General features: G+C 43.6%; 1 protein-coding gene across 1 annotated transcript; it reads left to right on the plus strand.

Moving 5' to 3' along the window:
- Nucleotides 1–11,206: 11,206 nt before the first annotated feature.
- Nucleotides 11,207–28,413, plus strand: LOC129840334 (uncharacterized). The gene is made up of 4 exons (XM_055908133.1): nt 11,207–11,273; nt 18,154–18,435; nt 26,356–26,622; nt 28,385–28,413. Exons 1-4 carry the CDS (start codon nt 11,207–11,209, stop codon nt 28,411–28,413), a joined length of 645 nt encoding a protein of 214 aa, XP_055764108.1.
- Nucleotides 28,414–72,089: the final 43,676 nt, after the last annotated feature.

A 72,089-nucleotide genomic window follows, 5' to 3' on the forward strand; every position in this document is an offset into this window, starting at 1 on the left:
AGTGTGTTTTTTCAATATAGTTTTATTAGATTATTGAAATTTTTTCGGGACGTTAGGCGTGTTGCGTTGTGTGCCTTTGTTCAGGAAGGAGAGCTTCGCGCCACTTTGCTAGCTTTCCGTGCTAATTGACTGGAGAAGAGGAGATTCTAAATCCAAACAACGATTGTTCCCGACAAAGGACCCCTTGTACAACATTCTGATGAAAGATCGTCAACAGTAGGACCCATTTTATGATGCTATTTCATATATCTGTCGAACATGTGAAATAGTCGTTTGCGCCCAGGTTTTGGGTACTCTCTCGCTATACCTAAGCTGGATGTCGTAATTAAGTTATTTTTAGAATTCTAACACGGCGATTGCATTAAGAACTAGTGTATCTATCATTTCCTATACAACATGTATTTTTTAGTAATGTTTATGTATAGTTATTTGGTCAGAATAGTTGAGTGCCATAAAAATATCCGCACATTCTGGGAAAAAGATGCTACGTTAGCACAATGTATAACCACTGATTTCAGCTCTAAATATGCACATTTTCGAACAAAACATAAGTGTATGTATAACCTAATGTTATAGGACTGTCATCTGATGAAGCTTATCAAGGTTAGTCAAAAATTCTATATCCTTTGCTGGTTTATTCGCTATCGCTAACGTGCCTATTGCTATCGCTAACGTGCCTTGATGAATGAATGCGGTAGTGTGGTAGGCTATTGTAGTAAGCTAATATAATGCTATATTGTGTTTTCGCTGTAAAACACTTAAAAAATCGGAAATATTGGCTGGATTCACAAGATGTTTGTCTTTAATTTGCTATACACCATCGATTTTTCAGAAATGTTTTATGATGACTATTTAGGTAATTGACGTTGGTGTCTGTAATTACTCTGGCTGCTTCGGTCCTATTTGTGACGGTAGCTGTGATGGTAGCTGCAATGTAAAACTGATTTATACCTCAAATATGCACATTTTTCGAACAAAACATAGATTTATTGTATAACATGTTATAAGACTGTCATCTGATGAAGTTGTTTCTTGGTTAGTTTGGTTGGTTCTTGGTTAGTTAGGTTGGCTTTGTGCATGCTACCTGTGCTGTGAAAAATGTCTGTCCTTTTTTGTATTTGGTGGTGAGCTAACATAAATATATGTGGTGTTTTCGCTGTAAAACATTTAAAAATTCGGACATGTTGACTGGATTCACAAGATGTGTATCTTTCATTTGCTGTATTGGACTTGTTAATGTGTGAAAGTTAAATATTTCAAAAAAATATATTTTGAATTTCGCACCCTGCACTTGAAGTGGCTGTTGTCATATTGTGCCCGGCTTCGGGCTTGCAGCCCAAAGAAGTTAATATAAGACGAATGAACATGAAGAACACTAAACAAACTAACAAAATAACAAAACAAACGTGAACGCTATAAACAACGAGTGCAGACATGCAACTTCACATAGACAATAACCCACCAAACCAAAATGGAAAATGACAACCTAAATAGGATCCCCAATCAGAGACAACGATAAACAGCTGTCTCTGATTGGGAACCAATCCAGGCCATGTGACGGAAGCACTAAAAAAGGCCCTGATTGAAGATTCTCCCCCAGAGTCTCAATCTACAACCCCCCCCCCCCTCCCCCCCCTCCATGTGCAGTAAGGCCATGGTATGAGGAACTAACGGACATTGTGCCCAAACAAGGAGAAGGAAGTGCAACATCAGATCCTCGACACGCAGAGTGGCTGCAGCTACTGAAAGAACTGAAACTGGAAGGAAGCAGTGAAATGTGCGTCGAATAAATGTAATTGTGTGCAGATAGCAGGGAGGGTTGACTTGGTCCCGAAGAGAGTATATAAGAAGCATGCCTTCCCTAAAGAAGGCATGGTAGTGCTACTTGACTTATCACTGAACTCGTGATACTTCAAACTACCATCAACCTAAAAGGTCATATGTGACTTTCATACCCTAGAACAATTGTATCTTTTGACGGCTGATTTTAGGCGAGACTTGCTGAGACAGATACCCTATACTGTAACGGCAGCCTTCCCTCTCTTCACTAGAAGAGAGAGTGTAGCAGGGATCGGACCAACACGCAGCGTAGCCAGTGCTCAACATGTTTAATTAAACGAAAACAGTGAACACTTACAACGATACAAAACAACAAAATGTGGCAAACCGAAACAGTCCTATCTGGTGCAGACAAAACACAGAGACAGGAAACAACCACCCACAATCCCCAACACAAAACAAGCCACCTATATATGATTCTCAATCAGGGACAACGATTGACAGCTGCCTCTGATTGAGAACCATATTAGGCTGGACACAGAAACAGACAAACTAGACACACAACATAGAATTCCCACCCAGCTCACGTCCTGACCAACACTAAACAAGCAAAACACATAAGAATTCTGGTCAGGACGTTACATATACACTCCCATTGCTTAAATACATCCACCTCCTAACCGGAGTCGATGAGTAGCAACGGGGGTGTTGCAAAGGGCCTTGTTCTACGATAGCAGTCTCGTTACTAATCAGTAAAAAAATTTAAAAAACAAGTCAAAGTAAAACTTCTAGCAGGAGAAACAGATACTGAGTGATTGGATAAACCTATAGAGAAATTGTGAGTTGAAGAACATACTCTTTTCGGGAACCAACCAGGGCAACTTACGCTAAGGTAATTAACCGCTTGTTGTAATACATAGATAAGGCATTAAGTAAGTAAGTAAGTAAGTAAGTGTTTTGATGATTATTGATGTTTTAAGGAAAGGACGTAAAGAAATTGTAATGTTGTGTATGAATTGCAAACATTGAATAAAAAGTAGAAACTAGACCCCAAAAAACCCTAGGGGAGAGAACGCCTCTGACACCCCCAATCTAGGGAAATAAGTCTAGTTTCTACACTAAAGACAATATAATGGTCTGGACAGAATAATCCTTTTATTGTAACAGATATCCTCTATATTAATATTCAAGTAGTATTAGTCGACGGACATAGACTGTAAATCGTAACCAAGTTATCGCTTGCGTGAGTCTAGATATAAGAGCATAAAAAGGAAAAGTGAAAGTAAAACAAGAGGTACTCTAAGTCTGATTAATATTATCTAAGATCCCGAAAAAAGCCTAACGGCACCACATAAGGCTAATCTCCGAATAAAGGGCAGGAAAAGTAACCAGGTCAGTCCGGCGGACCTGTGAGTCACCTGTTAGCCGGGTGACATAAGAACTTGAGTGAGACGACTTGTATCACTCTCGACGGGGGTACCTTAACGGTCTTATAGCAAAATCCCCTACCGCAACAGCCACCATAGACCTACATTACCTAGACAATACCAAAACCCCATAGATATACAAAAACTCCTAGACAAGACAAAAACACCAATACCACCCTCGTCACTGACCTAACCAAAATAATAAAGAAAACAAAGATAACCAAGGTCAGGGCGTGACACAGGTAGACAGAGAGAGAGGAACACTTGACTTATAAGGTCTGAGTAGACCCACTAGCTCAGTGTCAGACAGTACAGACACTCCTGATAAAAGCAGTTCAGGATTGTTAGCTGGTCTCAGAGCCACAGCATGTAATGTAGGTACACTATCTACTCCAGTAAAATACAGTTCAGGTGCACCCTCTGGACCAGTAGACATCAGCTCAGATACAACATGTACAGCAATAGAGAGTAGCTCAGATACTCTGTTGAGTTGAGTTTATTTTCTTTTACAGGGACAGTGCACATTAATCAACGTTTCAGTAAAAGTGCCGGTTTTAGCCAGCCGGCTAATTTTCAACCACAGTCCCTGGGCAGGTTATTAAAAACAATTACAATATAGACAATCATTGAGCAGTGAGCACACGCAGAGCAACATAGGACAAACAAGACATAGCATACAGATGCAACTTAGGACAAGCAAAACGTAGCATACAGACAGAGCAACATAGAACAAAAAGCAGCAAGACAAAATTCATAAAAGCAACAAAAGGTTTCCACACCTCACAAGCTACAGACAACAGACAACATGGAAAGCGACAATACACAGCTAGGAATTATGTTCACAAATCTGATTGACCTTTAGCCATGTCTTCATGCATTTTGTGAAAGTGTGATATGTGGTGCAGTGATGTGTGTCTGATGGCAGTGTATTCCAGACATGGGAAGCTCTCACAGAGAAAGCGGATTTACTAAAGGTGTTTTTCCTCAAGGGAACTATACAGTCACCTCTCATGGCAGACCTTGTGGATCTGCTGCCATATGTTTGGGTTTTCTGTTTAAAAAAAATACTGAGTGGATGGGGAGCCAGTCCATTTAGGATCTTGAATACAAGACATGCGTCAGTGTATTGCACAAGATTTTCCAACTCAGGAGCTCATGCTTTCTGAGGATGTAACAGTGATGATGGCTATTGGGCTTCCTATCAAGCACTTTGAGAGCCTGTTTGTAGACAGACTGAATAGGTTTTAATGTTGTACAACAAACTTGGGCCCAACTAGTCAAGCATTATGTTAAGTGGGGGAGTATCATAGATTTGAAGTACAGTTTTGCTACCTCTGTAGTCAAACATTTCGTATAAATCGGAAATTAGCTAGGTTGAATTTTGTTATTTGAAATACCTTTTTCACATGCTTTTTAAAGAGAGTTTGGAATCAAGTATGATGCCAAGGTACTTAAAATCAGATACCACCTGGAGCTTCTCCCCTGACACATAGACATCTGGCTCAGTAGCATCTGTTGCCCTCTTTGTGAAGAACATGCAAACAGTTTTTTTCACATTGAGATGCAAACACGAGTCACTGAGCCACTTTGTAACCTGAACCATTACAGCAGTGAGTTCTTGTGCAGCTTGTTGTTTGCTCTTTGCATGCACATATATCACTGTATCATCTGCATACATTTGAACTTCAGACCCAGTACAGACAGAAGGCAGATCATTAATTTAATGTACAGGCTGAACAAGAGGGGCCCCAGTATTGACCCTTGGGGCACGCCCACATCATAGCGAAGAGTGGGTGACAGCTCACTCTGACACACTGAGTTCTGCCTTCAAGGTATGATTTCATCCATCTCAAGGCATCGGGGGAAAAGTTGAACTTGGACAATTTTGTGATGAGAATCTCATGGTTAACAGTATCAAAAGCCTTTCTTAGGTCCAGAAACACAGCCCCAACAACGCCCCCTTTGTCCATCTTGGACTTCACATTTTCCAGAAGAAAGCAGTTGGCAGTTTTTGTGGAGTGTTTCGCTCTGAAGCCAAACTGCATGGAGTGTAATGTGAAGGGGCTGTTGTTGAGGTGGGCAATCAGTTGTTCTGCTACAAACTTTTCAACAACCTTTGACATCACAGGTAGTATACTAATGGGCCTGTAGTTACTCACGTCAGCAGGGTCGCCCGATTTAAAGATGGCTGTTATTATGGCCGACTTCCATACCCTTGGAAACACCCCCAGACCAATAGATGTGTTGGTGACCTTAGTAATGGGGCCAATGAGTGACTCTTTGTAGTTTTTAAGAAAGGTAGAGTCCAGCCCAAACCCATCTTTGGCTTTAGAGTTCTTTAGTGAGCTAATCACCTTGTTCACCTTTGACTCAGAACCCTCCGTTATGATAAAGACAGGTTGAGCGTCATTCACTAGAACTGAGCCCAAGAAACCAGTGGAGGGGTTCTGTGCCAGTACCCTGACAGAGTCAATAAAGTAGGAATTGAAGGCTATTGCTATTTCGACTGCATCCTGTTTTAGATTGTTATTCACCATGATTTCTAGTCTTTTTGCAGTGTGACTATGGTCTTTCCCTGTAAACTTTTTTAGATTCTCCCAGATCAATTTAGAATTTCCCTTTGCTTCACCAATTCTGTTAATAAAAAAAGTTTGCCTTGGCACGGTCTGATTTCTTTCATCACCTTATTTCTCAACATAGTAAACCTACGTCTGTCATGCTCTAATTTGGATCTTAGGGCTATTTTTAGAGCCTAATCTCGTTCTTTCATCAATTTCCAGATTTCTCCATTTAGCCAAGGAAGAGTGCTCTTTTGGCTAGGTTTGGATTTGATTTTCTTTAGGAAACCATTTATTGTAGTCTGGATTGTGGATAGAAAAACCTGACTATCAGCTTCCACGTCTGTATAGGACAAGAGATCATTCCAGTTAATTCCCTTAATTGCGTTTCCAAAATAGTTTAATTCACTCTTAGTTGATCCGGCTTTCTAACAGTAGAGAGGTGAAACCTGCTCTTAGACAGCTTTCTGGCTATAAGTGTCAAATTATGATCAGATAGCCCAGTAACCATATTGAAGGATTTAGTCACTCTCTCTGGTTTATTACTGAACACCAAATCAATATGTGTTTTAGAAGAACAAGTCACCCTGGTTGGCCCTTTAACTAGCTGTGTAAGGTCAAAGGTATTAGTGATTCGATTGAGGGTTTACCTACAAGACTTGTCTTCATAATTAATATTAAAATCTCCCATTAAGATGACCTCTTTCCCAAAATCACATTCCCTAAGCATGTTATTATTAAACTGATCAAAAAACACTTTGGGTGGAAGGTGACCTATACATTCCAATGAGGGTAAAAGACATTTGGGGAGACAGTGTAACGTTCAGGCCAATACATTCTAGTTCATTATCACATGACCACTCAATTTGTTTACATCGGATATGTTCTTTAATGTAAATCATCACACACCCTCCTCTTCCTTCAATCCTGTCTCTCCTGAAAACATTGTAGCCAGGCACAATCAAAGCAACATATGGAGAGTGTTACGCACGTCTCTATGAAGAGGGAACGCAACACCCTGCTACAACTCAACTCTCCGTGAAGCAACAGAGGTATGGACTGTAGGTGCGAGAAAGAATGACAAAAGGCAGAATTGACCGTTTACTAGGATTTATTTCCTTAACACGGTAATACGGGGAAAAGGAGCTGGACAGAACCAAAGCAAAGAAAGTAAATATCAAAGCTCCCCCTCTCCTATCTAACCTGACTACCCACTACTTACCTAAACTTAGCACCACCTGGTGCCCTAACCAAAATACAGGGGGTGGTCCACCCAGGTCTTAACTAGTGTGCCTAGACAGTGAATATACTACGGGTATATGTATGCCCGCGGGCCTCTTGCCTAAGCACTCCCAAAGTGCCTTCCCCTTCCCCCCTGGGAACAAATGAAACAGAACAACAAACAATCCACTTCACGACAAAACTGAGAAAACTAACTCAGGTCACTAAAGAAGCTCTGACAAAGCAAAAAACACAGAACATTGCAAAGCTAAGAAGATATAAGATATAAGATATATCTTTTATATCTTCAGGTGGCAATAGTAATTAGAGTCAGCTGCTTCTTGACGAGGGGGCGGGGTCAGCTCTCCAATCATCAATTAGCCATTGAGTCGACAAATCAGCTGGTTGGGGAGAACTCAGGAAGCTATCTCCTGAAACACACACACTCAAATACAAACCACAACACAGAAACTGGGGAACGTAACAGAGAGTTTTTATGGAGCCTGTCTCTGAGAGGCAGAGGAAGTCAAGGTTGGAGTCTGTGAGTGGATGTTGAATTTGATCACTTTTTGGAATGACACTACGAATGTTCAAGTGCCCCCCTATTAATCCCTTGGGTTTAGCTCGAGGGTCCCAGATGACTCGAGAGTGATTGACACATTGAAAAAAGTTACATTTTCTGTGTTTTCTGATGGCTGGGTTTAGGCCGTTTTGTTTCGTTTTGATTAGTGGCAGTTCAGTAGCGCAATTAACAATCCCTCCCGCCTGCACTGGATGCAGGGAACTAATTAAAACAGCTTGCGTACCAGAAGCAGAGTCAGGGATCGCATATAGCGACTTGGGTATGTTTGAAGAGTCAAAATCTATCCTGGAGCCGGGTGAGTCGAGAGAAACCATGGGACCATAGCACTCACCCACTTCCACAGCGGCGACGATCAGTGGACGAGGCCATCCACTGGTTTCCACTCCGGTGAGTATCGCTGTCTCGGGAATGTTAGGCCCAGGATTGAGTTGAGTTGCACATCCCCGGAGAGCAGGAGGGTAGTGAACAGGTAGTTTAACAGTTTCCGATAAATGTTGGACTTGTGTTTGTTACGCCTAAGCAGTTCAGTGGAATAGGGAGCGAGGTAGACTTGGCCATTATTCAGAACATTATGGTATGCTGTCCGCTCCCGTGGAACGGTGAACCAATGTGTTTGGTGTTGATATTCTCTGGCAGTAGATTTATTGTGTCATCCCAGCAAGGACGCACTGAGATTATCAGTAGAGCAGCTACATAACTGACAATCATGGCAAAGTACTGGATATAAAACACTCTACTTCACAGGGAAGTATAGATAAACCCTCTGTACCAACAGAGACCAGTACAGCTACAGCCTCTGTACCAGAAGAAACCAGTTGAAAAGCACTTGTTGAATTTATAGTTTGTTTGACAAATATTTAGATTCTGTACAGGGAATGTTTGTTTCTCTTCAGTAAACTCATATCTCTTTTGGGTTGTTATGAATCATATTGTTATCCTTTATGCAATGTGCTGTCTTGTTGAGCCTGGGCTACGATAATTGTTATACACTTTGAATAATGTGAATTATAATGAAATGTTAATCCATGCAACAAGATGGCAAAAATGTATGATGTTTTGAGGAAAATATTTAATTGTGTGAATGGTTTTTGTGTGCATGCCTCATACAGTAGAACTATAGGTCAATGGTTATAAGGTGGTGAATCAAAAGCCCTCCGACTCAGTGGACAGGAGGAAATTAAATGAACTATAGTTATAAAGTTACTTTTGAATATTACAGTATTGCCAACCTTTGTTGCATTATAATACAGTGATCCTATCAATTCTGAATTGTATATGTAATTCTGTGCATTGTAGCCAATTATACACCCAATGACCAGCTATGGGCACGACTACAGCAAGGAATATAGAAAAAAAGGTTATTAAAGTTATTTTAAACAACGGGTGGTTGTTAGAGCCTTTCCTGCTGATGATATATGAGACAACATGCACATGGCCACGTGCATATAAAGTGGCATTGTTTACGTCGTTACCTAGCAACCCACTACCACTACTACTTTTAATACGACTAGTCTTAGCACGTGTAAGTCATCATGGATGATTTTAATGTTACTTTTGATTTGTTTTACCACTAACGTTTGAAGAATGATGCCAAGAAGAAGAGAAGGAGGATATAAAAGAATGAAACAAGAAGAAGAGCAAGTGGACCAGCAACCTGAGCCTGGCGTTAACGTGAGACATGCAGAAATCAGTAGCGCTGCTATAGACAACATAGAAAAGGAGAGACATTAAAAAGCTACATCAAGACCAACCAATTGGGCAGTGAAGTGTTTTCTGGAATGGCTGTCAGAAAAGTGGATAAACATCGATCTGGCAAATGTTTCAAAACAGGAGATGGGTAATATTCTCCAGAGTTTCTACGCCACCGCAAGGACTGCTAAAGGAGACCGATGTGGAATCACCTGCTTCGCTGGACTGCGGCTGTCCTACACCGCTACTTAAATGAGCCTCCACTGAGCCAGTCTTGGTGCCTGATGAGAGATACTGAGTTCCTAAATACAAACTATGCCTTTGCTGGTATCAAAAAACAGCTGAGAAGGGAGGTCAGGGACAGAACCAACCACCACCCAGCTAAAACAGAGTCACAGGAGGACCTAAAAAATCCTCTGTGAGTCCGAAGCCTTGAGCCCCGCCACCCCTAGAGGATTACTGAATAAGGTGTGGATTGATTTGCATTTGCACTTTGGCCGTAGAGGCAACGAAGGAAATCGCAAACTGAAGCCAGACTCATTCGTAATGAAAGAGAAACCCAATACTGAGTTTCAATGAAGAAACCAAGAAAGACAAAAATTCAATGGAAAGAGACGGAGATACTCTTGGCGGCTGCACGCACGTATGAAAACCTAGGGAACGAGCCCTGCCCGGTGGCATCGCTAGAAAAATATATCTTTAAATTACCAGAACATGCCCCAGCCTTTTATCTACACCCCAGACGAAAGCTCTCTGATGATGACAACGTGTGGTATACCATAGACCCAATGGGACTCAACACCCTTTCTAGCTCGTCTGTGCGATGAAAACATTTTGCTCAAATAGCTAGGCTGCTATACAGTATATTAATAGAATGAACATTAATATAATAATTGTCAAATTGTCATTATTCATCGCTCTCTCGCTCTCTCCAGGAGGCTGGCACATCCGGTAGGTATACCAACCACTGCATCAGGACGACTATCATCCAGCAGCTCTCCCATGCAGGTCTGGAGGCCAGAGAGATAATGAGTGTGAGCGGGCACAGAGCTGAAAGCTCTCTTAGGATATATTGGAAGCCGTCCACGGAAAATAGGAGGAAATGGAGTAACATCCTAATAGCTGCGTGCGACAACACGGCAGTTGTTCCTGAGAAATGGCACCCAGCTGCGCTTGAGACCCCGGCGTTAGACATCTACTTCACTAATTGCACAATGAATGGAAATGTGCAATTCAATGTGTATTACAAATAAATAGCTGTAGATGCTGTGACCATCCGAAAAAAACTGTAATTGTAGTTTCTATTTTGATCTGCTGTATCAATGTCTTTGCTACAATGTTTCAGCACTGTTTTCAGAACCATGGACAGCGCCCCTAGAAACCAAGGATCTGGAACTATCAACCAGCACTTGGGTAGTTTTTCTTTACATGGCAGTCAATACGAAAAGGACTAACGACCAGAGAACGCCTGAAATGTCACTTGACAACCAGTGTTAGTGAAAGTATCATCATGTTTTGTTAGATAATTGATTGTTTGGTAAATAATCTTGATTTTTAATGCTGGTAAACCGTTGTATAAAAGTAATAATATACTCGAGGCCATGTGTTATGACATTTTTTATCATGGCTGTAGTGTGGTCATAGCCAAGAAGCGAAGCTTCTCATGTATTATTGCTTAAATAGCATATAAACATAATGCAATGTGTTGGTGGTATACAGTGTGATTGTATTGCAGATATTAAACATTATTTACAAGTCTAAGAGAACGTTGTTTTATTTTCCACGAAGAAGTCATGAATAGTGAGGAACAAAACCACATTTTACTTTCACTTTCACAGCCTCGGGAAATGAAGATCAGAAGCAGCCTAGATGAACCACACAGTGTTTTAGCACATCTCATTTGAATGTACTGTTATTTATTATCTTTACAAACAAACAGTCTAGCAGATATGCCCAAACTAACACTCATCAGATTGTGGTTCTGGCTTTGTCTGGCGCGGACGGTGGTCTCCGGAGGTAAGTTGAACCGACTTGCAGGGGCGAACGTAGCGTTTTGGCCTACCTAACATTTCCAGGCGACTTGTTGGCTATTGTGTGCTAATTGTATAGCCTAGACAACAACATCACCTCCTAATCTTTGATTATCATGAACAATAGTTATATGTAAGATAATGTCCTTTATGAACACTATGTGCGCTGCAACTTAAAGTTAGAAACGCAGCTGCCGAGTGGGATTCATATCACTGAAAAAATAACTTGTAACGACATTATGGATGGACAATAGCCTAAACACGGTCTTCATATTGATTTTCAACATGGAAAGTCAGAATGGTTTTAAACGACCTCTATATGGGGTTCGATTAGAAATAAGGACCGCACCCTTCTTGTTCAGTGGCGATTTAACCGTGGGTGGGGGAAAAAACAGAGGGATGCATGCCAGCAAAGCCACTACACAACACAACACTAAAAAATACATGAATTGCACTATAACGGTGATAAACGGGGCCCACAAACGGCCAACATAAAGCTGTCCCAACAGCAGTCCCAACATCTTACCACTACCACACCTGGCAGTCAGCACAGCCTTCCCTGGCAGCGAAACAGTTAATTCAGCCTCATTTACAGCCTTTAAAAAAACATAGCTGATATGGCTGACTTGTTAAACAAATATGGTTTCTAATGACAATTGAGATGTAAGCAAGCTAGGATGGAGGTTGTCAATATAACTATTTGTTCAGCACTTTTGAAATGTACACCAGACAGGATTCAGAACCTAAACCGTTCTTACAGTGTTCTCCCTGTACACCAAGTCAGAACCGTAGGAAAAATAAAGGGGGCATATAAAAAGACAATGAAAGCTCTTACAATATTCGATGATTACATTTCTCTAAAACAGGTTATAGGCTACACGTGCACCACCAAGTCAGAACAGTAGGCGAAATTAAGAGGGGTAAATAGACCAAATTATTAGGGTGAGGCACATGGGCTACTAACATCTTACTACACAACATACACTTAGTATTACTTTCTTAGCTACGGTATACATACACCACCGTTCAAAAGTTTGGGGTCACTTAGAAATGTCCTTGTTTTCCATGAAAACATACATGAAATGAGTTGCAAAATGAATAGGAAATATAGACAAGACGTTGAAAAGGTTGTAAATAATGATTTTTAATTGAAATAATAATTGTGTCCTTCAAACTTTGCTTTCGTCAAAGAATCCTCCATTTGCAGCAATTACAGCCTTGCAGACCTTTGGCATTCTAGTTGTGAATTTGCAGAGGTAATCTGAAGAGATTTCACCCCATGCTTCCTGAAGCACCTCCCACAAGTTAGATTGTCTTGATGGGCACTTCTTACGTACCATATGGTCAAGCTGCTCCCACAACAGCTCAATAGGGTTGAGATCTGATGACTGTGCTGGCCACTCCAATATAGACAGAATACCAGCTGACTGCTTCTTCCCTAAATAGTTATTGCATAGTTTGGAGCTGTGCTTTGGGATCATTGTCCTGTTGTAGGAGGAAATTGGATCCAGTTAAGCGCAGTCAACAGGGTATGGCATGGCGTTGCAAAATGCAGTGATAGCCTTCGTTCTTCAAGATCCCGTTTACCCTGTACAAATCTCCCAATTTACCACCATCAAAGATCTGAACACCTCAAACTTAGATTTGTCTGTCCATAACACTTTTTTTCCCCCAATCTTCCTCTGTCCAGTGTCTCTGTTCTTTTGCCCATCTAAATCTCTTATTTGTATTGGTCAGTCTGAGATATGGCTTTTTCTTTGCAACTCTGCCTAGAAGGCCAGCATCCCGAGCATCTTGATCTTGAGTTTTGCACAAATCATGCCTCATTGATAGCATGCCCAATGTTGAATGTTTATCATTTGAAACTTGGAAAAGAGCCCCTTAATACCAGATTTGGGACCACACAGGCACTCCACTGAATAGCAGGCTAGTGATTGCTTTGCAATGCTTGCAGTTAGCCACTGTCACTGATTCTTTCCAAACCACTCAATGTTGAATTTGTGATTTACAACTTGTTGTGTAATGTTTATGTCCAATGGCCGATGGGCACCGATACATTTTATCTATCATTTTCTCTTCATTATTTCTCTTCATATGACAAGGATTAAAAAGGATTTGCCAGTAGATTGTGGACTTGATTCATAATGACGACTGCTAGTTAAGATTTTGAAAGTATGATGTTGACATGATCAGTCCAATCAAAACTACTGCACATTTAACAATATTTGATGTCATTTTATCTGTGGCCAATGACCTTGAGTCTTCTTTGATGGGCACTTCTAATGTAACTCTATGGCAGCACCCAAGGGGCTTGAATTTTCTAGCTCTACCCTTAGATTTGGCAGTGACGTAGTGTCCCCATGAGTGACAGAACACTGACCCAATCACGGTGCAACTCTCCGTATTTTCAACTTTCTTGCCCCACCACCACAGAAAGCACTGAGCTAGGCTGAAACACCTGCATTTTGGAGCTGCCTTACTCAAGAAAACATAAAAGAGACCATATTTGTATGCAGCTTTATTAAATCAATTATATTCGATTCAATTATATTCGCTCTGTGTAGCTAAACGGAATAAGAACATTTGTGACCCGTCATTCAGTGTTGTTGGGGGTTTTGAGCCCCACATTTTTAGCAAAATAAAATGTTATTTTGGCATTAATACGTGTCACATATCAGTTTGCAAACAATGTGAAAACATTGTTTGCAAACTGAGATATATATATATATTTTATTATTTGTTTTCACATTGTTTGCAAACTGATAGACCTTGTATCTGATTCTGTCTGGACCAAAAGAGTGTGGCACCAGAACGAATCAGTTGGATGGGCATTTGATTTCTATAGGCGGACCGTTTTTTTCCATGGGACCTTTGTGCACGCCCTCGCGCATGTATAATCAGTATTTTGAATGATTTTATTTAGACAGGAGTAATTATCAATTTACTTTAGGCGAAGCCAGCATCCGAAAAGTGCACTGTGCATTCGCCAACTTTCCTTTCTCATTCACAAGTGGCTGAAACCAGAGATCTCTATAATCTGACGAGATGATCATGTCTCCACCCTAACAATGAGAGTTGTTGTCCCAAAGGCGGGAATGCAGGCGACAACTTTAGGTCCGCATATTATGCTAAAGGTAACGCATTAAGTTTATCCAGGACAGATTTTGTCGGGAGTGAGCCCTCGCGCTTCGCCGCTTCCTCTCTGCTGAAACTAGCCAGCGAAGCAGCTTTATGTAGCCCATATATCTGATTCTGTCTGTCCAGAAAAAGTATGACATGCCATACTCCTTTTGCCCAGACAGCATCAGATATATGGTCTACACTTACAGCATCAGATACATGGTCTACACTTACAGCATCAGATACATGGTCTACACTTACAGCATCAGATACATGGTCTACACTTACAGCATCAGATACATGGTCTACACTTACGGAGACAGAGAGACGCTGTTTCGCTCGCTCGGATGCTTTATCTGAGACCGTTTTTTCCATGGGACCTTTGTGTACGCCCTCGCGCATGCACGAATTTTGTTAATGGGTGTTATAATCAAGACCATAATCATCTCGAGAGTTTAAAGTTTGGAGAAGCTTACAATTTATACTACCATTTCTACCTATCTACGTGCTGGTTATGATTATTTTATGTGCACATTTTCATGCAACAGTTTCATTTCAATAATAACCTTTTCGTTTCGCAAAATTGTAGTTACGTGGTTAATCATACACATCTGAATAAAAATTATACAAATATACAAGTTAAAATTCAACTAAGTGCAAGAGCACCAGCATTTGCCATATGGACACATTGATTCATTGATCCACTAGCAGCTAAAGAAATTAGCGCATGGAACTCAGAGATAGTCTATAGACCAATGCAGCAGTAGGTCTATAACTTCAATCATCAACTAAGTAAAATACATAGACCTAAAACAGTAGAAAATATCCTGATCAAAATGCAGGTTCTTTAGATTGCATTCATCTCTCTACGCCGCCTGTCTTTCTCCCGTTCTATCGGTCATGACTTGTGAAGTGTAACATTGTATCATATCAGGAGGTTGGTGTGCTCAGGCTCGCTCGCTCCCTCAACGTTATCAGGACAGAGAAACCTCACACATGCGTTTGCTCACATGGACCACTCCAAACAAAAGACAATGAAAACATTGACATAACTCCTAAATTATGGTTATGAAAGTAACCAAAACATGTTTCTCGCAAGTGTAGCAGGTTTAGAACTCTGCAAACAACGATACCACTCCGAGTATGAGATCGGTAAATGACTGTAATGTATGCATTACCAGTAATTAATGTAAACAAATGACGGGGATTAACGGTACATTTACTAGGCCTACTGGTTACGTGTGTAATGGGGTATTGATACAAATAAACAATGAAAGGGCAAATAATTCACACAATGAATGGGCAATAATTGCTGGGAGCCTGCTGAGCACATTCTGGAGAGCTGAGTGCATGCATTCTGGAGAAAGATACCCGTATCTTCACCACACACCCCTCCCCATCTTTTCTCAACATTTTATATTTTGTTTCAGAGTAAATTATACTCAAGACACATTATCTTCACACATTTTAGATGCTTTTCACTGACATCCACAATTCAATAATCAGCTAGGCCTATTGCCACGCGCGCTGCCCAAATTTCTGGCTTCCCAAATAGGCATATGCCTATGCACTGCTATTTTTTTTAAAGAAACTAATGATCCTCTGTGGCTTAGTCAAGCTCTCTGGGAAAGTATTTTGAATGATTTTATTTAGACAGGAGTAATTATCAATTTACTTTAGGCGAAGCCAGCATCCGAAAAGTGTACTGTGCATTCGCCAACTTTCCTTTCTCATTCACAAGTGACTGAAACCAGAGATCTCTATAATCTGACGAGATGATCATGTCTCCACCCTAACAATGAGAGTTGTTGTCCCAAAGGCGGGAATGCAGGCGACAACTTTAGGTCCGCATATTATGCTAAAGGTAACGCATTAAATTTATCCAGGACAGATTTTGTCGGGAGTGAGCCCTCGCGCTTCGCCGCTTCCTCTCTGCGAACCAGCGAAGCAGCTTTATGTAGCCCATGTATCTGATTCTGTCTGTCCAGAAAAAGTATGACATGCCATACTCCTTTTGCCCAGACAGCGTCAGATACATGGTCTACACTTACAGCATCAGATACATGGTCTACACTTACAGAGACAGAGAGACGCTGTTTCGCTCGCTCGGATGCTTTATCCGAGATTGATGCGTGTTTCTGTCAGCACGCGCCTGCCCAGTTTAATGAGCAAAAATCATATGACGACCATCATCATATCGAAGTAAATTTGGAGTCACCAGATTATATGGTGTGTGGGCCTCGCACTATGAAACGGGAAACCATGCAGTTTATTAGAGTACAAATTCAATAAATTATGATGAACTTCACAGGGTGGTGAAAGGTCACGGTGATCTTGATGCTCCTTTCCAATAAATATCGAGGGTGTTATTCTGGTGACATGATCATCAAGGCTTTTCTGCCGTTTGACAAATACAAATAATAATCACTATTATCCATAATAATGTCATACTATATAACACAACAGTCTATATAATACAACAGTCTATTTAACACAACAGTCTATTTAACACAACAGTCTATATAATATAACAGTCTATATAACACAACAGTCTATATTACACAGCAGTCTATATAACACAACAGTCTATATAATACAACAGTCTATATAACACAACAGTCTATATAACACAACAGTCTATATAACACAACAGTCTATATAACACAACAGTCTATATAACACAACAGTCTATATAACACAACAGTCTATATAACACAACAGTCTATATAATATAACAGTCTATTTAACACAACAGTCTATTTAACACAACAGTCTATATAATATAACAGTCTATATAACACAACAGTCTATATAACACAACAGTCTATATAACACAACAGTCTATATAACACAACAGTCTATATAACACAACAGTCTATATTACACAGCAGTCTATATAACACAACAGTCTATATAACACAGCAGTCTATATAACACAACAGTCTATATTACACAGCAGTCTATATTACACAGCAGTCTATATAACACAAAAGTCTATATTACACAGCAGTCTATATAACACAACAGTCTAAATTACACAGCAGTCTATATAACACAACAGTCTATTTAACACAACAGTCTATATAACACAACAGTCTATATAACACAACAGTCTATATAACACAACAGTCTAAATTACACAGCAGTCTATATAACACAACAGTCTATATAACACAACAGTCTATATAACACAACAGTCTATATAATGCAACAGTTTTTGTGACGAACCATCAGTGGAGTTGAAAATACGATGGAAACCCATTGAAACTTGTATTTTTAATTTGGTACATGGGAATTTAATAGACAAATTAACTTTTATGTAGACTACATCATCACACAGCCTTTTATATGCAAAACGTCCGTTTAATGGAAACATATCTCCTGTGGGAAAATGTGCATATTGTTTCATGCAGATTTTAGAATATTCGCATGAAAATCTGTCGCAAATTGGAAAGAAACCTAGCTAGTGATATAATAGTGGGCAGGGTGTAGACAAAGACTTTAATCTGTAGTGTAGTCTAGATACATTTCTGCTCCAGTGATGGGGAAAATACTAGTCAAGTGGTCAGACTACATAGGCCAGATATGCCCAGCGATCAGAATTCTTGATATACACAGTAAAGGTAGATAATAATGTCTCTTTCAATGCCAATAGGGTTAGGACTACATATTTATACCCTAACCATAATGTGTTACCCTGGATACATTGATATTCTGATAAATGTATGAAATATCTGCTTTTCCAGATCTTTACCATAAAGTGGAAGGTGATCTCCTGTTGAAACCAGACAAGTCCACATTGCCTGACCCCATCACAAGCATGCTATGGAAGCATGGGAAGAACAAGGTGGCAGAGTGGTACAAGGATTATGGTCTGGACATCTATGGTGCCTTCAAAGAGCGTACAACCCTGGACCAGAATACTGGAGAGCTGAGAATCAGTGGATTGATGAAAACAGACAGTGGAGTTTATTCTGTGGAGTTCAACAGCAAACTGCTTGACAAGACATATACACTATCTGTTATCAGTAAGTGTTTCTGTATGTTTAGCATGTAGATCTTGGTGTGGGAAATAAAATATGTACGATGCATGCCAGCAAAGCACTACACAACACTAAACAATACATTCATTGCACTATAACGCTGACTAACAGTGCCCATAAACTGTTAGGGCCTACATAAAGCTGTCGCAACAGCAGAGTCCCAACAGCAGTCCCAACACCTTACCACTGCTACACCTGGATATCAGCAGAACCTTGTCTGGCAGCAAAGCAGTTCATTCAGCCTCATTTACTGACTTAAAAAATATATAGCTGATATGGCTGACTTGCTTAAACAAATGTGGTTTTTACTGACAATTGAGATGTACAAACTATGGCATAAGGGGACAACAAGCGGATAAGAGGCAATCTGTCACGACTTCGACCGAGGCAGGCTCTCCTTCCCGTTCGGGTGGCGTTCGGCGGTCGTCGTCACCGGCCTATTAGCTGCCACTGATCCTTTTCTCCCCCTCCCTATGTGTTTATTGGGCGCACCTGTTTTGTATGAGGGTTAATTAGTTGGGCTTATTTAATCAGCCGGCCCGCACGTTTCTTTGTGCGGGATTGTTTGTTTGTAAGTGGTGGTGTTTGTTTCGTGCATCGTGTTTGCTGTACTGTTTTCGTATTCCCCGTGTCTGGGGTTGTTTAAGTGGTCACCCAGTGTGTTAGTTGGGTGGCCTAGTTTTCTACATGTTCATTAAAGAACATTTGGTTATTGCACCTGCTGTTGCCTGCGCTTGACTTCCACTCCGACACCCAGGCCTTACAGAATCCCGCACCCGAAAATATGGAGTCAGCAGGAGCAGCGGCCAACCCTCTCCCATCGATGGAGGAACAGGTGTTCCATCACACCACGGTTATCCACCGTATTGGATCAGCGATGGAGTCAATAATGGAACGTATGGATCGATGGGAGAGGAGTGGTTTCCTCTCTCCACCTTCGGCTCCTCCAGCCCAGGACTCTCCATCCCTCGGCTCCAGCGCTCTCCATCTGACACTCCCGAGGGATTATGATGGATCGGCGGCGGGGTGCCAGGGGTTCCTACTCCAACTGGAGCTGTACCTTGCCACCGTAAGACCCACTCCCTCGGGAGCGGAGAGGGTGAGTGTCCTCGTCTCCTGCCTCACGGGTCGTGCTCTGGAGTGGGCAAACGCAGTCTGGAATGGCCCAGACTCAGCGAAGGAGCACTACCCAGAGTTCACCCGCCGTTTTCGGGCCGTATTTGACCATCCTCCAGAGGGCCGAGCGGCGGGAGAACGACTGTTCCACCTTAGGCAGGAGAAGAGGAGCGCCCAGGATTACGCGCTGGAGTTCCGGACCCTGGCTGCAGGATCTGGGTGGAACGACAGGGCCCTTATTGATCACTACCGGTGTAGTCTCCGGGAGGACGTCCGCAGGGAGCTAGCATGTCGGGACACCGCTCTTTCCCTGGATGAGCTGATTGACATGTCTATCCGTCTGGACAATCTGCTGGCTGCCCGCGGGCGTTCTGAGAGGGTCCTGTACGTTCCACCACCCAGCCCCTCCGCTCCTATTCCGATGGAGGTGGGAGGGGCTGGGCAGAGGGGTACCGGAGGAGGAGGCTCTCCCTGCACCAGCTGTGGTCGGAGAGGACACACGGCCGATCGGTGCTGGGGGGGTCCGTCTGGGAGTCGAGATGGCAGGCGGAACACTTCTCGATCACCCCAGGTGAGTCCGCACCAAACTCACCCAGAACCCCCTGTTAGTCACATGTTTGTCTTGATTTTTTTCCTTAAATTTTTCCCCTCTTCCCAGCATAGGGCGCTAGTCGATTCAGGCGCAGCTGGGAACTTTATGGATCGCGGACTCGCTTTTAGGTTACGGGTTCCGCTTGTGCCGATAGATTCTCCCTTTCCCGTGCACTCCCTAGATAGCCGGCCATTAGGGTCAGGGGTGGTCAGGGAGACCACGGTTCCCCTGGACATGGTGACGCAGGGGAATCATAAGGAGCGTATTAGCTTTTATATTATTGATTCGCCTGCGTTTCCGGTGGTACTAGGGATTCCCTGGCTGGCCCGGCACAATCCTAAAATTTTGTGGAAACGGGGTTCTCCAGGGGTGGTCAAAGGAGTGTTCTGGAAGGTGTTTGGGAGTTTCCATCGGTGCCACGTCGGTGGAGAGTCCAGACCAGGGTTCCACGGTGCGCATTCCCCCCGAGTATGCCGATTTGGCAATTGCTTTCAGTAAAAGGAAAGCGACTAAATTACCACCTTATCGACCGGGAAGGGATTGTGCGATAGATCTCCAGGTAGACGCTGCGCTTCCCAAGAGTCACGTGTACCCATTATCCCAAGAGGAGACGGTGGCTATGGAGACATATGTCACTGAGTCTCTGGGACAGGGGTACATTCGGTCCTCCATCTCACCCGCCTCCTCGAGTTTCTTTTTTGTGAAGAAAAAGGAGGGAGGTTTGCGTCCGTGTATTGATTATAGAGGTCTAAATGCCATCACAGTGGGGTTTAGTTACCCACTACCTCTCATTGCTACGGCAATGGAATCATTTCACGGAGAGCAGTTCTTCACAAAATTGGATCTCAGGAGCGCGTATAGTCTGGTGCGTATTCGGAAGGGAGACGAGTGGAAAACCGCATTTAGTACCACATCGGGCCATTATGAGTACTGCGTCATGCCGTATGGGTTAAAGAATGCTCCAGCCGTTTTCCAATCCTTTGTAGACGATATTCTCAGGGACCTGCACGGGCAGGGAGTGGTTGTTTATATCGATGACATTCTGATCTACTCAGCCACTTACGCCGCGCATGTGTCTCTGGTACGCAAGGTGCTTGGTAGACTACTGGAGCATGACCTATATGTCAAGGCTGAGAAGTGTGTGTTCTCCAAACGAGCCGTCTCTTTTCTGGGTTATCGCATTTCCACCTCGGGCGTGGTGGTAGGGAGTGACCGCATTAAGGCCGTGCGTAATTGGCCGACTCCGACCACGGTAAAAGAAGTGCAGCGGTTTTTGGGTTTTGCCAACTACTACCGGAGGTTTATCCGGGGTTTTGGCCAGGTGGCAGCTCCTATTACCTCACTGCTTAAGGGGGGTCCGGTGCGTTTGCAGTGGTCAGCAAAAGCGGACAGAGCTTTTAACAGGTTGAAGGCGCTGTTCACGGATGCGCCCGTGTTGGCACATCCGGATCCCTCTCTAGCATTCATAGTGGAGGTGGACGCGTCCGAGGCTGGGGTAGGTGCCGTGCTATCACAGCGCTCTGGTACGCCACCAAAACTCCACCCCTGTGCTTTCTTCTCGAAGAAGCTCAGCCCAGCGGAGCGTAACTATGATGTGGGGGACCGGGAGTTGTTAGCAGTGGTCAGTGCCCTGAAGGTGTGGAGACACTGGCTTGAGGGGGCTAAGCACCCTTTTCTCATCTGGACCGACCACCAGAATCTGGAGTATATTCGGGCAGCCAGGAGACTGAATCCACGTCAAGCAAGGTGGGCCATGTTCTTTACCCGATTCCAGTTTACCTTAACGTATAGACCGGGCTCCCAGAACGTAAAGGCGGATGCACTGTCCCGTTTTTACGACTCGGACGATCGGCCCACCGAACCCACTCCCATCCTTCCCGCCTCTAGGCTGATAGCACCAGTGGTGTGGGAAGTGGACTCGGACATCGAGCGGGCGTTACGGGCGGAACCCGCTCCTCCTCAGTGTCCGGTGGGGCGGAAGTACGTGCCGCTTGGTGTCCGGGACAAATTGATTCGGTGGGCTCATGTTCTACCCTCCTCGGGTCACCCTGGGGTGAAGAGGACAGTGGGGAGCCTTCGGGGGAGGTATTGGTGGCCTACCTTGGCAAGAGACGTTAGGGTTTATGTTTCCTCCTGTTCGGTATGCGCCCAGAGTAAGGCTCCTAGGCACCTTCCTAGAGGGAAGTTACAACCCCTCCCCGTTCCACAACGGCCTTGGTCGCACCTGTCCGTAGATTTTCTGACCGATCTTCCCCTGTCTCAGGGGAACACTACGGTACTGGTGATTGTGGATCGGTTCTCGAAGTCCTGTCGTCTCCTCCCGTTGCCCGGTATTCCTACAGCCCTACAGACTGCGGAGGCATTATTCACCCACGTCTTCCGGCACTACGGGGTGCCGGAGGACATCGTTTCTGATCGGGGCCCCCAATTCACGTCCCGAGTATGGAGGGCGTTTATGGAGCGGTTGGGGGTCTCGGTCAGCCTTACCTCCGGTTATCACCCTGAGAGTAATGGGCAGGTGGAGAGAGTGAACCAGGAGGTGGGTAGGTTTCTGCGGTCGTATTGTCAGGACCGGCCAGGGGAGTGGGCGAGATACATTCCCTGGGCCGAAATGGCCCAGAACTCACTACGCCACTCCTCTACTAACATGTCCCCCTTTCAGTGTGTATTGGGGTACCAGCCGGTCCTGGCACCATGGCATCCGAGCCAGACCGAGGCTCCTGCGGTGGAGGAATGGGTGCAGCGCTCCAAGGAGACATGGAGAGCCGTCCAGGAATCACTCCAACAAGCTAGTGGACGGCAGAAGAGGAGTGCTGACCGCCACCGCAGTGAGGCCCCCGTGTTTGTACCGGGGGACAGGGTCTGGCTCTCGACCCGAAACCTGCCCCTCCGCTTGCCCTGCCGGAAGCTGGGTCCGCAGTGTGTAGGGCCCTTCAAAGTCCTGAGGAGAATAAACGAGGTGTGTTATCGATTACAACTCCCTTCCTATTATCGTATTAACCCCTCGTTTCATGTGTCTCTCCTCAGGCCGGTGGTAGCTGGTCCCCTGCAGGACGGTGAGGTACCGGAGGTCCCTCCTCCCCCTCTGGACATCGAGGGGTCCCCGGCGTACACGATACGGGCCATTCTGGACTCGAGACGCCGGGTGAGGGGCCTGCAGTACCTCGTGGACTGGGAGGGGTACGGTCCGGAGGAGAGGTGCTGGGTACCGGTGGGGGACATTTTGGATCCGTCTATGTTGAGGGATTTCCATCACCTCCATCCGGATCGCCCTGCACCTCGTCCTCCGGGTCGACCTCGAGGCCGGTGTCGGCGCGCTGCGGGAGCCGCGCGTCAGAGGGGGGGTACTGTCACGACTTCGACCGAGGCAGGCTCTCCTTCCCGTTCGGGTGGCGTTCGGCGGTCGTCGTCACCGGCCTATTAGCTGCCACTGATCCTTTTCTCCCCCTCCCTATGTGTTTATTGGGCGCACCTGTTTTGTATGAGGGTTAATTAGTTGGGCTTATTTAATCAGCCGGCATACACGTTTCTTTGTGCGGGATTGTTTGTTTGTAAGTGGTGGTGTTTGTTTCGTGCATCGTGTTTGCTGTACTGTTTTCGTATTCCCCGTGTCTGGGGTTGTTTAAGTGGTCACCCAGTGTGTTAGTTGGGTGGCCTAGTTTTCTACATGTTCATTAAAGAACATTTGGTTATTGCACCTGCTGTTGCCTGCGCTTGACTTCCACTCCGACACCCAGGCCTTACACAATCCGTAATTTCGATTAAGACATTAATGAGCGAGCGACGACGGACGTAGTCAATATAACTATTTGTTCAGCACTTTTGACATGTACAATGACAGAATTCAAAACATGGGCCGTTCTTACAGTGTTTTCCCTTTACACCAAGTCAGAACCGTAGGATAAATAAAGGGGGCATATATAAACACAGTGAAAGCTCTTACAATATTCAATGATTACATTTCTCGAAAACAGGGTATAGGCTACATCTGCAACACCAAGTTAGAACAGTAGACTGAATTAAGATGTGAAAATAGACCAAATTATTAGGCTGAGGCACATTGAACGCTGTTTGCGTGTCAAAAAAGATAAACGTCATATAACACAATTTGACGCGTTAAATAAGCTTTTAATTTGACACGTCAAATAACACAATTCTATTATAGAATGTTGGTGTGCTGAATATGCACATGACACAACTACTATCAGTAGCACTGTCAAATCTGTACCAAACAGTAGCCGAACAAGCACACACCGGGGAACGAGTTATGTGTTTACAATACCACGTTGGTGAAAATAGACCAAATTATTAGGGTGAGGCACATGGGCTGCTAACAGCTTACTACACGACATACACTTAGTATTACTTTCTTAGCTACAGTGTACATATCCCCCTGGCATATTACATCATTTATGCAGCAGCATACAAGACATATTTGGACTCACCTTGTGATGTGCTCACTTAAACAGGAAGGTGGTCCTTTGTGGGTAAATTTTGTCATCGAACTTTGTCATGAAAGTCTGGCATTCTCTGGATTTATGGTGATAACACACAGCCACTCCACTGAATAGCAGGCTAATGGTTGCTTTGCAATGCTTGCACTCCTTGTTTAATTTGCGTTTTCCAACTTGTTGTGTAATCTTTATGTCCAATGGCCGATGAGCACCCATACGTTTTATCTATCATTTCTCTTCATTATTTCTCTTCATATAACAAGGATTTAAAAGGATTTGACAGTAGATTGTCGACTTGATTCATGATGATGACTGCTAGGTAAGACTTTGAAAGTAAGATGTTGACATAATCAGTCCAATCAAAGATACGATACATATAACGTGATTTGACATCATTTTATCTGTGGCCAATGAACTTGAGCATTCTTGGTAGGGCACCTGTAATATACCTCTATGGCAGGACCCAAAGGGCTGAAATTTCGGATGTGTAACGATCCTTGTCTTCGTCGCATGAGGAGGAAAGATCGGACCAAAACGCAGCGTGGTAAGTGTCCATATTAGATTTATTCACACTGAACACTGAGCAAAATAACAACGAGCAAGAACGAAAAAATGAAACAGTTATGTAAGGTGAAGACACACAAAACAGAAAACAACTACCCACACCACACAGGTGGAAAAAGGATACCTAAGTATGGTTCTCAATCAGAGACAACGATAGACAGCTGCCTCTGATTGAGAACCACACCCGGCCAAACAAACAGAAATAGAAAACATAGAATGCCCACCCCAACTCACGCCCGGGCCAAACCAAAATAGAGACATAAAAAGGCTCTCTAAGGTCAGGGCGTGACAGGATGTCTACCCTTACTAATGACATAAACTTGGCAATGACATGGTGTCCCCATGAGCGACAGAACACTGAGCCACTCACGGCGCAATACTCCTATTTTCTTCTGGCTCGACCACCACTGAGCTAGGCTGAAACACCTGCATTTTGGAGCTGCCTTACTCAAGATAACAAAAAAAAAACATGTTTGTATACGGCTTTATTAACTCAATTATATATATATTTTTTTTTATATTGTTTGCAAACTGATATGTGACACGTATTAATGCCCAAATAACATGCAAAACAGGAACCCTCCCCAATATACATATATATATTTATTTTTTTGCTTAAAATGTGGGGCCCAAAACATGTGGGGCCCCACCTGCCCTGAATACGGATCGCCACTGATGTACCTGTGAATGTGTGTGTCACGTTCCTGACCTTATTTTCCCTTATTTTGTATTTATTTAGTTGGTCAGGGCGTGAGTTGGGGTGGGTTGTGTATGTGTGTTTTCTATGTTGGGTTTTTTGTGTTCGGCCTGGTATGATTCTCAATCAGAGGCAGCTGTCAATCGTTGTCCCTGATTGAGAATCATACTTAGGCAGCCGGGGTTTCACGTGTGGTTTGTGGGTGCTTGTATTTCGTGTCAGTGTTCGTGCCACACGGGACTGTTTTTCGGTTAGATTCTCTTTGTTATTTTGTTTCGTGTAGTGTTCAGTTTATTTCATAATAAAACATGGACACTTTCCACTCTGCGTCTTGGTCCGATCCCTACACCTCCTCTTCAGACGAAGAGGAGGAAATCAGCCGTTACAGTGCGTGCGTGGTTGTGTAGAAACAGCAGGTTATGTATTGTAGTGCCTCACAAGCATTTTCCCAAATTATTCCTGTGTCTTTCCTCTATTTACAGAGGCAGTCCCCAAACCCACAATCACTTCTTCCTGTAACGCCAACCAAACCTCCTGCACTCTGACCTGTGAGGGCAACACCACTGATGCTGAACCAGTCACCTACAGCTGGAAAGAGGAAGAGGGGCCGTGGGTTGTCGGAGGAAAACTGCTGATTGTTTCTAAGAGCGACACTGGCAATTCAACCAACAGTTACAAGTACATCTGCAAGCTGAATAACTCTGTTAGTGGGGAATTCAGTGAGCCAGTTGGAGAGGTGTTTGTCTCAGGTGAGTCAACATTCACAAGCGTGTTACGTACTTATGTATTGATTTGTTTGTATCACTGCTAGTTTTGTAAGACATTTTTAATGCTGCACTATGTTGAATACCTGATCAACTCCTGTCAAAGTATCAATACAAAATGTGTTTTCATTTCAGAGCCTTCCATCAGAGATTTTGTTGGTGTTGTTGTCACTGCCATTGTAGCATTTGTTTTCATTGTCATAACAGGTAAGAACAGCACATCTATAGTAACAGAGCACTGCACATGTACATAGTTGTGAAGAACAGATTGACATAACAGCAGCAACAACAGTGAGCTATACCCCCTGAAGGGGATACCTGTTCTACCTGTATTTACAGTACTGTTCAGGCTACTGTTACAGTCAAGACAAGGGGTTAGATGCACCGCCTGCTGTAGGTCAGTCTTCATAATGTGTCACAAGGACATATCAATTTGGACCGCGCACACTATGGAATAACCTAATCGGATTTCTTACACTAGTTCTTCCAATGACCGATAGCCACACGTCTGAAACAGGGAGCTATCCCTGGGTGCCTTAGCACAGGTTCGCTACCCTTTCCTCTCTGTTTCTTTGTCCTACCTTGGCCATTGAGACCACTGTTAGTGACTTCCACTTTGGCAGCATTAACCACTTGTACATCTGCGGTGTAAACTGAATTAGCTTCCACTCTCAATGCTGCTTGTACTATTAAATTAATGCTGCTTGTACTATTGTATCAATGCTGCTTGTACTATTAAATTCCCAATGAGAATGCTGGTCCACTACCCCCTCTTTATTTGATTGGAATTTTCCGTTAGCAGGGAAATGCTGACCAATTGTAACAATTTAAAAAAAAAAATCCGACATTCGAGAATTGGTCAAATGCTCGTGCTCCTCTTTCACCACCTCTATGGCTTTATTAAACTTCTCTTCCTCTAGCCCCGCTTTACAAGGAGAATCCCTGAATGTCTGTCGCCATTTCAATAGTTATTATTCTGAAATCTCTCCTGATGGTGTCCAGGGTGTTTAGATCTTCTTCACTCCCGGCTCTAATACACACCTTCTATTAACTGTTTTCCAACGTACCGCTAACCACTTCCCCGGAGAATAGTTATGGTATTTGTGCCTATTAATTGGTCATGGCACTTAATACCTTGCATTTGAATCAATCTTATAGCGTCTGCAAATGTATTACTGGAGATTACGGGTGACCTTATGTCTTATTCCAGTGTTATGCCTCAAATATCACTGTTGTTGATTACACACATTACCAAAATGATTCACAGTTGTCTTCCTATTTCCACATTCTCTGTCACGGTTCCCCCTCCCAATAGGGCATAAACCAACCTCTCTCCGTATTGCTACTGGTAATACACACAAATCAAACAGCATTTGAAACATCTTATTGCTTTTCTTTTGACGATGAACGTGGCTTTCTTTCAGAAAATATAGGCAACCTTCTTATCACCATCCACATTCCCTCCTGTTGTCCTTCTCCATGGACTACTTCTCTACAATCTGCCATACTAGTACACAAGCATGACAATTTATCCATACACACACACTACGGCCACCGCGGCTGGGCTTTCACCCTCCCTTTACGGGTCTAGTAGGGAACCAACCCCACTCGGGACTTACCCCCTAGGACTTACTCTCTGCAGGTACCAACCTGCTCGGGCTTACCTTCTGAGAATTACCCTATACTTTATAGTCCTCGCAGGAACCAACCCACTTGGGATTTACCCCCTAGGACTTACTCTCTACAGGTACCAACCTGCTCAAGCTTACCTTCTGAGAATTACCCTATACTTTATAGTCCTCGCAGGAACCAACCCACTTGGGATTTACCACCTAGGACTTAATCTCTGCAGGTACCAGCCTGCTCGGGCTTACCTTCCGGGACTTACCATATACCATGAATCTACGACCGGTGGTAATACAATGGGACTACTGAATCAATCAATTTTCAATCAATTTTATTTTATATAGCCCTTCGTACATCAGATAATATCTCGAAGTGCTGTACAGAAACCCAGCCTAAAACCCCAAACAGCTAGAATGCAGGTGTAGAAGCACGGTGGCTAGGAAAAACTCCCTAGAAAGGCCAAAACCTAGGAAGAAACCTAGAGAGGAACCAGGCTATGAGGGGTGGCCAGTCCTCTTCTGGCTGTGCCGGGTGGAGATTATAACAGAACTATTCCAAGATGTTCAAAAATGTTCATAAGTGACAAGCATGGTCAAATAATAATCATGAATAATTTTCAGTTGGCTTTTCATAGCTGATCATTAAGAGTTGAAAAACAACAGGTCTGGGACAGGTGGCGGTTCCATAACCGCAGGCAGAACAGCTGAAACTGGAATAGCAGCAAGGCCAGGTGGACTGGGGACAGCAAGGAGTCACCACGGGCGGCAGTCCCGACGCATGGTCCTAGGGCCCAGGTCCTCCGAGAGAAAGAAAGAGAGAAGGAGAAAATTAGAGAGAGCCAAGATTTTCAAAATGTTCATAAATGACAAGCATGGTCAAATAATAATCAGGAATAAATCTCAGTTGGCTTTTCATAGCCGATCATTAAGAGTTGAAAACAGCAGGTCTGGGACAGGTAGGGGTTCCATAACCGCAGGCAGAAGAGTTGAAACTGGAATAGCAGCAAGGCCAGGCGGACTGGGGGCAGCAAGGAGTCACCACGGCCGGTAGTCCCGACGTATGGTCCTAGGGCTCAGGTCCTCCGAGAGAAAGAGAGAAGGAGAAAATTAGAGAGAGCCAAGATTTTCAAAATGTTCATAAATGACAAGCATGGTCAAATAATAATCAGGAATAAATCTCAGTTGGCTTTTCATAGCCGATCATTAAGAGTTGAAAACAGCAGGTCTGGGACAGGTAGGGGTTTCGTAACCGCAGGCAGAAACAGTTGAAACTGGAATAGCAGCAAGGCCGGGCGGACTGGGGACAGCAAGGTGTCAGCATGCCCGGTAGTCCTGACGTATGGTCCTAGGGCTCAGGTTCTCAGAGAGAAAGAGAGAACGAGAGAATTAGAGAGAGCATACTTAAATTCACACAGGACACTGGATAAGACAGGAGAAGTACTCCAGGTATAACCAACTGACCCTAGCCCCCCGACACATAAACTACTGCAGCATAAATACTGGAGGCTGAGACAGGAGCGGTCAGGAGACACTGTGGCCCCACCTGAAGAAACCCCCGGACAGGGCCAAACAGGAAGGATATAACCCCACCCACTCTGCCAAAGCACAGCCCCCACACCACTAGAGGGATATCCTCAACCACCAACTTACAATCCTGAGACAAGGCCGAGTATAGCCCACAAAGCTATACTCTATACTTGAATAAGCTCAGGCTTTCTAGGTCCGTATTCTATAATTGGTTCAGCCTATGACTCTCATCTCCCCAACATGTCAGAATGAGTGGTAACAGGTGTAGGAACTGTGCCTACCTTGTTTTTGGTGCCGGCTCCTGTTTCACTGATTCGGAATCTCTAGTCCGACTGTAAATCGTGGTGAACCCCGCTCACAGCGCCAACTGTTAGGTTCTAAATAAACAGAGTAATAAACTCACGGACACTTAATAAAGCTATAACCAAGATTATTCACCCACTGGTTTGTACAGCTGCATAAGACAACAACATGGTTCCACCAGTGGTAGTATATATATATACCCCAATTTGGGTGACGTCCTCCTTCTCTCTAAACATTACATCTTTATTGCAAGGCAGGAAATTAAGTGATGCGGGCCAAAAACTGTTCCTTCTCCCTTAATGTGACCTGACATAACCTCGGCCCCCTTCCTCGCTAAACCACATCTCTCCATCCATCTCCATCCTCTCCATCCACATCTCTCCACATGTGATTGCCCTTCCTTTACTCAGTACATTCCAAGCTTAATTGCCTCCACCATATACATTCCTCCTACAGATAACCACTAACTTCTGGTGTAGACCCTAGACTTTGGCACTCAATATTCCAAAAGGATACCTGATAATTAACAATATTTCAAGTTTAGAACTCATCAGAATTCAAGGCACACTTAACCAGCATGGCTACCACAGCATTCTGCAGCATTACGCAATCGCAGCTGGTTTGCTCTTAGTGGTACTATAATTTTGTAATTCAACAGGACAATGGCCTAACACACCTCCAGGCTGTGTAGGGGCTATTTTACCAAGAAGGAGAGTGATGGACTGCTGCATCACATGACCTGGCCTCCACAATCACCCGACCTCAACCCAATTGAGATGGTTTGGGATGAGTTGGACCGCAGAGTAAAGGAAAAGCAGCCAACAAGTGCTCAGTATATGTGGGAACTCCTTCAAGACTGTTGGAAAAGCAATCCATGTGAAGCTGGTTGAGAGAATGCCAAGATTGTGCAAAGCTGTCATCAACGCAAAAGGTGTCTACTTTGAAGAATCTCAAATATATGTGTAATTTCATTGTTTTGATGTCTTCACTATTATTCTACAATGTAGAAAAGAGTAAAAATAAAGAAAACCCCTTGAATGAGTAGGTGTTCTAAAACTTTTGACCGGTAGTGTATATTTACAAAACAAATATGGAAATGATGCAGGCAATTACATTGATGGAAGCTACAATCAATCTGCAATATTAAAGCTGATCTACCCCCTAAAAAATAAAAAAGGCCGTTGGTGGGAAGTCATTACAGGTCATCTGCATGCCAGTTATGACTTTCATATACGCATTGTAGGCTACCTAACCATGCCCTAAAATCTGCCCAAGAACTGAAGAATTATGTAGTTGTCTACTAGACAGAGGCGCTGTCCATTCAGCACCACACCACTGAGCTCCACTATGCCTACCTGTACCGAGGAGCTGTCCATTCAGCGGTGCTGAATCACGGATGTAGCCTTAGCTCCCTTTAAAAAGGCATGTGTATATTTTGTGATTTTCGTCATTCTTTGAGCTTTTGTCTTCATGTGTCCTTCTTGATTGTAGGCCTAAGTAAGTCTTTTGATGTATGCCTTTTATTTCAATGAATGTGTTAATGCATGTTTATATATTATTTCTCACATTGTTACCCCAGGAGAAAAAGAATGTGTACAAGCATTTCGCTACACTCGCAATAACATCTGCTATCCAAGTGTATGCGACCAATAACATTTGATTTGATTTGATGTGTAGGATTTATCTAGCATAGTTTGCATTCGTCGTCAGCTGTTTAATGCACCGGTTACTTTCACATTGATTTGAAGTCGGCCTTGTGCAGGTACTGTATGCATGCTCTCAGAAATGATGTCTCCTTATTGCAGCTTAAGCATGTAAATGTGGGTGAAGTCATACTCAACAGCTGACAGTATGGTTAATGCACCGACTTGTACTTTAAGAGGGGTTATTTCTCACTCTGTTATAGCTAACACAAGCTACAGAACCATGGATCAACTTGGAAAATAAAATCTTCATTTTTTTACTCCTCAGGAATGTTGGTGTGGAAGAAAAAGACTGGTAGGATGATTATCTGTCTCTTCCTGTCTCAATTCTTCATATTCACTGCTTCACAATAACATAATTTACATTTGGGTTCCAGTGAAAACAAAGAACCATTTGAATGAAAATGTTAATCATGTCTTACATTCTTGTGTTCCTTTTTCCTTTCAGGATATCCCCAAGACACCTGGATCGACTTTTTGAGAAAGTTTTGTGGTGGAATTTGTGGTAAGTTTTACCCTAACTTGACTCTGATCCATATTTAACCTGCCTACGGGGTCCCCAAAGTAATACAAACACAACATTATTCATGTACTGCACTATATACACATACAGTGCATTCGTAAAGTATTCAGATCCCTTTACTTTTTCTACATTTAGTTACGTTCCAGTCTTATTCTAAAATGGATTAAATGAAAAAATATATATCTACACACACAATAGCCCATAATGACAAAGCAAAAACAAGCTTTTAGATTTATTTGCAAATGTATTCAAAAAATAAAAAACAGAAAAACCTTATTTACATAAGTATTCAGACCCTTTGCTATACGACTCAAAATTTAGCTCAGATGCATCCTGTTTCCATTGATCATCCTTGAGATGTTTCTATAACTTGATTGGAGTCTACCTGTGAATAATTCAATTGATTGGACATGATTTGGAAAGGCACACACCTGTCTATATAAGGTCTCACAGTTGAGAGTGAGACCTTATATAGGTGCTTACTTATAGGTGCTTAATTTTATTTTTAATACATTTGCAAAATATTCTGAAAACCTGTTTTTGCTTTGTCATTATGGGGTATTGTGTGTAGATTGATGAGGGAAAAAAGCTATTTAATCAATTTCAGAATAAGATTGTAACGCTACAAAATGTGGAAATGTCAAGGCGTCTGAATAAATGCGCTGCACACATGCGTACTGACAGCACATGGCAGTAGTGTTCTTTTTGTCCCATCCCAGAAATCCAGAAACCTGTTTTAATCAAATTAACAGTGCTGTTAACTGGCAACCCCAGAGAGAACCCATGAAGCCCCACGGTTGGCGACCTGAACATCCCCTACACTGTGATAAACAGTATCTGAGGCAACAGAATTCTGACTGTGGACTGTTTATCACAGTGTAGGGGAGGTTCAGGTCGCCAACCGTGGAGCTTCAGAGGTTCTCTCTGGGGTTGCTATGGATACAGTTAACAGCACTGTAGGGGAGAAGTCTTCTAGAAATTACTCAAACAAACTAGAAAAATTATTTAAAAGAAAAGGCTCACTCTCTGAAGATGATGTGGGCCATGAAACCACGGAAAGCCATTCATTTCCAATGAAATAGAAGTGTGCAGGGGACAGTTAGGTAGTATGGGCGAAGGTCGTGAACAGGGCGCTGCCAGTCATCAAAAGCGGAACTTTATGAAAATACTTCCCGCCATCACAACACAAGTCAATAAAATCAGTTAGTCGCCAACTCTGGGAGTTTTCACCAGGTGTTTCCAGGGTTGGGTAGGTTACATGTAATCAGTTACTCCCTAACTCTGGGGGTTTCTACCAAGTGATTCCATTGGGAATTGCAGGGTAGCTCAAGAACAAACATTTAAAGTAGGCAAAAATTATGCCAATCCCAATTAAAATGTATTTTAGAGTATTAGATGGCATGGCTTGGTGAGCAGCTGTCAGCATGGTGCCTCTTCTGTCACTTTTAGAAAGCAGAGAACAGAGAGTGACAGTTTGTTTTGCTGGTCAGCAGTTTAGGCCGGTCACCGATAACTTTGAATTTGATGTCAGCATTTGAACTCGGCCTTGTAAACCTTGTTGTAATCTGATAGCCTGGGAATTGGGAGGTGGGCGAGCTCTCCTTTTAATTTTTTTTGTCTGTTCGTGTGCTCTCCTCCTGTGACGTTGAAGACACTATAATGACTTCCCACCAACATTGTCTCGTGCTCTTCCCACTTTCTACAAAAACCATTGGTCGGATTAAAACCAAATTATGATAAATGTACTAATTGGATCCCTAAAAAATACAACTTTTACATTATTGTGTAGTTTACCAATAAAATGGTCTGACAGGGATGTGGACATACTCAGTATACATATCCCGAAAGAAAGAAAGGATCTCACTCCAATACATTTTAATATAAAGTTATGAAAAATAGATAAGATCTTGCGACCATGGAAAAGAAAATCACCCTGATTAACTCTTTAAACATATTCCAGTTTACCTATTTGCTTATGGTCTTGCCTACACCTAGCGACTTGTTTTTAAATTATATGAGCAAAAAATATTACATTTTATTTGGAATGGCAAGCCAGACAAAATTAAAAGGGCCTATTTATATAATGAATGGGAATTCGAAGGGCAGAAATTATAAAATATTAAAGCATTAGACCTCTCACTAAAGGCGTCAGTCATACAAAAGTTCAACTTTAATCAAAATTGGTTTTCTAGCATATTAGTAAGAATGTCTCACCCCATGCCTTTTCCCCTTTATTCAGATTACAACCCCTCACTTCTGGTTATTTGGAAATGAAATCATCTCCAAAATATTGTTATTTTTAAAACAAGCCATATAAAGTTGGTTGCAATTTCAGTTTAATCCAGCAGAAAAGACAGAACAAATAATACATCAAATATTGTGGTTAAACTCAAATAAACTAATTGATTAAAAAAAACATACTTTTTCATTTAAAAAAGGTAGAATCTTTGTAAATTATATCATGAATAGGACTGGTGGAGTTAAGTCACACATGCAGCTAACAAAAATGATATGGAAATGTCTGCCCTATCTAAAATTACAGTTGAAGTCAGAAGTTTACATACACCTTAGCCAAACACATTTAAACTCAGTTTTTCACAATTCCTGACATTTAATCCTAGTAAAAAGTCCATGTCTTAGGTCAGTTAGGATCCCCACTTTATTTTAAGAATATGAAACCTCAGAATAATAGTAGAGAGAATGATTTATTTCAGCTTTTATTTCTTTCACCACATTCCCAGTCGGCCAGAAGTTTGCATACACTCAAAGAGTATTTGGTAGCATTGCCTTTAAATTGTTTAACTTGGGTCAAACGTTTTGGGTAGCCTTCCACAAGCTTCCCACAATAAGTTGGGTACATTTTGGCCCATTCCTCCTGACAGAGCTGGTGTAACTGAGTCAGGTTTGTAGGCCTCCTTGCTCGCACACGCTTTTTCAGTTCTGCCCACAAATGTTCTATGGGATTGAGGTCAGGGATTTGTGATGGCCACTCAAATACCTTGACTTTGTTGTCCTTAAGCCATTTTGCCACAAGTATGCTTGGGGTCATTGTCCATTTGGAAGACCCATTTGCGACCAAGCTTTAACTTCCTGGCTGATGTCTTGAGATGTTGCTTCAATATATCCACATAATTTTCCTTTCCTCATGATGCCATCTATTTTGTGAAGTGCACCAGTCCCTCCTGCAGCAAAGCACCCCCACAACATGATACCGCCACCCCGTGCTTTACGGTTAGGATGGTGTTCTTCGGCTTGCAAGCCTCCCCCTTTTTCCTCCAAACATAATGGTGGTCATTATGGCCAAACAGTTCTATTTTTGTTTCATCAGACCAGAGGACATTTCTCCAAAAAGTATGATCTTTGTCCCCATGTGCAGTTGAAAATCGCAGTCTGGCTTTTTATGGCGGTTTTGAAGCAGTGGCTTCTTCCTTGCTGAGCAGCCTTTCAGGTTATGTTGATATAGGACTCGTTTTACTGTAGATATAAATACTTTTGTACCTGTTTCCTCCAGCATCTTCACAAGGTCCTCCAAGGCTTGCAAGCCGAAGAACACCATCCCAACCGTGAAGCACGGGGGTGGCGGCATAATGTTGTGGGGGTGCTTTGCTGCAGGAGGGACTGGTGTACTTCACAAAATAGATGGCATCATGAGGAAAGGAAAATTATGTGGGTATAATGAAGCAACATCTCAAGACATCATTAAGGAAGTTAAAGCTTGGTCGCAAATGGGTCTTCCAAATGGATAATGAGCCAAATCATTCTTCCAAAGTTGTGGCAAAATGGCTTAAGGACAACAAAGTCAAGGTATTGGAATGGCCATCACAAATCCCTGACCTCAATCCTATCGAACATTTGTGGGCAGAACTGAAAAAGCGTGTGCAAGCAAGGAGGCCTACAAACCTGACTCCGTTACACCAGCTCTGTCAGAGGGAATGGGCCAAAATTCACCCAAGTTATTGTGGGAAGCTTGTGGAAGGCTACCCGAAACGTTTGACCCAAATTAAACAATTTGCTAAGACAATAACTAACCAAAACAGCAATAGACAAGGCATATTGACATTAGGGAGAGGCATGTGTAGCCGAGTGATCATAGGGTCCAATGACTAGCAAAAGATGAGTCAGGGAGCTGATTCAGTATTCGCTACTACGCTAGGCGAGCTGGAGACACGACGATTCAGACAGCTAGCGGGCCGGGGCTAGCAGATGGGTCCCCGTCGACGCCGCAACGGAAGAGCCTGTTGAAACCACCTCGGACGATTACGTCGGCAGACCAGTCATGATTGGTTGGCGGGGCTCCGTGTCGGCAGTAAATGGTCCAGGCCAATTGGCAAAAGAGGTATTGTAGCCCAAGAATTGGCTGGTGGACCTCTTCGGCTAGCCGGGACATGGGCCTAGCTCGAGGCTAGCTCAAGGCTAACTGGTGCTTGCTTCGGGACAGAGACGTAAGCCAGGAGTAGCCACTCGGATTGCAGCTAGCTAGCTGCGATGATCCGGTGTAAAGGTTTAGAGTTTGCGGTAGGAATGCGGAGATGTGGTAGAGAAAAAGTAGTCCGATATGCTCTGGATTGATATCGCGCTGTGTAGACTGCCAGGTATTGACTGAGCTGAGGCTGGCTGGTGTCCGAGTTAAGGCTGAAGACTGCTAGCAGTGGCTAACTGACTACTAGCTAGTAGCTAGTTAGCTGGCTAGCTGCTGAAGGGGGTTCCGGTTCTAAAGTTTAAAAATAGCAGATCCGTACCACGTTGGGTGAGGCGGGTTGCAGGAGAGTATATTCAGTCCGTAGATGGCAAGTGAGATTAAGATATATACGAAAAAACTATATTTACACGGGACGGGACAAGACAAAACACACGTCCGACTGCTACGCCATCTTGGAATCAGCTGTAACGCATATAATTAACTGGCTTGTATGCAAAGCAGTAATTGTTTCAAAACATCTCCTGCCATGTCACTGATACGTCGTGAAACAGTGTTGTTTGATGAAGGCATTGTCTGTATTGTTTTTTTGGCCTTTTCCCCCAGCATTGTCCCAGCCATATCTGCGGCAGCAGGAAGAATTAAGGCCTCCACAATAGTATGGGGCTTTCGCGTCCTAGCCACTCGGTAGCTCACCATATAAGACGCTTCTAGCCTCTTCTTATGAATGGTATCTGTTGCTTTTATATATGTCTTACTACTCAAGAATTGTTTTTATTCTCACTCAAAACTCCTGTGGCTTATTTTTCAAATTGGCATGTTTTGTTTCTAAATGTCTGCGCAAGAGTGGTTTCATCCAGTTGTGAGATAGTACTTTTGCACATATAACACACTGTGGCTGAGGAAAGGTACTACTCCCCAAATAAGTGAACCCCAAATCAATGTAGTTCTCATCATATTTGCGCCTCTTCGATGGTCCAACATCCCTGTCTGTTGTTCGGTGCTTTCCCGGGTAAAGGGGCAGTAGCTCTTTGGCTGCATCAGATTCACAGCTGTCAGTGTCCATGCTAGCTGGGCTAACAACAAATGTAGAATTACTGATGCTAACATTTGATGTGCTCGTGGAAGCAGAACAACTTGTCGTCACAGGTGCAGGTGTATTACTGCTGGTAGTAGCAGTACTACCAGTAGAGCTGGTATGTGTATCAATGGATGCGGGCCTTTTAATAAAAAACATTTATACATTTTCAAGCAAACGGAATGAGCAGCAGCTACGTTTGGCTACATGCGGACCGTTAGTGGAATTCCCACGAGAGAAAAACCTCACCCAAATGTATAGCCCCGTTGGAAAATATAAATGGACTGTGAATCACATTTTTATTTTGCGTACCCCCGACGGCATTGTGCGTACCCCTGTGGGTTTGGGAATACCTGGTGTAGAGGATCATTGTACCATCTAAACCGCTGTGAACTATATTTTCCATAACCAAAAATATTGTATATTCAGCTGGTGTTTGAAGTTGGTGTACAAAACTGAAACGGGATGCATATAAATAGCACACGTAGAACAGATCTACCGCTTCTTAGACTTGCTTTCAATGGGAATGAAAGATCTATAACTCACATTTCTATGTGAATTTGTTTGGGTTGCCCAAAAAGTTACATATTGTAGATTTAAGCAGTGTGTTTTTGATGCAGTAGGAGAGAGGCTGTATTGATGTTGTCCCTCTCTGTGTGTGTTTCTGCAGAGGTTACTGTTCCCCTAATGGCATCATCAGAAATTAGCTTTAATTGAACTATAGACCTTTACTCACACAGCAGTAAATCCCACCACCCAGAACATTTCCAAGTTCTCATAACCTTACGCAAAATTAAAGGGCAAATACATAAATGAACTTCAAGGAACCTTCTCTACTCTTTTTGCTGCGAACAAATGTTGATGTCTGAGAAACACTGGTGGTTCAGCAGAGGCTGTAGTATATTGTAATATACTGTTTCCTCAGGGCGCGACGGTGAGCCTAAAAGGGACGGCGGTGGCGGAACAGGGACCGGCGGCGGACCGGCGGCGGCGGAGACGGCGGCGATTGCGGAGGCGGAGGCGGCGGCGATTGCGGCGGCGATTGCAGCGGAGGCAGCTATTGCAGGGGCGGCGATGGCGGCGATGTCGGCAGCGATGGCGGCGATTGCGGAGCCGCAGATTGCGGAGGCTGCGATTGCGGAGGCGACGATTGCGGCGAAGGCGGTGATTGCGAAGGTGGCGGAGGCGACGATTGCGGAGGCGGCGATTCCGATAGCGGCTGCGGACCAGGGGCCGGCGGCGATTCTGAAATGGGCGGTGGCGGAGGCCCGAGGGCCGACCTGAACACAGCTGAAAAAGGAGAGGGAAATCGAGGTGCTGGAATGTCACTAACTCTCTCCCAAGGCACCTGCCTCAAGAAACATTTCAAAGGGAGAGATACAGAATCCTTGGTAAACTCAGACAACTGGGTGGTGAACATTCCATCAGTCCTGAAAAAAATAAACATGTACTTTGTTTTCATTATGCTGTATCCCAAAACATTTGCATTTTATCCAGAATTATACTTCAGACACATCAGATGATACAGTTTCCCAGTAAGTGGAATAGAAACCTTCTAAAGTAAACAATCCCAGAGCCACTTTCTGGTAACCTTATCATTTTGACCTGTTGCATTGATTTAGTGAACATATAAAACCTGTTGTTTAACAAATTGAGGGCCAGATTGGGAATTTAGTCAGGACACCGGGGTTAACACCCCTACTCTTACGATAAGTGCCATGGGATCTTTAATGACCTCAGAGAGTCAGGACACCCGTTTAACGTCCCATCCGAAAGACGGCACCCTACACAGAGCAGTGTCCCCAATCACTGCCCTGGGGCATTGGGATCTTTGTTTAGACCAGAGGAAAGAGTGCCTCCTACTGTCCCTCCAACACCACTTCCAGCAGCATCTGGTCTCCCATCCAGGGTCTGACCATGACCAACCCTGCTTAGCTTCAGAAGCAAGCCAGCAGTGGTATGCAGGGTGGTATGCTGCTTGGCAAATGGAAACCAATTATCGTTTTAGATGACATTACCTTCTTTTTTTTTTTTTTTTTTTTCTTTTTTTTTTTTATCCCATTTTCTCCCCAATGTTCGTGGTATCCAATCGCTAGTAATTACTATCTTGTCTCATCGCTACAACTCCCGTACGGGCTCGGGAGAGACGAAGGTTGAAAGCCATGCGTCCTCCGAAGCACAACCCAACCAAGCCGCACTGCTTCTTAACACAGCGCGCCTCCAACCCGGAAGCCAGCCGCACCAATGTGTCGGAGGAAACACCGTGTACCTGGCCCCCTTGGTTAGCGCGCACTGCGCCCGGCCCGCCACAGGAGTCGCTGGAGCGCGATGAGACAAGGATATCCCTACCGGCCAAACCCTCCCTAACCCGGACGACGCTATGCCAATTGTGCGTCGCCCCACGGACCTCCCGGTCGCGGCCGGCTGCAACAGAGGACATTACCTTCTTGCTTAAATCACTGGTGTTACCCAAACTATGAAATTGAGTAATAATAATTAGAAATTGTAAAAACATTTCCCATTCAACTATTCATACCTCTGCTCCAAATATCCCACATGCATCCCTTACAGCCCGCTCGAGCCCAGCGGCACCACTCTCTTTCACCCGTCAACTAAAACATAGAATTATTAGTCTATTCAAACCACTATTAACATTACCATCCACATACTGAAAACAATCATTCAATTGGAAGTTATCAATTGTGATCATGTTCACAGTTCTATCGCAATTGCCGATCAGCTGTTTTTAGAATGCATTAGATTTAGGTAACAATCCGTCAGATTAGTCTACATGTAACAAAACAAACACTGGCTGTTGTTGACAAGCATGTATTCAGTTCATATCCATATTATTAATATTTGATTCAGTGGTTGAAATTACGACACCGTTCTCAGTAGCCTATTCTAGAAGGCTATTAGGCAACACAAAAACGTATTACTTCAATCTTCTTGCAATTCATGTTGAATAAATAAGTCTTTCAATTTGAACTGAGCAAGGCGCTAAATCGTACAGTTTACATCTTAAAACAAACACTAGCTGCTGTATCTAGCTAAGAAAACCATGTCAATATTTGAATTACAATCAGAAACCCAGATTTGAGTCAATAACATAGACCCAATGCTATTGAAATGACGAGTAAATACCGCAAATAAACCAATTTGGCTTATTACTTCGTTCCAAGTTACGTCGATATTCCAGCTTAATTCGCTCTAACTTTATAGAAAAAGGGTATATTCGATAAATATGGCAACTCCTCTCTTGCTGTGAAAAATAATAATATTACGAATTTTCAGGCCTTATGGTCCCAGCACACCAAGACAATCGTGAAGAGGGCACGACAAAACCTATTCCCCCTCAGGAGATATTTGGCATGGGTCCTCAGATCCTCAAAAGGTTTTTCAGCTGCACCTTCGAGAGCATCTTGACTGGTTGCTTCACTGCTTGGCATGGCAACTGCTCGGCCTCCGACCGCAAGGCACTACAGAGGGTAGTGCGAAAGGCCCAGTACATCACTGGGGCCAAGCTTCCTGCCATCCAGGACCTCTATACCAGGCGGTGTCAGAAGAAGGCCCTAAAAATTGTCAAAGACTCCAGCCACCCTAGTCATAGACTGTTCTCTCTGCTACTGCACCGCAAGCGGTACCGGAGAGCCAAGTCTAGGTTCAAGAGGCTTCTAAACAGCTTCTACCCCCAAGCCATAAGACTACTGAACACCTAGTCAAATGGCTACCCAGACTATTTCCAGTGCCCCCCACCCCCTCTCACCCCCTCTTTACAACACTGCTATTCTCTGTTGTCATCTATGCATAGTCACTTTATATAATAACTCCACCTACATGTACATATTACCTCAACTAACCGGTGCCCCTGCACATTGACTCTGTATCGGTACCCCCCATGTATATAGTCTCGCTATTGTTATTTTACTGCTGCTCTTTAATCTCTATTTCGTATTTTTTTGAAACTGCACTGTTGGTTAGGGGCTCGTAAGTAAGCATTTCACTGTACCTACCTGTTGTATTCGGCGCATGTGAATAATAAAATGTGATTTAACTGATTATGAGCTGTTTTTTTTAATGTATTACCAGGATGGAGAAAATCCCATAAGCGTTTATAGTTTTATTGGTTAGAGGTAAATCAAGTCCGATACCTTTAACAAAAGTGGATATATGCCAATCTTTTTCTGAGAATATTTCCCAGACCTTTTTAGACAGCCATACAACGCAAAACGTTATCTTCACAGAATCCATTATAACGTTATAAATCTTAGCTACTCACATCAACCAATCCATGTGCGTTTTCAACGACTCTCAGCTTCTACAAAGTTTCAGCTTTGCAACCATACTGACCCAGAACCCAAAGACATTTGGTTTCCCGGACGCTGCCGGCGGGTCATGGATAAACTGCACCACACGAATCCTCAACGGCTCTTTAGCCTCCCAGAAACGATAGACTTGCTGCTAATTCCCATACATGTAAGATAACATCCTGTGAAATTACTAGCAGTCCCAGACTATGATGGGCCGTGGAGGACGGAACCCCAAGATAATGTTATATATCGAAACTTATTATCCAAATTTCAATCAGTTTATTATGCACATTTCAGATTAACACTTATTTCCACAGTCACACAGCTCTCCTATTACATTTACACAGTACTATCCCCAAACACACTTAATCAATATTTTTGTAACCTGCAGGAATATTTTCTTCTTTCAATAAGAGAGAAAGGGGAAAAAAGAATACCTATATATATATATTTTTAAAAACATTTTTATTACACGTGCATCTACTTCTCACTAGCTGGGCTGCTAGGTGATACCATGTCCCTGCATATAACACCTATTCTCCATATTCCTAGGGTTCATAATAAGATACCTTTTTCTATTTTCCAAACCTACTCCACGTCCCTCACAGATTTTTTGCCTTCTTCCTTCATAGGTAAAATAACAGACCAAATTATTTTCTCACCCTACTCCACAACCTAGGAGTTTTTAAGGGTAACATCTCTTTCAAGAAAAAGTATATCATTAGCTGCCTGACATTTTTTACATGCCCACTCAACATTTTTGCCTAAACTGCCCACAATGTTCAATTAGTACTATCCGAGTATTAATCCTGTGTACTTTCAAGTTTTAATTGTTGAAAGAAATCAGTCTCACCCTTAATTCTATCTGTTCAGCCAGGCGGGGATCCGATCTGCTCAGTCTAGTGGAGTATGGCTTCCCCAGCTGCATCTAATGTAACTCCCAAGTACGGTTAACCTGGATTTCCACGGGAACAATCAGCAAAATGAAGATTATCATCCCATCATCGTCGCCAAATTGTCGTGGAATATTTCTAACCAAAGGAGAGAGACTTTGAGATTTCGTCAAAACAATCACACTTTATTATTAATTATTGTAATAAAGGAGCTGGTCAACAATCACCTAGAGGTGATTGTATAACAACCCGCGAGCAGATTTTCGTTTCAGATCTTTATAGCAAAGTACATCCTCCTGAATGTTCATGACAAACAAGAGATGTGTAGAAGAGATGTGTAGAATTATACAAAGGTACATTGTGCAATCAAGCATTTACATTGCGCCAGGTTTCTGTCTCTAGCTCATTTACTTCTTGTTTATACAGGGTTGTCTTCTCAGTTTGACAATCCTTAACACACAGGTACCAATGCAATATGGGACACTGGGTCTTCATCAACATTTCTGAAGTCCAGTGTTCATCTGCATGTAGGAGAGAAACTAGAGGGAGGGTTCACCTGGCCCTGGGAGACAGGCCAGCATTTCATAGACACTAATTATTCAATGGAATGCCAGCGTTAAGCCCTAGAGGCCCAACTCAGTCACACAGACGAGAGAGTACTAATCAAAGCTATTCGATGCATAAACAGTATTAAAACATAATCTTATAATTGTTTACCATTTAGTATCTGTGGGTTTTTGTTTTTTCCTTTCAATGAAGACCTAGACAACCAGGTGAGGGGACCTTTTTACTAATTAGTGACCTTAATTCATCAATCAAGTACAAGGGAGGAGGGGGGATGCATTCTAAAGTAACTTATTAATTAACATTTTATGTCGTAGGAGAGAGGCTGTAGTTGATGTTTTCCTTCCATTTTTGATTCTGCAGAAAATGTTGAGCTAACTAACTGTCAACCCCAAACAGGGGAAGACGACGCAGACAAAGCTGGAAAGGGGCAGGAGAATGAAGGTGTGTATGAGACTTAAGCAGATAGTCTACCCGGTAACCGAGTGCTCTGGCTGGTTAGTGAACTCCAACCATATTTGTCTTGATGATTTGATTCCTTGACTCACTACTGCTGAATTTTTGCCACCACTGCAAAAACTGTATTTTTAAAATATATAAACCCAGCAAAAAACGAAACGTCCTCTCATGGTCAACTGCATTTATTTTCAGCAAACTTAACATGTGTAAATATTTGTATGAACATAAGATTCACCAACGGAGACATAAACTGAACAAGACATGTGACTAACAGAAATGTAATAATCTGTTCCTGAACAAAGGGGGGGGGTTGAAAATCAAAAGTAACCGTCAGTATTTGGTGTGGCCACCAGCTGCATTAAGTACTGCAGTGCATCTCCTCCTCATGGACTGCACTAGATTTGCTAGTTCTTGCTGTAAGATGTTACCCCACTCTTCCACCAAAGCACCTGCAAGTTCCCGGACATTTCTGGGGGGAATGGCCCTAGCCCTCACCCTCTGATCCAACAGATCCCAGATGTGCTCAATGGGATTGAGATCCGGGCTCTTCGCTGGCCATGGCAGAACACTGACATTCCTGTCTTGCAGGAAATCACGCACAGAACGAGCAGTATGGCCGGTGGCATTGTCATGCTGGATAGTCATGTCAGAATGAGCCTGCAGGAAGGGTACCACATGAGAGAGGAGGATGTCTTCCCTGTTGTAACGGTTGTCCTCCTCCTCTTTGTCCGAAGAGGAGGAGTAGGGATTGGACCAAAGCGCAGCGTTGTGATATAACATAATGAAATGTATTAAAGTAAAAACGAAACACGAAAATACTTCAACAAACTCCAAAACAAATGAACGATGTAGACAGACCTGAACGAGAGAACTTACATAACACGAAGAACGCATGAACAGGTACAGACTACACAAACGAACGAACAAACGAAACAGTCCCGTGTGGTGCACAGACACAGACACGGAAGACAACCACCCACAAACAAACAGTGTGAACAGCCTACCTTTATATGGTTCTCAATCAGAGGAAACGTCAAACACCTGTCCCTGATTGAGAACCATATAAGGCTAATTACCAATGACCTAAACATAGAAACACAAAACATAGAATGCCCACCCCAACTCACGCCCTGACCAACTAAACACATACAAAAATAACAGAAAACAGGTCAGGAACGTGACAGAACCCCCCCCCCCCCCCCCCCCCTCAAGGTGCGAACTCCGGGCGCACCCCTAAAACTCAAGGGGAGGGTCTGGGTGGGCATCTGTCCGCGGTGGCGGCTCCGGCGCAGGACGAGGACACCACTCCACCATTGTCTTTGTCCCCCTCCTTAGCGTCCTCCGAGTGGCGATCCTCGCCCCCAACCCTGGTCTAGGAACCTTCACACCGGTCCCCCCTAGATAACTCAGGACATAGAGGTAGCTCAGGACAGAGAGGTAGCTCAGGACAGAGAGGTAGCTCAGGACAGAGAGGTAGCTCAGGACAGAGAGATAGCTCATGACAAAGAGGTAGCTCAGGACAGAGAGGCAACTCCGGACTACTGGCAGCTCCGGACTGAGTGGCAGCTCCGGACTGAGTGGCAGCTCCGGACTGAGTGGCAGCTCCGGACTATAGGGCAGCTCCGGACTATAGGGCAGCTCCGGACTATAGGGCAGACCATGACTGTAGGGCAGCTCATGACTGGAGGGCAGCTCATGACTGGAGGGCAGCTCATGACTGGAGGGCAGCTCATGACTGGAGGGCAGCTCATGACTGGAGGGCAGCTCATGACTGTAGGGCAGCTCATGACTGTAGGGCAGCTCATGACTGGAGGGCAGCTCATGACTGGAGGGCAGCTCATGACTGGAGGGCAGCTCATGACTGGAAGGCAGCTCATGACTGGAGGGCAGCTCATGACTGGCTGACGGCTCTGGCAGCTCCTGGCTGGCTGGCGGCTCTGGCAGCTCATGGCTGGCTGGCGGCTCTGGCTGCTCATGGCTGGCTGGCGGCTCTGGCTGCTCATGGCTGGCTGGCGGCTCTGGCTGCTCATGGCTGTCTGGCGGCTCTGGCTGGTCATGGCTGGCTGACGGCTCTGGCTGGTCATGGCTGGCTGACGGCTCTGGCTGATCCTGTCTGGCGGAAGGCTCTGGCTGATCCTGTCTGGCGGAAGGCTCTGGCTGATCCTGTCTGGCGGAAGGCTCTGGCTGATCCTGTCTGGCGGAAGGCTCTGGCTGATCCTGTCTGGCGGAAGGCTCTGGCTGATCCTGTCTGGCGGAAGGCTTTGGCTGCTCCTGTCTGGCGGAAGGCTCTGGCGGCTCCTGTCTGGCGGAAGGCTCTAGTGGCTCCTGTCTGGTGGACGGCTCTGAAGGCTCATGGCAGACGGGCGGCTTTGCAGGCTCAGTACAGACGGGCGGCTTTGAAGGCTCAGTACAGACGGGCAGTTCATAAGGCGCTTGGCAGACGGACAGGTCAGACGGCGTTGGGCAGACGGGCAGTTCAGGCGCCGTTGGGCAGACGGGTAGTTCAGGCGCCGTTGGGCAGACGGGCAGTTCAGGCGCCGTTGGGCAGACGGGCATTTCAGGCGCCGCTGGGCAGACGGGCAGTTCAGGCGCCGCTGGGCAGACGGCAGACTCTGGCCGGCTGAGGCGCACTGTAGGCCTAGTGCGTGGTGCCGGAACTGGAGGTACCGGGCTAATGACACGCACCATCAGGCTAGTGCGGGGAACAACAACAGGGCACACTGGACTCTCAAGGCGTACTATAGGCCTGGTGCGTGGTACCGGCACTGGTGGTACCGGGCTGAGGGCACGCACATCAGGGCGAGTACGGGGAGAAGGAACAGTGCGTACAGGGCTCTGGAGACGCACAGGAGGCTTGATGCGTGGTGCCGGAACTGGAGGCACTGGGCTGGAGACACGCACCTCAGGGAGAGTGCGTGGAGGAGGAACAGGGCTCTGGAGACGCACAGGAGGCTTGGTGCGTGGTGTCAGCACTGGTGGTACTGGGCTGGAGACACGCACCACAGGGCTAGTGCGAGGAGCAGTAACAGGACGCACAGGACTCTGGAGACGCACAGGAGGCTTTGTGCGTGGTGTAGGCACTGTCTTAACCAGACGGCTAGCACGCACCTCAGGACGAGTATGGAGAGCTGTTCCCGGTGACATTAACTCACCAACACGTTCAGTCGGACGGATGCCGTGCCTCATGCACCAAACCAGTACATCCCTCATAACTCTCTCCTCCAATTTCTCCATTAACTCCTTTACTGTCTCTGCGTCACTCACCTCCAAATCCGCCCTCACCGGCTCCTTACTGTAAGCAGGAGGAGTTGGCTCACGTCTCCTGACTGACCCAACTACTCTCCCCGAGAGCCCCCCCCCCAAGAAATTTTTGGGTTTGACTTACGGGCTTCCAGCCTTGTTTCCGTGCTGCCTCCTCATATCGCCGCCTCTCAGCTTTAGCTGCCTCCAGCTCCTCTTTGGGGCGGCGATATTCTCCTGGTTGTGCCCAGGGTCCTTTGCCTTCTAGGTCGTCCTCCCATGTCCATTTCTCCAAATAGTGCAGCCTCTCCTGCTGCCGCTGCTTGGTCCTGGTAGGGTGGGTGGTTCTGTAACGGTTGTCCTCCTCCTCTTCGTCCGAAGAGGAGGAGTAGGGATTGGACCAAAGCGCAGCGTTGTGATATAACATAATGAAATGTATTAAAGTAAAAACGAAACACGAAAATACTTCAACAAACTCCAAAACAAATGAACGATGTAGACAGACCTGAACGAGAGAACTTACATAACACGAAGAACGCATGAACAGGTACAGACTACACAAACGAACGAACAAACGAAACAGTCCCGTGTGGTGCACAGACACAGACACGGAAGACAACCACCCACAAACAAACAGTGTGAACAGCCTACCTTTATATGGTTCTCAATCAGAGGAAACGTCAAACACCTGTCCCTGATTGAGAACCATATAAGGCTAATTACCAATGACCTAAACATAGAAACACAAAACATAGAATGCCCACCCCAACTCACGCCCTGACCAACTAAACACATACAAAAATAACAGAAAACAGGTCAGGAACGTGACACCTGTACAGCGTTGAGATTGCCTGCAATGACAACAAGCTCAGTCCGATGATGCTGTGACACACCGCCCCAGACCATGCCGGACCCTCCACCTCCAAATCAATCCCGCTCCAGAGTACAGGCCTCGGTGTAACGCTCATTCCGTCGATGCTAAATGCACATTTAAAAAATATATATATTTCACCTTTATTTAACCAGGTAAGCTAGTTGAGAACAAGTTCTCTTTTACAACTGCGACCTGGCCAAGATAATAGGCAAAACAGTGCGACACAAACAACAGAGTTACACATGGAATAAACAAGCGTACAGTCAATAACACAATAGAAAAAAAATAAAGTCTACATACAGTATGTGCAAATGGCGTGAGGAGGTAAGGCAATAAATAGGCCATAGAATCCGAATTTCACCCCTGGTGAGACAGAACCACGACTCGTCAGTGAAGAGTACTTTTTGCCAGTCCTGTCTGGTCCAGCGACGGTGGGTTTGTGCCCATAGGCAACGTTGTTGCCGGTGATGTCTGGTGAGGACCTGCCTTACAACAGGCTTACAAGCCCTCAGTCCAGCCTCTCTCAGCCTATTGCGGACAGTCTGAGCACTGATGGAGGGATTGTGCGTTCCTGGTGTAACTCGGGCAGTTGTTGTTGCCATCCTGTACCTGTCCCGGAGGTGTGATGTTCGGATGTACTGATCCTGTGCAGGTGTTGTTACACATGGTCTGCCACTGAGGACGATCAGTGTATAATTTAATAAACAAATGCGCCACCCGGGAGCAGTGGTCTGGGGCACTGCATTGCAGTGCTAGCTGCGCCACCAGAGTCTCTGGGTTCGCGCCCAGGCTCTGTCGCAGCCGGCCGCAACCGGGAGGTCCGTGGGGCGACGCACAATTGGCATAGCGTCGTCCGGGTTAGGGAGGGTTTGGCCGGTAGGGATATCCTTGTCTCAGTATGTAAAATGTAATAAAATGTATGCACTCTACTGTAAGTCGCTCTGGATAAGAGCGTCTGCTAAATGACTAAAATGTAAAATGGAAATGGAAATGAACAAAACAAGAAACACGAACAACTCACAGACAGGCAACTGAAACAGAAACAATGATGCCTGGGGAATCCTGTCTCCCTGTAGCGCTGTCTTAGGCGTCTCACAGTATGTTCAAGTTTTCATAACTGTAACCTTAATTGCCTACCGTCTGTAAGCTGTTAGCGTCTTAACAACCGTTCCACAGGTGCATGTTCATTCGTTGTTCATGGCTCATTGAACAAGCATGGAGACAGTGTTTAAACCCTTTACAATGAAGATCTGTGAAGTTATTTGGATTTTTACGAAATATCTTCGAAAGACAGGGTCCTGAAAAAGGGACGTTTCTTTTTTTGCTGAGTTTATATATATTTCGGCCGTGACGCGCTTTTAAATGATCCTTGGCTCAATGACCTGAATTCTATGGGAAAAGCTACATGTCACGTGTGCTCCTCTAGGCCTCTAGGTCACCAGGCTGCTCGTTATGGCGCACAGCTGTCACCATCGTTACGCGCACCTGTGCGTCATCAGACTCACCTGGACTCCATCACCTCCTGGTTTACCTTCCCAATCATTCCCTGTGGTTCCTTCCCCAGGCGTCATTGTTTCTGTTTCAGTTGCCTGTCTGTGCGTTGTTCGTGTTCCTTGTTTTGTTTATTTGTTTATTAAATTATGCACTCCCTAAACTTGCTTCCCGACTCCCAGTGCACACGTTACACTATATATACAAAAGTCTGTGGACACCCCTTCAAATTAGTGGATTTGTCCATTTCAGCCACACCCGTTGCTGACAGGTGTATAAAATTGAGCACACAACCATGCAATCTCTATAGACAAACATTGGCAGTGGAATGGCCTTACGGAAGAGCTCAGTGAGTTTCAACGTGGCACAGCCATAAAATGCCACCTTTCTAACAAGTCACTTCATTAAATTTCTGGCCGGCTAGAGCTGCCCCGGTCAACTAAGTGCTGTTATTGTGAAGTGGAAACGTCTAGGAGCTCAGTCGCGAAGTGGTAGGCCATGTTAACTCAAAATGGCACAACGACTAGCTTCCAGATTAACAATGTTTGCTTCACCGTATTTCCACAGTACTTAGTTGCCATCACACTCAGGCCAGGTGCAACTACCCTGAGACTACTGCACAGGTGTACTAATAAAAGAGTGATAGCACCATAATAACAGAAATAAAGGGGTACTTTAAACATAAAGTTAACAGGCCACACAAGCTCACAGAACTGGACCGCCGAGTTTTGAATCTCGTAAAAATCATCTTTGCTCGGTTGCAACACTCACTACAGAGTTTCAAACTGCCTCTGGAAGCAACATCAGCATGAGCTGTTCTTTGGGAGCTTCATGAAATGGGTTTCCATGGCTGAACAGCTGCACACAAGCCTAAGATCACCATGCACAATGCCAAGTGTCGGTAGGAGTGGTGTAACGTTTGTTGCCATTTTACTTTGGAGCAGTGGAAACGTGTTCTTTGGAGTGACGATTCACGCTTCACTATCTGGCAGTCTGACGACCAAATCTGGGTTTGGCGGATGCCAGGAGAACGCTACCTGCTCCAACTGTAAAGTTTGGAGGAGGAATAATGGCCGGCTGCTGTTTTTCATGGTTGGGGCTAGGCCCTTTAGTTCCAGTGAACAGCATACAATGACATTCTAGATGATTTTGTGCTTCCAACTTTGTGGCAACAGTTTGGGGAAGCACTCTGACGTCAACCCCATCGAACACTTTTGGGATGAATTGGAACGCCGACTGTTCTTGAACTGCCAGGCCGAATCGCCCAACATCAGTGCCCGACCTCACTAGAGAACGTTTGTCCTTCGGTTCTCATTAGCAGCAGAAGCCAGCGTATCCAATAGTCCTAAAGATGCGTCAAAGCCTGATGGTAAGAAGACACAGTGGTATTCACCCGGAATTCTGCCACTTAGCATCCTTTTCATTGTCATCCAGAAGTGAACACAACAAACACTAATATGGACTGTGTATGAGAATGCTAAACTCAACTTCTCTTCTCAACTAAAGGCAGTGATGTAGTCCAGCCAGAACAAGGCTAGTCATCCAGTTAATTTAAGACTGTATGAAGCTGAAGTAACTTCTTTAAGTAGCATTTGATGTCATAGGAGAGAGGCTGTAGTTGATGTTTTCCTTCTAAGTGTGATTCTGCAGAGACTGTTGAGCTAATGGCCATCATCAAAACAGTGGAAGATGACGCAGACAAAGCTGGAAAGGGGCAGGGGAATGGAGGTATGTTTGAAACTTAAGCGGATAGTTTACCTACTTAGAGTGCTCTGGCAGTTACAGTACACTCAAACCATATTTGTCCCGGATGATTCATATAAATGCTAAATACATTATGCTGTGTTGTAATACAAGTATAGAGGGTTCATCTGTTTTACTGGGGTGTCAAAATCATTCCATGGACGGCTTAGTGTCTGCAGGTTTTAGTTTTTTCCTTTCAATGAAGACCTAGACAACCAGGTGTGGGTAGTTGTTTACTAATTAGTGACCTTAATTCATAAATCATGTTCAAGGGAGGAGTGAAAACCCACAGACACTCGGCACTCTGTGGAATGAGTTTGTCATGTGATCTAGAGGGTTCCTAGAAATTATATAATTTAGAACTAGAATGTAGCCAGAATAGGAAAAACTAGGAAATCCCTCTGCTGTTTGATTGTTGTAGCTTATCAGGGCTGTTGTGTTTTCTTGCCAGAAGCCACCCTGTTGATGAAGTAGAACAACCGCCAGTAAAGAATCCAGTGTTTCAGGATGGTAAGTCTGAGAAAGACACAAACCACAACATTTATTAACAAATCATTTGGCATGTGGACTTCCGGCGACGATGTGGCTGTATAGCTCCAACTATAGTTTAACTAATTATTCAACACCTAGTTACACATTTCGTTAACTAATTGTCCAAGATATCGGTTACATGAAAAGCAGACACTTTTGACCTGCAGCTGCTAGTGTAACGGTCGTCTAAGTCGTTCTCCTCCTCGGACGAGGAGGAGCATGGATCGGACCAAAACGCAGCTTGGGTAGAATACATGTTTGTTTATTTAAACGAAGACGAAGACGGAAAAACTCTTAACAAACTACAAAACAATAAACGACGTGAACAGACCTGAACTTGAGAACAATAAAAGACATGAACGCACGAACAGGAACGTAAACACGAACGAACGAAACGAAACAGTACCGTGTGGTGCACAGACACAGCAACAATCACCCACAAACAAACAGTGTGAACAGTCTACCTAAATATGGTTTTTAATCAGAGGAAACGTAAAACACCTGCCCCTAATTGAGAACCATATCAGGCAAATACAAATGAACCCAAACATAGAAACACAAAACATAGAATGCCCACCCCAACTCACGCCCTGACCATACTAAACAAATACAAAAACAAGGGAAAACAGGTCAGGAACGTGACAGCTAGCAAGGAAAATGGTGGAGAGGAACAGCCTGATGACCCAGTTCTAAAAGTAATTCGCAAAATGGACAAAAATCTTGAAGAGAAGATTGGGAATGTGGGCGATGATGTGGCTGAAATAAAACATAGTGGGCGCACTGAAAACAAAAGTGGACACTCTCAACAACCAAGTTGCAAATGCTGAAGAGAGGATATCAACTTTGTAGGAGAAGAATACCCACCTAAACGACACTGTTGTAAAAATGGAGACAGTGATCGAAGAACGACTTCAAACCCAGGAAAATTAGTCGGAGAAACACACTTCGGATCAGAGGGGTTCCCGAAATCCACATAAATACGGTGGATTGTGTGAAAGACATTTTACGCAATCTATTTGAGGACACACTGGAGGATGTTAACATGACCATCGAGAGAACACATAGGACACCGACGACACTGCGCCCAGGACCAGCCCCACGCAACCCCCGGCCTATCCTGGTGAAATTCTTACGATACACCGACAGGGAGAAGGTACGGCTCTGAGCAAAAGAACTTAGGACTATTCACTGGAAAGGTGGAGTTTTTTCCTGACTTTGCCAAGGAGGTTCAGGATAAGAGAAGTTCACGTAGGTGAGGCATACAGTATGTGCATGAAACTGGGACTGAAATACCCGTTGCAATATCCTGCCGTGTTCTGGGTTACTGTGAGAGGATCACTACGTCCTTTCACAGAATCAAAGGAGACAAAGAAGTGTGTCGCGGACGTCAATGAGGCCGAACAAATTGAGTAGTGTGGTAGGCTATTGAAGATTCACATGGTGGTGGTGGTTCATCACGGATGGACTATCATTTTTCTCTAAGGTAATAGGATAACTTCCTATGTTGTGAGTAACAGTCTCATTGAGTGTTTATGCTTCCAATGCTGTCTATAATTTATCTTTCTGGTTTACAGTTGATATCATTATAGTACTAGATTAAGTAGGATTATAGTCCAAGCATATCATTCTGTTTTATAGTTATGGTGGTGATAGACATATTATTTTTAGTTTTCACTCTTATAACAGCAATATTTGGTCAAGATAGGCCACAACAGGTGTGTTTGTGTGATGGCCACAACCCAGAGTGTTAGGTAGCTTATTTTATCATTAGCTATACCGGTCTCCCTTTTGTGTTTGTTCTTTGCTTACATTCCTGCCTTATGGAATTAGACAGTTCATGTATCAGTCTACATGAGAATGGTCATCTCTTTGCGAGAATAATGATCAGCCTGTCTTTGTTCGATGTTTTGGTTGATCTATGTCATTTCTATGACATGTCATTTCATTGGTAAAACGTTCTTATTCTAGTTGGAGCGTCAGTGCTCGGAAGACCTCGGGACACTTCACACGGATGAAGGCCTGGTTTAGGGGAGGGAGATTTTCATTTTGTATTCATTTTTTTTTAACCTTGTGGGTTTGTTTACGACATTTGTTCTTTGGGAAGTTTAGTGTTCTAGATGGGGGGTACTACCAGTTCTTCACTTTCTTTGATTCGCTAAGCAGTGGCTATCAGAAACACATTGATTTAAAGTATTCGAACACTCGTTTTGGTAATAGTATATTTACAACCTTTCAGATATGATGACCAATGCGATTAAAGTTACGTCGTGGAGTGTGAATGGGTAAAAAAAAGAAAAAAGGGAGGTCTCTATTCTATTTTCCAAAAATATACATGTTCAAGTGGAAAAAGAGTTTAAGGACAAAGAAGGACGAATCTTGATTTTGTTTGTAAAAGGTTTCAGGACAAAATAAAATATAAGAATCGGAAATATTTATGCTCCGAATGAGGAGGACCCAGGCTTCTTCCTTCAACTGAACAAAATAGTACAGGATTTTGGTTATTTTCCTCTGGTACTAGCGGGAATTATAATCAGGTCCCTGATGCATTTTTAGATGAATCTAAATCTGGTCTAACCAGGACCTCAAACTCAAGAAGCAATTAAAGCAATCCAACTGCTCGTGATTACACATTCTTTTCAATTAGGCACACTGTTTATTCACGCGTCGACTACGTTCTGGTCTCACACTCTCTCATAGAAAAAGTGGGTGCTTGCAGTGTGGGCAAGATAGCTATGACAGATCACGCACCCATTGATCTGACTGTTGGAATAGGAGAAGGATTTTTTTTTAAAATGTTGACGAATGAACATCAGCCTCCTACAGGACAAGGTGTTTTGTGAATTCCTTAACACACACATTACAATATTCTTTGAAACAAAAAACGATAGTGTGAAACAGGTACATGTCTGGGACGCTTTTAAAGCTTACATACACAATGTAATGATACAACAATCAGCTACTATTAAGAAATTAAACTTGAAACAGAGCTCAAAATGCTGGAGAGGGAATATTGGTCCAATCCTAACAACATTTCTCTGGTAAATCTGACAAAACCAAATAAGAACAGAATACTTAATTTAGTAAAAAAGCTGAATATTCCCTGGACAGGCTGAAGCAGAGATGGTACGAATCAGGTGAAAAGGCAGGAAAGCTGTTGTCCAGTCAATTGAAATCTAGAGAAACAGGTCGGCAAGTAGGTGTAATCAGAAATTTGACAGGCAATCTGGTTACCAATCATAAAGAAATAAACAATATATTTTGAGACTTCTACCAGGAACTTTATACTTCAGATGGTCCTTTAGATATACAGAAAGCAGAGGCAATCTTTCAGAATTTGAACCTCTCCTAAACTAACAGAGGAAGATCGGAATTGTCTCGACCGCCACATTACTCTGGAGGAATTGACCAAAAACTATAAGACAAGCACCCAGTGATAAAACTCCAGGGTTGGATGGGATACCCAGTGATTTCTATAAAAGGTTTGCAAAGCAGTTTGGCCAAGCAATATTGAAAAAATGTAACACATCGATTTGACACAGTTGAGCTCTCACCTTCTATGAGTGATGCAGTAATCACCCGTATCCTCAGAAAGGGAAAGGATCCCCATGAGTGTGGGAGCTACCGTCCAATTTATTTGATACATTTTGATGGAAAATTGTTTACAAAACTTCTGGCTATGAGGGTAAATCATATCATAAATCCAGATCAGGTGGGATTTGTGAGAGGCAGAACTCCATCTGATAATCTTAGACACCTATTGCATGTTATCTGGAAGGCAAAAGATTTGGATACTTCAGTGGCAACCTTATCCCTAGACGCAGAGAAAGCCTTTGATAGGATGGGCTGGGACTACCTACATTATACTATAAATACATTTGGAATTGGGACAGGGCTTTCAGAATATTATTAAACCTATGTACAATGACACCAAATCCATAGTAGTCACTAACGGACTACGATCATTGCCATTTTCAATAGGACAAGGCATGAAACAAGGTGACTGTCTCTCGCCTCCTATTTATTCTAGCATTAGAACCATTAGTTAGCCTAAGCCATTAGGCTACATCAGTCAATCAAAGAGGTTAATATGGGAGATGGGGAGAATGAACTACTGCTTTATGCAGATGACATATTACTCTTTATTGAGAACTCGAATAGGCCAATTTGGGTAGACATGGAAGAGGAGCTTCATGCCCCATTCTGCGCATCAAATTATTTGAGTCAACAAAAGATCCAATAATGTCCCATACCAAAAAATATATGGTGTTAGATTCATAAAAGAAAGAGATCTTCACCTTTCTTGACAAGCTCTGCTTCGTTATGGAACAACCCTAATAATGAAAAGTTTGTTTCCTTTTCTATCTTTATTGTGTATATATTAATGTCTGTCAAGTTATTGTTTAGTAATAAATGTAATTCAATTGCATTGTTATATTCTGAAAGGAAACCATAACTTTAATTACAAAAAAAATAAATCATTAAGAAGTGTTCACATTGTTATTCCATTGTTATGTTTATGATGATCAACATGTGGGATTATTCTTTTCATTTGGATGCAATGAAAGACAAACAATGAACAAGTCAGATTGGTGCTGGTATTCCTAAAGCCAGACTCAGTAAGTATCAGTTTTGTAATTTTGTTTAAATTGTATGTTTTGTTTTGTTGCGTCAACAAAACACACCCAGGCATGATGTCATAAAATGCTCTAGAGTCTAATCTACCTGAGATAAATCTGATCTGCAAAGTGTAAACAAAGCTGCTGTATTTATAACTCATAAATGTATTTATCACTTTGAAGTGACCCAAATGGCAACTTAAGCTTTCATCCATTTCCAGATATATTAAACAATAAAAGAGTTTGATATTTTATTTGGGACTTACTTAGTCTGACGTTAAAGGAAGGAAGAGACCCTTTTGCATTTATAACATAAGACCAAGAGTTTTTCCAGACCATGTGACCTGACCAGGAAAAACTCCTGTCCCTAGTCTTTAGTAATGTTTTGTCTGATGAGCTCTTTCCTCTATTGCTTCCTTCCAGCTGGTGGTCTTCCTGGTGGGTAACTGAGGACCAGAAACATGGGGTTTGAAGGCTCTCACTACATAACTCCATATCTGTTACATTGAGACAAACGACCAAGAAGAGAGAAATGTATTTGAACTGTTGGAGACGTTTTTAATTCAATGTAAAATGAAGGGAAACAACAGGCAATATTGCACAAAGTAACATGCATTCAATCAGGAAGTACAGTGAGCTACAAAAGTATTGTGTCAGTGACATCTTTTGTTGTTTTGGCTCTGTACTCCAGCACTTTGGTTTTGAAATTAGACAATGACAATAAGTTTAAAATGCAGACTGTCAGCTTTAACCCAATATAGATGAGAATACCCTCACATTAAAGATGACAGTCTGCACTTTAACCTCATAGTCGTTGTATCATTTCAAATCCAAAGTGCTGGAGTACAGAGCCAAAACAACCAAAAACGTGTAACAAAAACACGTTTGGAACGCACTGTATATTGTGATGAGCTGTGTGTAGAAATATGAGGGCAATATTTGTATCTCAGAACATTTGACGATGGACAAAAACAAGAGATGATCTTATACTTTGAAGTAAATAGCTTTGTGGATTCTTATCCTTTCTCACTATTCATGCCTCATCTTTAAACATCTCAATCAATTTGTGCAGGTTGTCTTTGTTGTTTTGAGGCCATAGTATCAATTATTGGTATAAGTATCAATTGGGCTCCCGAGTGGCGCAGTGGTCTAAGGCACTGCATCTCAGTGCTAGAGGCGTCACTACAGACCCATGTTCAATTCCAGGCTGTATCACAATCAGCCATGATTAGGAGTCCAGTGGGTGCTGCACAATTGACCCAGCTTCGTCCCGGGTAGGCTGTCATTGTAAATAAGAATTTGTTCTTAACTGACTTGCCTAGTTAAATAAAGGTTCAATAAAAATAAAAGATGTACTTTGTGGTTGAATGATTCCTTTAAGTATTTTCCCCAGAGTGCTTTATGCCAACCCACTCCAATTTATGTTTTAAATCAAAGCTCAATGAATGCCTTTATATTATTTCATAATTCATCAAGCCTTCACTTGACTCATGTCAAGGAATTTGTACAGGTTGTTTTTTGCTTTTTCTGAGTAATTTATGCCAACTCCTCACCCCCCACTAGGCAAAGTGTAGTGTTGGGAGAGAGTGTTGGTTGAGAGGAACCAGGCCTGAGAGGTAGAGCTCATCCTCATCTGCCTTGTAAAGAGAGAGAGCTCTGCAGTACTGAGCTGTTTTATTACTAAGAGAGCGCTCTGCAGTACTGAGATGTTGTATTGCTAAGAGAGAGCTCTGTAGTACTGAGATGTTTTATTACTAAGAGAGCGCTCTGTAGTACTGAGATGTTGTATTACTAAGAGAGAGCTCTGCAGTACTGAGATGTTGTATTGCTAAGAGAGAGCTCTGTAGTACTGAGATGTTTTATTACTAAGAGAGCGCTCTGTAGTACTGAGATGTTGTATTACTAAGAGAGAGCTCTGTAGTACTGAGATGTTTTATTACTAAGAGAGAGCTCTGCAGTACTGAGATGTTTTATTACTAAGAGAGAGCTCTGTAGTACTGAGATATTTTATTACTAAGAGAGCGCTCTGCAGTACTGAGATGTTGTATTACTAAGAGAGCGCTCTGTAGTACTGAGCTGTTGTATTACTAAGAGAGAGCTCTGCAGTACTGAGATGTTGTATTGCTAAGAGAGAGCTCTGTAGTACTGAGATGTTTTATTACTAAGAGAGCGCTCTGTAGTACTGAGATGTTGTATTACTAAGAGAGAGCTCTGTAGTACTGAGATGTTTTATTACTAAGAGAGAGCTCTGCAGTACTGAGATGTTTTATTACTAAGAGAGAGCTCTGTAGTACTGAGATATTTTATTACTAAGAGAGCGCTCTGCAGTACTGAGATGTTGTATTACTAAGAGAGAGCTCTGCAGTACTGAGATGTTGTATTACTAAGAGAGAGCTCTGCAGTACTGAGATGTTGTATTACTAAGAGAGAGCTCTGCAGTACTGAGATGTTGTATTACTAAGAGAGAGCTCTGCAGTACTGAGATGTTGTATTACTAAGAGAGAGCTCTGCAGTACTGAGATGTTGTATTACTAAGAGAGAGCTCTGCAGTACTGAGATGTTGTATTGCTAAGAGAGAGCTCTGTAGTACTGAGATGTTTTATTACTAAGAGAGCGCTCTGTAGTACTGAGATGTTGTATTACTAAGAGAGAGCTCTGCAGCACTGAGATGTTGTATTATTGAGAGAGAGCTCTGCAGTACTGAGATGTTTTATTACTAAGAGAGAGCTCTGTAGTACTGAGATGTTTTATTACTAAGAGAGAGCTCTGCAGTACTGAGATGTTTTATTACTAAGAGAGAGCTCTGTAGTACTGAGATATTTTATTACTAAGAGAGCGCTCTGCAGTACTGAGATGTTGTATTACTAAGAGAGCGCTCTGTAGTACTGAGCTGTTGTATTACTAAGAGAGAGCTCTGCAGTACTGAGATGTTGTATTGCTAAGAGAGAGCTCTGTAGTACTGAGATGTTTTATTACTAAGAGAGAGCTCTGCAGTACTGAGATGTTTTATTACTAAGAGAGAGCTCTGTAGTACTGAGATATTTTATTACTAAGAGAGCGCTCTGCAGTACTGAGATGTTGTATTACTAAGAGAGAGCTCTGCAGTACTGAGATGTTGTATTACTAAGAGAGAGCTCTGCAGTACTGAGATGTTGTATTACTAAGAGAGAGCTCTGCAGTACTGAGATGTTGTATTACTAAGAGAGAGCTCTGCAGTACTGAGATGTTGTATTACTAAGAGAGAGCTCTGCAGTACTGAGATGTTGTATTACTAAGAGAGAGCTCTGCAGTACTGAGATGCTTTATTACTAAGAGAGAGCTCTGTAGTACTGAGATGTTTTATTACTAAGAGAGAGCTCTGCAGTACTGAGATGTTTTATTACTAAGAGAGAGCTCTGCAGTACTGAGATGTTTTATTACTAAGAGAGAGCTCTGCAGTACTGAGATGTTGTAATACTAAGAGAGAGCTCTGCAGTACTGAGATGTTTTATTACTAAGAGAGAGCTCTGCAGTACTGAGATGTTGTATTACTAAGAGAGAGCTCTGCAGTACTGAAATGTTGTATTACTAAGAGAGAGCTCTGCAGTACTGAGATGTTGTATTACTAAGAGAGAGCTCTGCAGTACTGAGATGTTGTATTACTAAGAGAGAGCTCTGCAGTACTGAGATGTTGTATTACTAAGAGAGAGCTCTGCAGTACTGAGATGCTTTATTACTGAGAGAGCTCTGTAGTACTGAGATGTTGTATTACTAAGAGAGAGCTCTGCAGTACTGAGATGTTGTATTATTGAGAGAGAGCTCTGCAGCACTGAGATGTTGTATTATTGAGAGAGAGCTCTGCAGTACTGATATGTTTTATTACTAAGAGAGAGCTCTGCAGTACTGAGATGTTGTATTACTAAGAGAGAGCTCTGCAGTACTGATATGTTTTATTTCTAAGAGAGAGCTCTGCAGTACTGAGATGTTTTATTACTAAGAGAGAGCTCTGCAGTACTGAGATGCTTTATTACTAAGAGAGAGCTCTGCAGTACTGAGATGTTGTATTACTAAGAGAGAGCTCTGCAGTACTGAGATGCTTTATTACTAAGAGAGAGCTCTGCAGTACTGAGATGCTTTATTACTAAGAGAGAGCTCTGCAGTACTGAGATGTTTTATTACTAAGAGAGAGCTCTGCAGTACTGAGATGCTTTATTACTAAGAGAGAGCTCTGCAGTACTGAGATGTTGTATTATTGAGAGAGAGCTCTGCAGTACTGAGATGTTGTATTATTGAGAGAGAGCTCTGCAGTACTGAGATGTTTTATTACTAAGAGAGAGCTCTGCAGTACTGAGATGTTGTATTACTAAGAGAGAGCTCTGCAGTACTGAGATGTTGTATTACTAAGAGAGAGCTCTGCAGTACTGAGATGTTGTATTACTAAGAGAGAGCTCTACAGTACTGAGATGTTTTATTACTAAGAGAGAGCTCTGCGGTACTGAGATGTTGTATTACTAAGAGAGAGCTCTGCAGTACTGAGATGTTTTATTACTAAGAGAGAGCTCTGCAGTACTGAGATGTTTTATTACTAAGAGAGAGCTCTGCAGTACTGAGATGTTTTATTACTAAGAGAGCTCTGCAGTACTGAGATGTTGTATTACTTCATATTTTAATTTGATAAAAACAGTGTTTGTCGTCCTCAAATTACTTCAAATTCTCTTCTGGTACATATCTGAGCATATCTGTTTTCACAATATAATTTTGTCACCTGGATTGTAAGAATGTTTTTTCTCAAATATATCTGTACATCAATAAAATAACATTTATTGGTCACATACACATGGTTAGCAGATGTTAATGCGAATGTAGCGAAATGCTTGTGCTTCTAGTTCCGACAGTGCAGTAATATCTAACAAATAATCGAACAAATTCACAACGACTACCTTATACACACAAATGTAAAGAACATGTACATATAAATATATGGATGAGCGATGGCCGAACGCCATAGGCAAGATGCAGTAGATGGTATAGAATACAGTATATACATATGAGATGAGTAATGTACTGTAGGATATGTAGACATTATTAATGTGGCGTTATTTAAAGTGACTAGTGATGCCTTTATTAAATTAATTTATTAAAGTGGCAAGAGATTTGAGTCTGTATGTTGGAATCAGCCACTCTGTTAGTGATGGCTGTTAAACAGTCTGATGGCCTTGAGATAGAAGCTGTTTTTCAGTCTCTCGGTCCCAGCTTTGGTGCACCTGTACTGACCTCGCCTTCTGGATGATAGTGAGGTGAACAGGCAGTGGCTCGGGTGGTTGTTGTCCTTGATGATCTTTTTGGCCTTCCTGTGCTGTAGGTGTCCTGGAGGGCAGGTAGTTTGCCCCCGGTGATGCGTTGTTCAGACCACACTACCATCTGGAGAGCCTTGCGGTTGTGGGCGGAGCAGTTGCCGTACCAGGCGGTGATACAGCCTGACAGGATGCTCTCAATTGTGCATCTGTAACAGTGAGTGTTTTAGGTGACAAGCCAAATTTCTTCAGCCTCCTGAGGTTGAAGAGGCGCTGCTGCGCCTTCTTCACCAAGCTGTCTGTGTGGGTGGACCATTTCAGTTTGTACGTGATGTGTACGCCTAGGAACGTAAAACTTTCCACCTTCTCCACTACTGTCCCGTTGATGTGGATGGGGGGATGCTCCCTCTGCTGTTTCCTGAAGTCCATCTCCTTTTGTTTTGTTGATGTTGGGTAAGAGGTTATTTTCCTGACACCACACTCCGAGGGCCCTCACCTCCTCCCTGTAGGCCGTCTCGGTGTTGTTGATAATCAAGCCTACCACTGTAGTGTCGTCTGCAAACTTGAGGATTGAGTTGGAGGCATGCATGGCCACACAGTCATGGGTGAACAGGGAGTACAGGAGAGGGCTGAGAACGCACCCTTGTGGGGCCCCAGTGTTGAGGATCAACGGGGTGGAGATGTTGTTTCCTACCCTCACCACCTGGGGGCGGCCCGTCAGGAAGTCCAGGACCCAGTTGCACAGTGTGGGGTCAAGACCAAGGTCTCGATCTTAATGACGAGTTTGGAGGGTACTATGGTGATAAATGCTGAGCTGTAGTCAATGAACAGCATTTCTACATAGGTATTCCTCTTGTCCAGATGGGATAGGGCAGTGTGCAGTGTGATGGTGAGGCTATCAGGTAGGGTGGAGGTGACATGATCCTTGACTAGTCTCTCAAAGCACTTCATGATGACAGAAGTGAGTGCTACGGGGCGATAATCATTTAGTTCAGTTACCTTAGCTTTCTTGGGAACAGGAACAATGGTGGTCATCTTGAAGCATGTGGACACAGCAGACTGGGATAGGGATTGATTGAATATGTCCGTGAACACACCAGCCAGCTGGTCTGCGCATGCTCTGGGCGGCTAGGGATGCCGTCTGGGCCGGCAGCCTTGCGAGGGTTAACACATTTAAATGTTTTACTCACGTTGGCCGCGGTGAAGGAGAGCCCACAGGCTTTGGTAGCGGGCCGTGTCAGTGGTACTGTATTGTCCTCAAAGCGAGCAAAGAAGTTGTTTAATTTGTCAGGGGGCAAGACGTCGATCTCCGCGATGGGGCTGGTTTTCTTTTTGTAATCCATGATTGACTGTTGACCCTGCCACATACGTCTCGTGTTTGAGCCGTTGATTTGCGACTCTACTTTGTTTCTATACTGGCTCTTTGCTTGTTTGATTGCCTTGCAGAGGGAATAGCTACACTGTTTGTATTCGGTCATGTTTTCAGTCGCCTTGCCATGATTAAAAGCCTTGCCATGGTTAAAAGCGGTGGTTCGCCCTTTTAATTTTGCGCGAATGCTGCCATCAATCCACGGTTTCTGGTTAGGGAAGGTTTTAATAGTCACAGTGGGTACAACATCACCGATGCACTTGCTAATAAACTTGTTCAGTCAGCGCATACATCAATGTTATTATCTGAGGCTACCCGGAACATATCCCAGTCCACGTTATCAAAGCATTCTTGAAGTGTGGAATCCGATTGGTCAGACCAGCGTTGGATAGACCTGAGCACGGGCGTTTCCTGTTTTAGTTTCTGTCTATAGGCTGGGAGCAACAAAATGGAGTCATGATCAGATTTGCCGAAGGGAGGGCGGGGGAGGGCTTTGTATGCATCGCAGAAGTTAGAGTAGCAATGGTCGAGAATGCTACCAGCCCATGTCACGTATATCCCAGGTTTTAGTTCTGTTACATTTGATCATTTAGCAGAGGACCGTTTTCATACTGTTTTCATACTGGTCCCTTATGGGAATCTAACCAAAAACCCTCACATTGTAGTTATGTGTTGATGACTGAATGCTTGTGTTGTCCATGTACACACATCTGAGCACCAATTCTGTTTCAGCACTTTGTCTTAAGAATGTATTTTTTCCCAAACTTGATTGGTGAAAGCAATACAGAGGAAGGTCCATATAGGGCTGGGTTCAGCCATCACCAACATGCATATCCCTATCTGAACCCTTCAGATCTGTGAATAGTGAGCTGGGGAAAGGGACTAGTTGACACTAGACTTACAGATCAGTCAAGTTGCATGCACTAGATTACATTTTAAAAAATAAATAAAATTACACAAAAATAACAAATGGAACATTGTCCTTGCTTGACATTGAAACAGGTGAACAGTTTTGGAACACTGAGCCATTGACTGCCTGCCTGCATCATTTTAATTGAATTTTAAAACGGAATGCAAAATTCATATAGAGGGATTTCAGTAGCCCTTGTGATGTGTCTTGATTACCCATTGGTCTGTGGTGGTATTTTGCCAGCCAGGAAAGGTAGAGGAGCACAGATAGAATCAAACATTCTGTTTTAAACAGAAGCTTCTTTCAGTTTCTGAAGCCAATGTGGAATGTTGAATTAATTTTCTTCTTTTGATTTGTCTCTAGCGTTTGAATGGTTTTGGCTATAAGCTATTATGACCCAATACCTGAAAGCTTAGACTCTCTGGAACATGAACCTTCAACATTCCACATTGGCTTCATAAACCACCAGAGTTTAAATGTAATTACTGCAACACCAGTGTTTTTTTCAACAAGACTGTATCGTCATTTAACATCCAAACAGCGGAGGAGAGAGAGTGGAGGGACTTTGAAAGGCGGACCGTGATCAGGCTGCTTCCCTCTCCCTCCGCTGAGACTGATCAGGCTGCTTCCCTCTCCCTCCGCTGAGACTGATCAGGCTGCTTCCCTCTCCCTCCGCTGAGACTGATCAGGCTGCTTCTCTCTCCCTCCGCTGAGACTGATCAGGCTGCTTCCCTCTCCCTCCGCTGAGACTGATCAGGCTGCTTCCCTCTCCCTCCGCTGAGACTGATCAGGCTGCTTCTCTCTCCCTCCGCTGAGACTGATCAGGCTGCTTCCCTCTCCCTCCGCTGAGACTGATCAGGCTGCTTCCCTCTCCCTCCGCTGAGACTGATCAGGCTGCTTCCCTCTCCCTCCGCTGAGACTGATCAGGCTGCTTCCCTCTCCCTCCGCTGAGACTGATCAGGCTGCTTCCCTCTCCCTCCGCTGAGACTGATCAGGCTGCTTCCCTCTCCCTCCGCTGAGACTGATCAGGCTGCTTCCCTCTCCCTCCGCTGAGACTGATCAGGCTGCTTCCCTCTCCCTCCGCTGAGACTGATCAGGCTGCTTCCCTCTCCCTCCGCTGAGACTGATCAGGCTGCTTCTCTCTCCCTCCGCTGAGACTGATCAGGCTGCTTCACTCTCCCTCCGCTGAGACTGATCAGGCTGCTTCCCTCTCCCTCCGCTGAGACTGATCAGGCTGCTTCTCTCTCCCTCCGCTGAGACTGATCAGGCTGCTTCCCTCTCCCTCCGCTGAGACTGATCAGGCTGCTTCTCTCTCCCTCCGCTGAGACTGATCAGGCTGCTTCCCTCTCCCTCCGCTGAGACTGATCAGGCTGCTTCCCTCTCCCTCCGCTGAGACTGATCAGGCTGCTTCCCTCTCCCTCCGCTGAGACTGATCAGGCTGCTTCCCTCTCCCTCCGCTGAGACTGATCAGGCTGCTTCCCTCTCCCTCCGCTGAGACTGATCAGCTGCAGGCTCCATTTTTATTTTTTTATTTTTTATTTCACCTTAATTTAACCAGGTAGGCCAGTTGATAAGTTCTCATTTACAACTGAGATCTGGCCAAGATAAAGCAAAGCAATGCGACAAAAACAACAACACAGAGTTACACATAAAGAAACGTACAGTCAATAACACAATAGAAAAATATATATACAGTGTGTGCAAATGTAGAAAAGTAGGGAGGTAAGGCAATAAATAGGCCAAAGAGGCAAAATAATTACAATTTAGTATTAACACTGGAGTGATAGATGTGCAGATGATGATGTGCAAGTAGAGATACTGGGGTGCAAAAGAGCAAGAGGAAAAATAACAATATGGGGATGAGGTAGTTGGGTGTGCTACCTAATTAAGGTTTTCGTTTTTTGTTGTTGTTGTGCTTTTCATGCTTTTTATACTCCCACATAGTCAACAATCAACTTTGGCAATCAAAATGTAATATATTATTTTTCCATGACAATTTGAGTCAATCAATCTTTTAGAAAAATCTATTGTTTGTATGATTACAGTTGAAGTCGGAAGTTTACATACACCTTAGCCAAATACATTTAAACTCCGTTTTTCACAATTCCTGACATGTAATCCTCGTATAAATTCCCTGTCTTAGGTCAGTTAGGATCCCCACTTTGTTTTAAGAATGTGAAATTTCTAAATAACACTAGAGAGAATGATTTATTTCAGCTTTTATTTCTTTCATCACATTCCCTGTGGGTCAGAAGTTGACAAACACTCAATTAGTATTTGGTAGCATTGCCTTTAAATTGTTTAACTTGGGTAAAACTTTTCGGGTAGCCTTCCACAAGCTTCCCACAATAAGTTGGGTGAATTTTGGCCCATTCCTCCTGACAGAGCTGGTGTAACTGAGCCAGGTTTGTAGGCCTCCTTGCTCGCACACGTTTTTTCAGTTTTGCCCACAAATTTTCTATGGGATTGACGTCAGAGGTTTGTGATGGCCACTCCAATACCTTGACTTTGTTGTCCTTAAGCCATTTTGCCACAACTTTGGAAGTATGCTTTGGGTCATTGTGCATTTAGAAGACCCATTTCCGACCAAGCTTTAACTTCCTGACTGATGTCTTGAGATGTTGCTTCAATATATTCACGTTATTTGCCTCCCTCATGATGCCATCTTTTTTTGTGAAGTGCCATCTATTTTGTGAAGTGCACCAGTCCCTCCTGCAGCAAAGCACACCCACATGATGCTGCCACCCCCGTGCTTCACAGTTGGGATGGTGTTCTTCGGCTTGCAAGCCTCCCCCTTTTTCCTCCAAACATAACGATGGTCATTATGGCCAAACAGTTCTATTTTTGTTTCATCAGACCAGACGACATTTTTCCAAAAAGTACGATCTTTGTCCCCATGTGCAGTTGCAAACCGTAATCTGGCTTTTTTATGGCAGTTTTGGAGCAGTGGCTTCTTTCTTGCTGAGTGGCCTTTCAGATTATGTCGATATAGGACTCGTTTTACTGTGGATATAGATACCTTTGTACCTGTTTCCTCCGGGCATCTTCACAAGGTCCTTTGCTGTTGTTCTGGGATTGATTTGCACTTTTTGGACCAAAGTACGTTCATCTCTAGGAGACAGAATGTGTCTCCCTCCTGAGCAGTATGACGGCTGAGTGGTCCCATGGTGTTTATACTTGCATACTATTGTTTGTACAGATGAACATGGTACCTTCAGGTGTTTGGAAATTGCTCCCAAGGGTGATCCAGACTTGTGGAGGTCTACAATTTCTTTTCTGAGGTCTTGGCTGATTTCTTTTGATTTTCCCATGATGTCAAGCAAAGAGGCACTGAGTTTGAAGATAGGTCTTAAAATACATCCACAGGTACACCTCCAAATGACTCAAATGATGTCAATTAGCCTATCCGAAGCATCTAAAGCCATGACATCATTTTCAGGAAATTTCCAAGCTGTTTAAAGGCACAGTCTACTTAGTGTATGTAAACTTCTAACCCACTGGAGTTGTGATACAGTGAATTATAAGTGAAATCTGTCTGTAAACAATTGTTGGAAAAATTACTTGTGTCATGCACAAAGTAGATGTCCTAACCGACTTGCCAAAACGATAGTTTGTTAACAAGAAATTTGTGGAGGGGTTGAAAAACGAGTTTTAATGACTCCAACCTAAGTGTATGTATATTGACATAATAATGTTGTAACACAACACAGTGTTTTTAACCTGCATGCAAATATTAGTTTGTGCAATTGTATATCCCCCTGTTTTATATTAATTATAATATGTATGTGCTGTGTATACTGTATTGTGTGTGTGTGTGATGTATTATTGTTTGTAATAAATATTTTATCTTGAAAAATAAAAATATATTCTGTATAAAACACCGTAGCAGGCAATTTTTGTGATGAAATAAACAATTACTGCTCCAGGCAGGAGGTTAGATGCACCACCTACCATATGGCACAGTATGGTATAGCCTAATCTGAATTGGTGAGTAAAATTAATCATAATTACTTTGTGTCAAACATATGTTTAGCCTGATGGATATTTTATTGATTTGAAGTCACTAGCTAGGTTATTTTGCCTTTGTCATAGGCTAAAGATGGCGCCGACAAAGAGGGCTGCTTCGCTTCCAGCTCTTAGGAAACTTTGCAGTATTTCATTTTTTTATGTATTATTTCTTACATTGTTAGTCCAGATTTGTTTTGTGTGTTATTACATACAGCTGGGAAGAACTACTGGATATCAGAGCGGCGGTAACTCACCAGCACTCCCAGCATCACGACCAGGAATACGACTTTCCCGAAGCGGATCCTTTGTTCGCCCCCCCCCCCCCAGGGCAATTGAACTGATTCCAAAAGCTGACCCAAAACAACGCTGGCGAAGGAGAGGTACTCGGAGTGGTGTTCTAGTCCGACTTAGGAGGCTCGCACACCACCCACCGCTTCCAAGTATATTACTCGCTAATGTTCAGTCTTTGGATAATAAAGTTGACGAGCTCAGAGCGAGAGTATCTTTCCAGAGAGACATCAGGGATTGTAACATACTCTGTTTCACTGAAACATGGCTCTCTCGGGATATACTATCTAAGTCGGTCCAGCCAGACGGGTTCTCAGAATAAATATCTCTCTGTGAACAAGGGAAGGGGTGTATGTTTCATGATCAATGATTCATTGTGTAATTGTGATAACACACAAGATCTTTTGTTCACCCGACCTACAATACCTCACCATCAAAAGCCGACCATATTCTCTCCCAAGAGAATTTTCTTCGGTTATAGTCACGGCCGTGTATATCTCCCCTCAAGCCGATACCACGACGGCCCTCAAAGAACTTCACTGGACTTTATGCAAACTGGAAACTACATATCCCGAGGCTGCATTTATTATAGCTGGGGATTTTAACAAAGCAAATTTGAGGAAAAGGATGCTGAAATTCTACCAACACATTGACTGTAGTACTCTGCTAAGACACTCAACCACTGTTACTCCAACTTCCGGGAGGCCTTCAAGACCCTCCCCCGCCCTCCTTTCGGCAAATCTGACCATGACTCTAATTTGCTCCTCCCTTCCTATAGGCAGATCTCAAACAGGAAGTACCCATGCTAAGGACTATTGAACACTGGTCTGACCAATCAGAATCCACACTTCAAGATTGTTCAAACGATACAAACGATGTAACTGTTCCCTCTAGAAAGGAAATCAAACAAGCAAAATGTCAGTGTAGAGACAAAGTGGAGTAGCAATTCAATGGCTCAGACACGAAACGTATGTGGCAGGGTCTACAGACAATCGTGGACTACAAAAAAAAGCCACATCGTGGACACCAACGTCTTGCTACCGAATATGCTAAACACCTTCTTTGCCCGCTTTGAAGGTAACACAGTGCCACTGACACAGCCCGCTACCAAGGACTGTGGGCTCTCCTTCTCCATGACCGACATGAGTAAGACATTTAAGCTTGTTAACCCTCGCAATGCGGCGGGCCCAGACGGCATCCCTAGCCGCGTCCTCAGAGCATGCGCAGACCAGCTGGCTGGTGTGTTTACGGACATATTCAATCTCTCCCTATCCCAGTCCGCTGTCCCTACATGCTTTAGGATGGCCACCATTGTACCTGTACCCAAGAAAGCGAAGGTAACTGAACTAAATGACTATTGCCAGGGCAGCACTCACATTTGTTATCATGAAGTGCTTTGAGAGACTAGTCGAGGATCATATCACCTCCACTTTACCTGTCACCCTAGACCCACTTCAATTTGCTTATCGCCCCAATAGATCCACAGACGATGCAATCGCCATCACACTGCACACTGCCTTATCCCATCTGGACAAAATGAATAACTATGTAAGAATGCTGTTCATTGACTATAGCTCAGCATTCAACACCATAGTACCCTCCAAGCCCATCATTAAGCTTGAGGCCCTGGTTCTGAACCCCGCCCTGTGCAACTGGGTCCTGGACTTCCTGGCGGGCTGCCCCCAGGTAGTGAAGGTAGGAAACAACCCCTCCACTTGGCTGATCCTCAACATGGGGCCCCACAAGGGTGCGTGCTCAGCCCCTCTGTACTCCCTGTTCACCCATGACTGCGGGGCCAAGCACGCCTCCAACTCAATCATCAATTTTGCAGACGACACAACAGTAGTGGGCTTGATTACCAACAATGACGAGATGGCCTACAGAGAGGAGGTGAGGGCTCTGGGAGTGTGGTGCAAAGAAAATAACATCTCACTCAGCGTCAACAAAACAAAGGAGATGATCGTGAACTTAAGGAAACAGCAGAGGGAGCACCCCCCTATCCACATCGACGGGACCGCAGTGGAGAAGGTGGAAAGCATCATGTTCCTCGGCATACACATCACTGACAAACTGAAATGGTCCACCCACACAGACAGTGTGGTGAAGAAGGTGCAACAGCGCCTCTTCAACCTCAGGAGGCTGAAGAAATTTGGCTTGGCACCTAAAACCCTTACAAACGTTTACAGATGCACAATTGAGAGTATCCTGTCAGGCTTATCACCACTTGGTACGGCAATTGCACCGCCCGCCACCGCAGGGCTCTCCAGAGGGTGGTGCGGTCTGCCCAACGTATCAAAGGGGGCAAAATACCTGCCCTCCAGGACACCTACAGCACCCAATGTCACAGGACAGCCAAAAAGATCATCAAGGACATCAACCACCCGAGCCACTGCCTGTTCACCCCGCTATCATCCAGAAGACGAGGTCAGTACAGGTGCATCAAAAGCAGCTTCTATCTCAAGGCCATCAGACTGCTAAATAGCCATCGCTAGCACACAGAGGTTGCTGCCTATATTCATAGACTTGTAACCACTGGCCACTTTAATAAATGGAACACTAGTCACTTTAGTAATGTTTACATATCTTGCATTACTCATCTCTTATGTATATACTGTATTCTATACTATTCTACTGTATCTTAGTCTATGCCGCTCTGACATTGCTCATCCATATATTTATATATTCTAATTACGTTCCTTTTCTTAGATTTGTGTGTATTAGTATATGTTGTGAAATGGTTAGATATTACTTGTTAGATATTACTGCACTGTCGGAGCTAGAAACAGAAGCATTTCGCAACACCCGCAATAACATCTCCTAAACACGTGTATGTGACCAATAAAATTTGATTTGATTTTAAATCCAACATATTGTTTTCAATCGAGTGCCTCAACAGGCAAGTTGAAGTTTTACTTTCACTTTTACATCATGTCATGTCTGCTAGGTAGGCAGGTTAAAGATATAGCCACAGTGAGTCAACATACTACACAACTGTTTTGTTGTCTGTAGCTGTAAACAAACCACCACTTTTGAGCGTCTTCTTCACAGAAGCGATACTCTGCGCAGTTTCATCAAATAGGTTATTCTGTTGCACAGGCTGTTGTTTGGGTGACGTGAAACTCTTCTTTTAAAGATGCACTTGTGTTTATTGCAAGTTACTGGTCTGTTATGTGTGCTGATTACAAACAAGGATATCACAAGTCAATAAAACATCATGTTTGAAAACTGCTAGTAAATAATAAGCCATGTTCGCACAAGTAGGCTACGTTTTCAATATCGACCGCACCCCATAACTGTAATATGTGACTGCAGAAGGCCTATTTGCAGGTCCATAAAATGATGGTACATTTTAGCTGTGTGTGTGTGTGTGTGTGTTTGGGTGGCTTTAGCATAAGAAATAGGGGGTTTCCAGGGTTGGGTAGGTTGTCATCAGTTACTCCTCAACCCTTGGGGTTTCTACCTCTGCCTCCCAATGATGACATATTATAGGACTATTGTATTGGCAAGCAGAGAGATTTTAACAACTTAAACTATATGTGGTAACCCTCACTTATCCCCTTTATTTTGACATCAGTTCTTTTAAGGGCTGTACATAAACCACACATAACATAATTCCCACATAGGGATTACATGACACGTTTAAAAGTACATGTAAACTGACAACTGTTATTATGGTTATTGTGGTTAATATGTATCACGTTCAATGG

The sequence above is a fragment of the Salvelinus fontinalis genome, chromosome 41, assembly GCF_029448725.1.
Source record: "Salvelinus fontinalis isolate EN_2023a chromosome 41, ASM2944872v1, whole genome shotgun sequence".
NCBI lineage: Eukaryota > Metazoa > Chordata > Actinopteri > Salmoniformes > Salmonidae > Salvelinus > Salvelinus fontinalis.

Coding starts and splice junctions, on each gene's coding strand:
- LOC129840334 (XM_055908133.1), top strand. CDS start 11,207: ATGCCCAAACTAACACTCATCAGATTGTGGTTCTGGCTTTGTCTGGCG. Junction 18,436..26,355: donor ATATACACTATCTGTTATCA/GTAAGTGTTTCT, acceptor CTCTATTTACAG/AGGCAGTCCCCAAACCCACA. Junction 26,623..28,384: donor TGGAGAGGTGTTTGTCTCAG/GTGAGTCAACAT, acceptor TACTCTCTACAG/GTACCAACCTGCTCAAGCTT.